The sequence below is a fragment of the Meles meles genome, unplaced genomic scaffold (genome assembly GCF_922984935.1).
Source record: "Meles meles unplaced genomic scaffold, mMelMel3.1 paternal haplotype, whole genome shotgun sequence".
Classification (NCBI taxonomy): Eukaryota; Metazoa; Chordata; class Mammalia; order Carnivora; family Mustelidae; genus Meles; species Meles meles.
Window position 1 is genome coordinate 35533 of NW_025721296.1, and position 72089 is coordinate 107621.

The following is a 72089-nucleotide window of genomic DNA, read 5'->3' on the forward strand; positions in this document are numbered from 1 at the left end:
GTTAGTCTGAATTCCTTTTCTGACATATTGTCTATGTCGATAGTCATTAGCTCTGTTGCAGAAGGCCCATCCTCTGTATTTTTCTTCTGTTGGGTATTCCTCCTCCTAGTCATTTTGGTAAGAGATGACTGAACAGATGCAGCTGGACTTATCGATTGTGGTGCAGTCAAGGTGCACCCTGGAACGCTTCTGTGCAATCAGGATTCCCCACCCAAATGAGAGAAAAAAGAAAAGAAAAAGAAATAGAGAAGAAGAAAGAAAAAAAAGGGAAAAGAAAAAAGGAAAAAAGGAGAGAGAGAGATAGGGAAAAAAGGGAAGATAAAAGAGAAGGCTCAGCCCAAATGGGCCAAAAGGTAAGATTTGTGAAGTATACAAACAAAAACAGACAAACAAATAGACTGATAAAAGTATATAAGAGAAAAAAATACATATATATAACAAAAAAAAAAAAAAAAAGGAAGAACCTCATCTGACAGAACCCCAAGTATAAGATTGATATATTATCAGGACAAACACAAATTCACAGAAACACTGACAGAAGGAAAAATTCGGAGAGTGGTTATAAATTCTCAGTGTGGGTGAGGAAGGTTATTTTGATTCTTCCTGAAGGTATCTTGATGTTTTTGTTAAGGGACTCAACTTTCCTAAATTACAGGGGATTAGAAACTGGTTTGCCTATAGGGGTAGCATTGTTTGGGGAAAGGGGATCACCTTGAAGTATAACTCTATATGTATAGTAGAAAATAAAAATTAAAAAAGAATAAACTAGACTAAACTAAGTTAAAATTTAAAAAAGAGTTAAAAAATAGAAAAGCAAAAGAAAAACACGGGTGTATGTATCAAAAATTTCAGGTTAGAAAGTTATTAAAGAATTTGATGTACTGGACATTTCAGTGTGATGGTAAATAGGTTAAAAAATTATCTGTATGTATAAAAAAAAGAACCGGAATATTGGTAAAGAGTTAAAAATAAAAGTTGTATTTATGAAGTAGTGATGGTTTTTCTCTTGTAGTCTTTTTTTTTTTTTTTTCTTCCTTCCTGGTTCGTTTTCTGGGGGAGGGGCCTGCCACGTAGGTTTTCAGGCAATCATGTTCCCTGAGTTATGTCCTCCGGCTCCCCTCAAGGGAGTGGGCTCTGAGGAAACTGTTTGTTTTTCAGGCTTTTGTTCTTTGAGGGTTTTTATGTTCTTTCATCTGTTTTCTCTCGCCTTGACAGCTTTTGATGGTTTTTGGAGGTTTAGAGGAGAGTAAACTGCACCCTGACCTCCCTCTGAGAGAGAAGCCTCAGAATGTTCTGCAAGAGCTGCTGGCAGAGTCGGTTCTGAGTCACTGTCCATGGGGATGCAGGAGCTCCTTGTTGTACCCAAAACCAGGGTAGCGTTGGCTGTCTAGGCAGCTCCAGACCGCCAGAGAGGTTCAGAGCAGAGATCGCACACTGAGATTTTCCCGCTCTCCGGAGCTGGGAATGTCTGTTTTTTCCAGATGCCAGAGCTCCAGGCTAGCGCCTATGAGCACCTCTCCCAAGGGAGCGTGTGGGACTTGCGCGTTTCAGGAATGCTGTCAGGCCAGGCTCCCAGTCCTTCATGGGATCCAGACCCCACTCGTTCTCGGGCGCACTGGCGGGTCAGGTGCACTGGCGGCTCAGGGGTGGAGACCTGATTTCTCTGCCACACTCTCTCTGACTCAGCACCAGGGGAGGCTGTCCTGGGTCCAGGGACTTAGGTCCCTGACCCTAACCACCCAGGTTCCCACTATTTCCCTTCGTGATCCTTTGCTCTTTGTTTTTTGAGTGCTTTCAACCAGACTCCAAGTTAATGCTGGTCCCCAGACGCAGGGCACTCTCGTATTGGGGTATTACTTTCCAATCGGTCACCTCTGGTGGCTCCCTCCCCTTTTTGTTTATCTTTCGATATCAGTCCGATGCTCCCAGTGGGCTTTACCTGCCACTGGCGTCTTCTGCTGCTGTAGAGATCCAGACGTGTATAATTCTGATCTCAGGCTGATTTCATGGGTGGTCCGAGTTCTTTGGTAGGTAATCAGCTCACTTTAGGGTACAGGTTGAAACGGTGCCTCCTCGTACTTCCCCGCCATCTTGAGTCCCCCTAATGTATATAATTTTTAATAACAAAATCTGTAAGCTTTATAGTGAAACTAGTTTTATTTTCTCTATTTCTGAGGCATTATCTTGGCATCTATTTTGATCTGTAACTGGGATAAACAGAAAGCCTACGTCACAGTGTTGTCATAATGAATAATATATTATCCATGCAAAACACTTAAGATAGTACCTGGAATATTGAAACCTTCACAGTATAGCTTATTTCTAGCAGACCTGTGTCTACAACTTGTAAATGGTTGTTAAAAGAAAAATGGATGCATCCCTATGTTTATTACAACATTGTTTATAATAGTCAAGATGCAGAAGGAACCCCAGTGTCCATTGATTGGTGAATGGATAGGGAAGGTGCAGTATACCCTCATACATATATAATATATATGCATATGTATAAATATTGAATATGTAATTATAAATATACATATATATTTATTTGCAATAGTATGTTACTCAGCCATAAAGAAGAATGAATCTTGACATTTTTCATTTTTTTTAAGATTTATTTATTTATTTGACAGAGAGAGAGAGAAAGATCACAAGTAGGCAGAGAGACGGGCAGAGAGAGAAGAGGAAGCAGGATCCCCGCTGAGCAGAGAGCCGAATGTGGGGCTCGATCCCAGAACCCCAGGATCATGACCAGAGCTGAAGACAGAGGCTTTAACCTACTGAGCCACCCAAGCACCCCCGAATCTTGACATTTTTCAATGCATGGATGTAACTAGTCAGTGAAAGAAAGACAAATAGCATAAAATTTCACAGAATTGAAGAATTTACGAAATAAATGAAACAACAGAGAAAATAAAAAGGACCAAAACAGCTCCCCCCACAAAAAAAAAAAAAAAAAAAAAAAAAAAAAAAAAACTAAACATGACTCTTCACTACAGAGAGCACACTAATGGTTACCAGAAGAGGTGGGTGAGGGATGGGTGAAACAGGTGCTGGGGATGAAGAGTGCACTTAACATGATGAGTACTTAGTTATGTACAGAATTCTTGAATCACTACATTGGATACCTGAAACTAAGATAACACCCTATATCAGCTACACTGGAATGTAATAAACAAATAAACCAATAATGTTTAAAAAAGAAAAAACTGAGGCACATTAGATTTTCCATATTTTACGTGAGTAAAAGTGATTCATATCAGACAGTAGTAAACAAAGATCATTTGTAGTGCTTTATGGATCATATCAGGGGAAATGTTTTTCTAAAGAAGACACAGAGCAAAGGAGGACGTTATTTGATAGGCAATAACTTAAATGTTTAGTAAAGCCTAGTAAAGTGTTTGTGATTGGTCATTCTTAAGTTGCAATTTCTTGACTTTGAGGTCAGTGCATAAATTGACTTTGGCTTAGGTTTGTTTCCTTCTTCTGGCTGTCAAGGCATTAGAACCACTTAAACCCAATTGCCTTTCTGTTTAAATACTTTAAGAGGAAAAAGCACATAACATGTTTCTTATGATCTTTTGGGGGGTTACAATATCTGTTAGTTAATATTTGCTTGGATATTTGAAATTACATCAAGAAGGGCATATCCCCAAAATGCTAGACAAAATTTACAGTGTTTTTAATAGTTGGATTCAAACCTCACTTTAAATTCTTAAAGACCTTATTAAGATTTAAGTGACATATAACATGAATAAGTTTAACAGGAAAAGCTCAACTCTTTTTCTTCTTCTTTTAGATAATGTGAGTTTTCTCTCCTGTGTTTCTCCCTTCTTTATGATTCAGACATCATGACCATTGTGACACTTCTGGGGCATCTGGATGCCTCAGTCTGTTAAGTGTCTGACACTTGGCTTAAGCACAGGTCATGATCTCAAGGGTTGTGAAATTGAAGCCCATGTAAAACTGTCCACTCAGTGCAGAATCTGCTTGAGATTCTCTCCCTCTTCTTCTTCCCCTGGCCTCTACTCTCGCTCCCTCTCTAAAATAAAATAAATAAATATAATTTTTAAAATTGTGACATTTTGGGTAACAAAAATGTGTTTTTTACCTTATAACAAGTGACTCTCTAAAATAATACCAGGGCGATCTATACTTTCATTTAACTTTGACACTATCTGCATGCAAATAATGTCAGTCCCCATTGGGGAGTTATAACACTGCTGCTACTCACTATTGGAATGAGACATAAGCATGGGATATCATATGCTTCTTATTCACTATGTGCAATTTGTAGGTTCCAATGACATTCTCTTTGGGTTCAATTAATTTGCTAGAGAAGCTGACAAAACTCACTTATGTTTATGAGCTTATTAAAGGCTATGCTAAAGAACACAGATGAATGGTAAGATGAAGAGATACAGAGGTAGATTGCTGTTTGTTCTATTTGTAACTTTATGAGGAACCTCCTTTTTGTCAATGAGGAGGTGTCTCTGGATCACAAATTAGTTTTTTGTAGGTCAACAGTTGATGGATCTTGTAGCTGTTTTGGGTTTGGAGCTTGTTTGTTTGTTTATCAGTTCTGATAACCTAAGTCCTTTGACTGGAGCACTTAGTCCATTTACATTTAGAGTAATGATGAAATGATATGAATTTAGTGCTATTGTATCACCTGTAAAGTCATTATGCCTGTAGATTGTCTCTTTTCCTTTCTCAGCTTTGATACTTCCAGACTCTTTCCACTCAAAGAGTCCCCTTTACTATGTCTTGCAAAGCTGATTTAGTGTTCCCAAATTCCTTTCGTTTTTGTTTGTCATGGAAACTCTTGATTTCTCCTCTCTTGTAAGTAACAGTCTTGCTGAATCAAGGATCCTTGGCTGCACATGTTTCCCCTATAGCATGTTGAGTCTATCATGCAAGACCGTTTTTGGCTTGCCAAAACCAACCATCGGTGGACTGGTCAGCTGCAGGCCCACTGCAACTACCCTTGTTATTTCAGGACCTGTTCCCCTGAGCTGCTTTCAGACTCTTCTCATTCTCCCTGTCATTTGCTAGTTTCCATCTGATAGGTCGTGGGTTGCCCTATTTTTGTGGATTTTGAGGGGAGTTCTGTGTGCTTCTTGGACTCAAAAACCCATGTTATGTGATCAAAAACAACTAAAAAAACAAGAGCCCAGGACCTGAGGGATACCCTGGGGAATTCTCCCAAACCTCCAAAGAAGAAATAACACCAATTCTCCTGAAGTTATTTCAAACAATTGAAGCAGAAGGAAAACTTCCAGACTCTTTTTATGAAGGCAGCATTCCCCTGATCTCCAAACCAGGCAAAGACCTGACAAAAAAGGAGAATTGCAGGCCAATATCACTGAAGAATCACTGAAGAATATGCTAAGATCCTCAACAAGATCCTAGCAAACAGGATCCAGCAGCACATTAAAAAGATTATCCACTATGACAAGGTGGGATTCATCCCTGGGTTACAAGGCTCATTCAACATTCATAGATTAATCGATATGATAGAACAAATCAATAAGAGAAGAGAGAAGAACCACATGGTCCTCTCAATTGATGCAGAAAAAGGATTTGACAAAATCCAGAATCCGTTCCTGATTGAAACACTTCAAAGTATAGGGATAGAGGGAACATTCCTGAACTTCATAAAATCTATCTATGAAAGACCCTCAGCAAATATAATCCTCAATGGGAAAAAGCTTGCAGCCTTCCTGTTGAGAACAGGAACACAAGGATGCCCACTCTCACCACTCTTGTTCAACATAGTATTAGAAGTCCTAGCAACAGCAATCACACAACAAAGAGAAATAAATGGCAATAAATTGGCAATGAAGAAGTCAAACTCTCTCTCTTTGCAGATGACATGATTCTTTTTATGGAAAACCCCAGAGACTCCACCCCCAAACTACTAGAACTCATACAGCAATTCAGCAAAGTGGCAGGATACAAAGTCAATGTACAGAAATCAGTGGCTTTCTTATACACCAACAATGAAAAGACAGAAAGGGAAATTAGAGAATCGATTCCATTTACTATAGCACCAAGAATCATAACATACCTGGCAATAAACCTAACCAAAGAGGTAAAGGATATGTATTTGAGGAACTACAGAACACTCATGAAAGAAATTGAAAAAGACAAAAGATTCCATGCCCTTGGATCAGAAGAATAAACATTATTAAAATGTCTATATTGCCCAGAGCAATCTACACTTTTAATGCCATTCTGATCAAAATTCCACCGGTATTTTTCAAAGAGCAGGAGCAAATAATCCTAAAATTTGTATGGAATCAGAAGAGACCCGGAATCGCTAAGGAAATGTTGAAAAACAAAAAAACAAAACTGGTGGCATCACGTTACCTGATTTCAAGCTTTACTACAAGCTGTGATCACCAAGACAGCATGGTATTGGCATAAAAACAGACACATAGACTTTTAGAACAGAGTAGAGAGCCCAGATATGGAACTCAACTCTAGGGTCAAATAATCTTCAGCAAAACAGGAAAAAAATATACAGTGGAAAAAGAACAGTCTCTTCAATAAATGGTGCTGGGGAAACTGGACAGCGGTATGTAGAAGAATGAAACTCGACCATTCTCTTACACCGTACACAAAGATAAACTCGAAATGGATAAAAGACCTCAACGTGAGACAGGAACCCATCAGAATCCTAGAGGAGAACATAGGCAGTCACCTCTTCGATATCAGCCACAGCAACTTCTTTCAAGAGATGTCTCCAAAGACAAAGGAAACAAAAGCAAAAATTAACGTTTGGGACTTCATCAAGATCAAAAGCTTCTGCACAGCAAAGGAAACAGTCAACAAAACAAAAAGGCAACCCACGGAATGGGAGAAGATATTTGCAAATGACAATACAGACAAAGGTTGATATCCAGGATCTATAAAGAACTTTTCAAACTCAACACACACAAAACAGATAATCATATCAAAAAATGGGCAGAAGATATAAAAAGATACTTCTCCAATGAACTCATACAAATGGCTACCAGACACATGAAAAAATGTTCATCCTCACTAGCCATCAGGGAGATTCAAATTTAAACCACACTGAGATATGACCTTATACCAGATAGAATGGCCAAAATTAGCAACGCAGGAAACAACGTGTGTTGGAGAGGATGTGGAGAAAGGGGAACTCTCTCTTTTTTTTTTTTTTTTTTTTTTTTTTTTTTTTTTAGCGGTAAGGGCAGGCAATACAAAATTTGCTGAATTGGTTTCAAAATTGGTACTTACTCACTTCACAAGTCACATGGTCTTCATTTTATTTAGTTATTTTTATCTCAACAGAAAATGAAAACACTTGCAGAATGGAGGAGCAGTGCCCCAACTCCTTTCCTGGATAAAGCCCTACAAAGGCCAAGTACCAAGTAATTAAATAACATTGTTTTACACATTTGGTATGTTCTTCTTCATTTTTTTTTGTTTAGTTTTTTTTTTTCTTATTTGTTTATTTACAGCATAACAGTGTTCATTGTTTTTTTTTTTTAATTTTTATTTGTTTATTTACAGCATAACAGTGTTCATTGTTTTGGCATCACACCCAGTGCTCCATGCAGTACGTGCCCTCCCTATTACCCACCATCTGGTTCCTCAACCTCTCACCTCCCTCCCCCGCCCCTTCAAAACCCTCTGGTAGTTTTTCAGAGTAAATAGTCTCTCATGCTTCATCTCCCCTTCCAGTTTCCCTCAACTCCCTCTCCTCTCCATCTCCCCATGTCCTCCATGTTCTTTGTTATGCTCCACAAATAAGTGAGACCATATGATACTTGACTCTCTCTGCTTGACTTATTTCGCTCAGCATAATCTCTTCCAGTCCCGTCCATGTTCCTACAAAAGTTGGGTATTCATTCTTTCTGATGGAGGCATAATACTGCATTGTGTATATGTACCACATCTTCCTTATCCATTCATCCATTGAAGGGCATCATGGTTCTTTCCACAGTTTGGTGACCGTAGCCATTGCTGCAATAAACATTGGGGTACAGATGGCCCTTCTTTTCACTACATCTGTACCTTTGGAGTAAATACCCAGCAGTGCAATTGCAGGGTTATAGGGAAGCTCTATTCTTAATTTCTTCAGCAATCTCCACACTGTCCTCCAAAGTGGCTGCACTAACTTGCATTCGCACCAACAGTGGAAGAGGGTTCCCCTTTCTCCACATCCTCTCCAACACACGTTGTTTCCTGTCTTGCTAATTTTTGGCCATTCTAACTGGTGTCAAGTGGTATCTCAATGTGGTTTTAATTTGAATCTCCCTGATGGCTAGTGAGGATGAACATTTTTTCATGTGTCTGATAGCCATTTGTATGTCTTCGTTGGAGAAGTGTCTGTTCATATCTTCTGCCTATTTTTTGATATGATTATCTGTTTTGTATGTGTTGAGTCTGAGGAGTTCTTTATAGATCCTAGATATCAACCTTTTGTCTGTACTGTCATTTGCAAATATCTTCTCCCATTCCGTGGGTTGCCTTTTTGTTTTGTTGACTGTTTCCTTTGCTGTGCAGAAGCTTTTGATCTTGATGAAGTCCCAAAAGTTCATTTTTGCTTTTGTTTCCTTGGCCTTTGGAGACATCTCTTGAAAGAAGTTGCTGTGGCTGATATCGAAGAGGTGACTGCCTATGTTCTCCTCTAGGATTCTGATGGATTCCTGTCTCACGTTGAGGTCTTTTATCCATTTCGAGTTTATCTTTGTGTACGGTGTAAGAGAATGGTCGAGTTTCATTCTTCTACATATCGCTGTCCAGTTTTCCCAGCACCATTTATTGAAGAGACTGTCTTTTTTCCATTGAATATTTTTGCCTGTTTTGTTGAAGATTATTTGACCATAGAGTTGAGGGTCCATATCTGGGCTCTCCACTCTGTTCCACTGGTCTATGTGTCTGTTTCTATGCCAGTACCACGCTGTCTTGGTGATCACAGCTTTGTAGTAAAGCTTGAAATCGGGGTAACGTGATGCTTCCAGTTTTGTTTTTGTTTTTCAACATTTCCTTAGCAATTCAGGGTCTCTTCTGATTCCATACAAGTTTTAGGATTATTTGCTCCAGCTCTTTGAAAAATACCGGTGGAATTTTGATCGGAATGGCATTAACAGTATAGATTGCTCTAGGCAGTATAGACATTTTAACAATGTTTATTCTTCCAATCCAAGAGTATGGAATGGTCTTCCATCTTTTTGTGTCTTCTTTAATTTCTTTCATGAGTGTTCTGTAGTTCCTCGAGTACAGGTCCTTTAGCTCTTTGGTTAGGTTTATTCCCAGGTATCTTAGGTTCTTGGTGCTATAGTAAATGGAATCGATTCTCTAATTTCCCTTTCTGTATTTTCATTGTTAGTGTATAAGAGAGCCACTGATTTCTGTACATTGACTTTGTATCCTGCCACATTACTGAATTGCTGTATGAAAGTGGAACCCTCTTACATTGTTGGTGGGAATGCAAGTTAGTGCAGCCACTTTGGAGAACAGTATGGAGATTCCTCAAGAAATTAAAAATAGAGCTTCCCTATGACCCTGCAATTGCACTACTGGGTATTTATCCCAAAGATAGAGATATAGTGCAAAGAATGGCCATCAGTACACCATTTTTTTTAGCAGCAATGGACACAGGTGCCAAATTTTGGAAAGAACCAAGATGCCCTTCAACGGATGAATGGATAAAGAAAATGTGGTCCATATACACCAATGGAATATTATGTCTCCATCAGAAAGGATGAACACCCAACTTTTGTACAACGTGGACAGGACTGGAAGAGATTATGCTGAATGACATAAGTCAAGGAGAGAGAGTCAAGTATCATATGGTTTCACTTATTTGTGGGGCATAACAAAAAACACGGAGGACATGGGGAGATGGAGAGGAGAAGGGAGTTGAGGGAAATTGGAAGGGGAGATAAACCATGAGAGACTATGGACTCTGAAGAACAACCTAAGAGTTTTGAAGGGGCAGGGTTAGGAGGTTGGGGAACCAAGTAGTGGGGATTAGGGAGGGCACGTATTGCATGGAGCACTGGGTGTGGTGCAAAAACAATGAGTACTGTTATGCTGAAAAGAAATTTTTTAAAAAAGTGAAATGAAATGCCCATGTTTTTCCCCAGATTACGAAAATTCTCAGCTATCACTTATTCAATAACTGTTCTGCTCTTCCTTTGCACTACTTCTTCTGGGGCTTCTACTATATGGATATTAGTTTGCTTTCTTCCATAGCGGATTGGTGCCTTTGTGATCTGATAGTGTTCTTGCCCTCTTCTTTGCAACTTCATTATATTATAATTCAACTATTTTTTCTTCAATGTCTTCAGCCCTCATTGTGATGAAATCCAAATCTGTGTTGCCTCACAGTTATAGCACTTTTCATTTCAGCCTGACTGGTTGATAGGCCATTTATCCTAGCTGCCAGGATTTCTCTGGTGTCTTCTCTGTTTCTTTCAAATCCAGCTAGCAGTCTTTTGACTGTTGATCTAATTCTTGTTCTGATAAATTCCCTATATCTGTTCTCAGCAAGTCCCTCGCTGTGAATTCCTCTCGCCTTTCTTTTTAGGAGAATCCCTCCATCCAGTCATTTTGACTAAATCTGTCATTTGTGGGTTATGGAAACTTGTTCTCTTTCCTAAACCTAAGAGTAAGGGTATATTAAGAATCAGTCTGTCCCTTCCAGAAGTGTTTTTGGTGTATGCCGTATGCATTCTTCTATTCTGTTGGTGGATGCTGTATGCACTCTGATATTGTGCTTTTTCCCCAGTCAGGCCTCTGAAGAATTCATCCTTGCTTGCCATGAGAAGTGTTTGGAACTTTATCTAGGTAATTTGCTTATTAAGTAAGCCTGGTAATGAGGGGCAGCTGATCCAAGAAAAGAGAAAAGGAAAACAAAAAAGCAAAGGGACAAACAAAAAGTGATCTCAAAGAGAAAGAAGGAAAAAAGAAAAGTACAGAAAAACAAAAAGAAGCCAGAACCAAAAAATGAGAAAGGAAACAAACAAACAAACAGAAACATATAATCCTGATTCCAAAGGTGGGGGGGGGGGGGGAAGCCTGTTCCTATTTCCAGCAGAAGTGAAGTTTACATTTTGGAGCAATCTGTGGTCAGTGCATATTGCACATGCCATGGTCCTGTATTGGTCAACTTGGGGAGAGAACCCCTGCACTGGCTCCCAGGGAGACCTACCCAGGGCAGGCAGAGTTGGTGTAAGTTACTGCAGTCTCCACTAGAGAATTTTTTATTTCTCTCTAAAGTCCCACCATGCTGGGTGTGGGTGTGGGTGGTGGAGTGAAGGATGGCATTGCCCAGGCCTCTCATCCTGGGGAGAGGAACTCATGCCCACTGATGTACTGGAGGCCTTCAAAGTAACAGTGAACAGTGAACAGCCCCCCTCCCTGTATCCCAGGCTAGATCCCTGCTCTCAAATGTCTTTTCTCAGGCATTGGCTCACCCAGCACCACAATTCTCATGTGTTTTATCTCCGGCCACAGGCTGGCATTCAAAGCTCCCTATCTTAAATCATCTGCTTCCCTCCCTGGAGGAAGGGAGCCCTGAAGAACTTTGCTCAGCATGATTCTGTCCCAAAGGAGAAGTCACATAGTCAGGCAGGCATCTGGAGTGAGTGGTGAAGCACAGTAGTGAGCAGTGAGTAGTGAGCAGATCATCTGTCCTTTGTGTGTGCCTCTGTACCCTGCTTTTGAATGACTGGTCAACAATTCCCATTGGGACTTTTGTCCTTGAAGAGGCAATATATCCTCTTTCCAAATGTACTCCGGGAAGGGAAACATTCTCTCCCAGTGCAACCCCTTGAATCTGTATACCAGGGTATGTTGTGCAAACTTGACACACAACTCCCTTTCCCTCTGTCCCCCTCTCTCCCTAACTTCTCTTAGTGTAAAGGGATTAGTCCCCATTTGGGTCCACAGTACTTTTCTCTCCCTCAGTTTATGTCTCTGAATCTTGCATCTGTCATGTTCTCTCCCTCCAACTGTGTAGATTGCATTCTTAGTTCTCAGGTCGTATTCCTGGTTGTTCAAAATGATCTGATCATTACCTAGCTGTGATCAAGGAATGAGATAAGCCCAGCTTCCCCTACTATTCCAACACCTTAACTCATCTTTCACAGAATCTTGTTCTTCTCCAAGAAACTTTTTCTAAACAATTCTCCTAAATTTCTTCCTAAGCCTTAATTAAAGCTGAACTTTTGCCTGTTCTGACAGCCTATTGTTCACCATAGTTGCTTCTCCTGAACTGAAGTTCCTCAGGTATTCCTAAATAAACTCATTGTGCTGGTAAAATAACTGGCTTTTTTATTTTTAACGTTGTTTTCTCCATTTTGTAGATGAGAAACTAAAGTCTACATGGATTAAAAACAGTTACTCTTAACATTATTTCATTTGGTACATATTCATACATTCAGGTAGGTAAATTCTTGTGTAATTCCTACCATATTTTCACTCTGTTCCCTCCCAAGAGGGAACATTTGATGCCATGCAGCCATTAAGAAGTGTAAGAAAACCTATATGTAATTGATGTGGAAAGACATCTCTAACATATCATTGATGGAGAAAACAAGATTGCAAATTTAAATTTAAGGTAATATGTATGTTCACCCATGAATAAATTATCAGAAATGTTACACAGGAAGCTAACTGTGGAACTGAGGGTTAGGAGTCTTTCAAATATGCCCAGGATTTTTTTTTTTGGGGGGGGGGGGAGGGTGATGGAAGGAGGGAATTTGGTGGAGGACTAGGGTAAATTATTTCAACCAGTCTTCTGAATTTAGTCGGATATCTACCAAACCATTCTGAAATCCCATGAAACCAGCCTAAGAAGTAAGAATATATATCTGGATCTCTGCAAGCAGAAAATCATAGTTAGTCTTGAGGTATGAAGGGTAGAGGCTTGTTTCTGCAGACAGATATTAGAAGATAAACATAAGTGGGAGGTTCTCTACATATGCTGGTGATGGTAAGGTGATATAACAGAGGAGCACAAAAGCCTCCTGTGCTGGGCCGGGCAAAGACTCCCATATTGGTGTAGTGTTGAAAGTACTTTTGTCGAATCCCCAGACAGGATCCAGGAGCTGCAGGTGCATGTACATGGAATAGGGGCTGCTCGCAGTTTTACAAGCACAATAGGTAGAGATGGGTCCATTCCTTGGTTCCACGTTTGGGAGTGTTGTGAGATGCACAGCCAGGGAGATGGTGGCTTTCAGCAGTACAGACAGAAATGGAGACTCTGTGCCTTAGAGGACTCATTGAAGAACAAACTGCAATTTCTCTGCTCTGGGGCAAAGGTTTGGGGGTATCCGCATATGCTCTGTCTCTCAAAAGAGATGTGGAAGGCCACCAGAGAAAAAAAAGCTCAAGTAAAACAATTTTACTGAGCCTATCACCCATGACAGCGGACAAGGCAATTCTTCCAAGCAGGACTGACTGAGTAACAGCACAACAGAACTCTCCCCCTGAAGGCAGCCTGGAAGAACAAGAGGATGACAACCCAACAGTCTCTCTAAAACAGGTGCATCTTGCTTGGGTCATGGTTAATATTGTGGAATCTAGATTCCCTTAACCACCCCAGAAGAGAATGACAAAGACGAGGAAACCCCAGCGAAGGAAAGAACCAGACAATGTGGTGTCTGCCTTAGAGCAAATGGATATGGATATAAGCAAGAAAACAGAGGAAGACTTCAGGGTAACAATTATAAAGTCAATACCTAGGCTTGAGAAAAAATATTAGCAACATTATAGAATTGTAAGGACACAAATGAGATCAAATCAGCCGGGACTTATAAATGCTATGAATGAAATGCAGTCTAAACTGGATACTCTGACTGCCAGGGTAAATGGGGCAGAAAAACAAATTAGTGATCCAGAAGATAAGATGGTAGAGAGGATGGAAATCAAGGCACCCTGGGAAAAACAACGTAAAGTCCAAGAGGTCAGACTGAGAGAGTTTAAGGTTGGCATGAAATGTTCCCATGTCAGAATTATTTGGTCCCCAGAGGGAGTGGAGGGGGGGGGGTCTTAAATATATTTTTTAGCAACTCCTAGCCAAGAACATCTCTAATCTGGGGACGGAAACAAGCATTCCTGACCAAGAGGCAGGGAGGACCCCTCCCAAGATCAATGGCAACAGAACACTCCTCCCCTGACATATAATAATACAACCTGCAAATCGTAGACCCAAAGAAACAATCCTGGAAGCAGATAGGGGAAAGATATTTCTTATGTACAGAGGGAAGAACACCAGGCTAATATCTGACCCATCCAGAGAGGCCTGGCTAGCCAGCAAGGGGTGACAAGACATATTTAGGGTACTAACCTGTAGAAGAATATACAGCCAAGGATACTTTATCCAACAAGGCTCTCATTCAGAATGGATGGAGAGATAAAGAGCTTCCAAGATCAGCAAAAACTAAAAGAATATGTGACCACCAAGCCAGCCCTGCAAGAAATATTAACAGGGTTCTCTAAAAGAAGAAAATCCCAAGAGTAACATAGGCCAGAAATTTACAGAGACCATGTATTAAAACAGGGACTTCACAGGCAACATGATGGCGCTAAAATCAAATCTTTCAATTGTCACTATCAATGTGAAGAGCCCAAATGCTCCCATGAAATGGCACAGGGTTGCATTTTAGATAAAAACAAACAAACAAACAAACAGGATCCATCCATATGCTGTCTACAAGAGACTCATTTTGAAACTAAAGAGACAATCAGACTGAACATGAGAGAATGGAGAACTATTTTTCATGCCAACAGCCCTCAAAAGACAGCTGTGGTAGCAATTCTCATATCAGACAAATAAGTTTTAAGCTAAAGACTGTATTCAGAGATAGAGAGTGCCATGATATCATTCTTAAAGGGTGTAACGATAAGAAGATATAACAGTTGTTAATCTTGCTCCAAGATGGGGAGCAACAACTACATATGCCAACTGCTAGCCAAAATAAGGAATCATATTGATAATAGTATTTTAATAGTAGGAGACCTCAACACTCTATTCTCAGCAATAGACCAATCATCTGAGCAGAAATTCAGCAATGAAACCTGAGCTTTGAATGACACAGTAGACCAGATGGACTTCATAGAAATATACAGAACATTGACCCTAAAATCAAAGAATACTCAGTTTTCTCATATGCACATGGAATTTTCTTCAGAATAGAGTACATTTCAGGTATCCATCAATACCAAAAGATTGAGATTATTCCCTGCATATTTTTTAGGCCACAGTGCTTTGAAACTGGAACTCAAACAGAAATTAGTCTGGAAGGAATTCCAACACTTGGAAGCTAAAGACCACTCTGTTTAAGTATGTTTGGGTCAACCAGGACATCAAAGAAAACTAAAACAATTCACGTAAACCAGTGAGAATGAAAACACCTTGGGATGACCAAAACCTATGGGATTCTGCAACAGCAGTCCTAAGGTATAAATACACAGCCATCCACGTCTCACTGAAAAAAGTGGAAAAATCCTGAATGCACAAGTTAACCTTACATCTAAGTGGATTGGATTGCAGGACAAACAGAAAATAACACCTTAACCAAGCAGGAGAAGAAAAATAATCATGATTAGATTAGAGATCAATGAAATAGAAACCAGAAAAACAGTAGAGCAGATCAATTAAACTGAAAGAATTACATCTTGAAAGATCGATAAACCTCTGGGCAGAGTCATCCAGAAGAAAAGAGAAAGGACCAAATTAATAAAAGTATGAATGAAAGGGGAGAGATCATGACTTACACCAAGGAAATAGAAACAATTATCAGAAATTATTATCAAAAGCTATATGCCAACAAATTGAGCAACCTGGTGGAAACGGATGTATTCCTGGAAACGTATAAACTGCTAAGACTGAAACAGCTAGGAGCCATTGAGTGGTGCTCGAAAGCAAGATCAGAGGTGTGTCCAGAGGGCAGAAGACCTCTGAACAAGTTCAGCTGTGAGCCACAATAGCCGTATATCTCTGTTTGGCACCAAACAGCTGCATTTCTGCAGCAGAAGTGAGAAGATAGCAGAAGGAGGAGATTGGAGATGATCTGATGCTGGTTTTTGCTGTCTGCCACAATACAGTCAAGCCCCTGCCTGGGCTTTTCTGGAAGAGGAAAGAGTAGGGGCTGAGTCATGTGCAGAGTACTAATAACCTGTTTTCAGCTTTTTGCTAAGCACTACAATAAACTCTAGCAACTCCAGTTGCCTACACTGTTCAACTCTTTCAGGGGCTGCGAGGATGGGCACATGCATTGTCTCTCCTCCAGGGGATAGGAGTGGGTCAGCACATAACCTGGCCCTTTAAAACTTGGAGTTTGAATCGCAGCCACCTGCCAGAAAGGAAATAAAGGAGATCTGTTTTTCTGGATGTACCAACACACCAGGCCCAGGCACAGGCAGGTTAAAGGCAGTGAACAGACAAAAGCCCCTGCCACAGGGATTGTTTGCTTTTCTAAGAGGGCCCTTGAATGGTGGCCAGCAGTTCTCCTCCCCAGGAAGGAGCGGAGGTGTGATGCCATATTCTGTCTCCTCCATACCCCTTGAGACCTACCTACCTACCCCTTGAGACCTACTCCAGAAAGAAACACTGTGCTTCCATCTCCACTGGACTCCACTGGAGTCCCCATTGCTAAAACCCCCAACTCCTGTCCTGACAGGGACATCCTTACAAGGGCAAGTCAGCTTCTAGACCAGAACAGCAAGCCTCTCCTTCAGAAGATCAACACAGGCCTCCACATCTGCCAAGTTTACTGATTGAAAATCAGCTTCTGCTGGAAACAGGGCCAGTTTTGCTTTTTTTAATTTTTATTTTCCCTCCTCTTTTCTCTTTTCTTTTTAAAAAATATTTAAATTTTATATCTTTTTTGTTATCTTTTATCATGTATTCTTTTTATCTTCTCTTACCTTCATCTTTTTTTATGACACTTAAATTTTTTTGTTTATTTTTTTAATTTGTTTTCTTTCCTTCTCTTATTTTTCAGCTTTTTTTCCTCTTTTTTTTCTGTCCCCACTTTTTTCTCATTCTTTCTTATTCTTAAGAATTAGGCTTACACTGCTCTGTTGTCTCTTTGCATTTTTATTCCTTTTCCTTTTCCCTTGTCTTGAGTCAGCCTTTTTTCTTTTCACTTTTCTTCCTTTCTTTCGATGTTGTAATTGTGTAACTAGCCAAAGTAACCAAAACACGCCTAGGTGAAGACTGAAACATTCCCCGCTACAGACAAGGAGGAAGAATCAGTGGGAAAGAGCCCAAAATACAACAGCAGAGCAACATACCCCAGAAACACTTCTTGAAGCTGTTGTTGTTGTTGTTAGGAAGGGTGAGAAGATTTTGTTGAACAAAACTACACCCCAAACGATGTTTCTCTCTGGAGTCCATCTGCAGTGGTAAATAGGGGTCGATGGGTGGTGGAGGAGATAGAATATGGCATCACTCGCCCTCTCCTTCCCGGGAAGGAGAACTGCTGGCCACTCTTCAGGAGCCCTCTTAGAAAAGCGAACAATCCCTGTTGTTCTTTGGTTATTTTCTTGACTTTTTTCTTTATTCTTTCTTTGTTCTTTTTTTCCTGCACAAATGATGAGATGGAAAAATTCAACCCAAAAGAAAAAAAATGGTGATAAACTCACTGGAAGGGATTTAATCAGTATCGATATAAGTTATATTTCTGAACTAGAATTTAAAACATTGATTATAAAGATACTAGCTGGGTTTGAAAAAAAAAAAATATTAGAAGAAAATAGGTGATCCCTGACGGGAGAAATAAAGGAACTAAAATCTGCTTATATCAAAATTAAAAATGTCATTTAGTGAGATGCATTCCTAAATGGTGTTTATACAATTGAGGGTAAATGAAGCAGAAGAGCCAGTCAATGATGGAGATTAATGATGGAACATAAGGAAGCTGAAAGGAACAGAATAACTGAACTATTAGATCACAAGAGAGATTTAGAATACTCAGAAATTCCGTAAGAGAAATAAAATCCAGATCATAGTGGTCCCTGAAGATGAGAAGAGGGAAAGAGGGGAGAAGGTTTAGTTGAACAAATCATAATCAAGAGATTCCATAATCTGGGGGAGGAAACAATCATTCATGTCTAGCCATCTAGGCTAGAGAGCATCAACAGAATGTTTGCCATTTGTGGATATGATTTTAAAATACTTCCTCTCCATTGTATAATTGCAACCCTTTACAGTTATTTAAATTCATACATAAATATTTAAGACTTTAATTCACATTTTGGTTGGTAGAAGCTCAGGATTCAGCATTGTGTTAGAATAGCTTTAAAATAGTAGATGTGCTGATTTTAAAAAGACGACCGCCCAAGGAATGGGTGGAAGACATGAAAATAAATTTCTACAAGGACATACAATGGCTAAAAAACGCATGAAACATTACTCATCACTCATCGTCAGGGAAATACAAATCAAAGTCACAATGAAATACTACCTCACACCAGTCAGAATAGCTGAAATCAACAGCTCAGTGAACAACCAGTTTTGGTGAGGATGTAGAGAAAGAGAAATCCTTTTACACTGCTAATGGGAATGCAAGTGTGTAGCCACTCTGGAAAACAATATGAAGATTCCTCAAAGATTGAAAAATAGAGTTACCCTATGACCCAAAATTACGCTACTAGGGATTTATCCAAAGGACAGAAACATCATGATTTGAAGGGGCACATGAACTCCGGTGTTTATACCAGCCATGCCCACAATAAGCAAAACTATGGGGAGAGCCTGGATGACCACGAATAGATGAGTGGATGAAGAAGGTGTGGCCTGTGTATACAAAGGAATGTTACTCAGACATCAAAAAGAATGAAATCTTGCCATTTGCAAAGATGTGGATGATATTATGCTAGAGGGTTTTATGCTAAGCAAAATAAATCACTTAGAGAAAGACAAATATCTTATGATTCCACGCTTATGGGGGATTTAGGAAAGAAAACAAATGAACATAGGAAAAAGGAAGGAAGACTAAAATAAGATGAAAACACAGAGAGGGAGGCAATTCACAAGAGACTCAAGTATAGGAGCCAAAGAGAGAATTCCTGGAGGGGTGATGGGTGCGGAATGGTGTAACTAGATGATGAGCATTAAGAAAGACACATGAGGGACACCTGGGTGGCTCAATTGGTTAAGTGTCTGCCTTCAGCTCAGGTCATGATCCCAGGGTCCTGGGATCGAGTCCCACATTAGCTCCCTGCTCAAGGAAGTCTGCTTGCTGTTCCCTCTGCTTCTGCTTTCTCCCTCTCTGGCAAATAAATAAATCTAAAAAAAAATTAAAAAAGAGAAAGGAAGGAAGAAAGAAAGGAAGGAAGGAAGGAAGGAAGAGAAACAAAAAAGAAAGGCACCTGAGGGAATGAGCACTGGGTGTTGTATGCAACTAATGAATCACCAAATTCTACCTCTGAAACTAATAATATAGCCTATGTGAATAAAATTGAATTTAGATAATTTTTATAAGGTAACTTTCACACACAAAAGAATTGTATTTCCTCTGGACCTAGGAATTCAGCTAGATAGTTATCAAACCATTCTGAACAGTTTCTGAAAAAACTCAACAAGAGATCGTAGAATAGCAGTAATTCTATGAACAGAAATTTGACAACTTTCTGAAAGGCAGGACCTTTTGAGAAGTGAATCTGAGGTGGTATTTGGAAGATGAACTATGCAAGTGGGGGTGGGCTCCATCTGCCAGCTCCTGGCAAGTAAGAAAGCAGCAGAGCACAAAATCAGAACTTTTGGAACTGTACTCCACCAAGGGACATCACTCAAGTGATTAAGTGAAAGGTGGTACCCTTGATGGGACAGTGTGGCCTCAGGACCTTCAGGGTCACAGAAAGACCCGGAGTGCCTAAGTGTGGCAGAGCTCCCAGGTATCAGAACAGAGAAGCTGGCTTCAAACACAGGCCAAGGAGTGGGCACTCTGCTCAGGGCTGCCATAAACCATGAGGCACAGTTGGGTCAATACTCTTCCAGCAGAAATACCACAAGTGACAGATCAAGGAAGAAACCTCCCTTCACCAGGAGGAGCAGTATTTGAGTATGCTGCAGGAATCTGCTAGGTTTGGAGACTCCAAATGGGACCATGTTTCAGAAATAGAGAAGGTTGATCGCAGGCTGGGTGAGTTCAGAATACAGCCAAAGACCAGAGACAGGTGTGTTGACTGCTTTTCTCTGAGAGCTAACTGAAGGCTGGGGAGCCAAGCTCTTAGTTCCTCCAGACTGTTGCTTGGGAAGTCACATATTTCGGACTCATCCACCAAAGTTATATGGGAAGCTGTCAGGGAGCAAAAAATACCAGGAGCAAACCTGAGCAGATGATATAGCCTGGCTCCTGGCAAGAGTGGTGCAATTTGAGACATTTGCGAATGACAATGACAATTTGAGAATCAAATGACATTTGGACAATGACATTTGAGAATCACAGCAAGAAGCCCCTCCCCAAGAAAATCAGCAAGAACATCCAGCAAAGACTAAGTTTATAATCAATAAGAACTGTAAAACTACAGTGCTAGTAGAATAAAGCACATAGAATTTATTTTTTCCATGATTTCTAAGTCTTTCAAAGTTAAATTTTTAAAATTTTCTTATTTTTTTCTTTTCCTATTTTTTAAAAAACTTTCCCTCTTTCCTATTTTAAACAACGTATCCTTATCAATATCTTTTTTACACTCTTTAAATTTTCATTTCTATACTCATGTCCTTTCCCTTCATTTATTTAACCTTATGTGTAGCATGGATATAAGTTTTTCTTTCTTTAAATTTTGGGATATAGTTTATTCTAACAGTCCAAAATATACTCTAAATACAGAGGATGCCTTTGTTCTAGTCTCCAACCTGATTATATTTTCTCCCTTTTAATTTTTTTCTTGCTTTTGTCAACAAACTTAGTAATTTGTTTTGTGAAATCATTTTTTAGTTTCCATTTTTATACTCATATTCCATCCTTTCTTCATATTTATCCTTATTTTTATATATATATACAGATATATACAAAATGTATACCATATAAATATAAAATATATATGTAATTATATTATCCTTATTTTGTGTATGTATACATATATAAGTATATATTTTGTATGTATATAATTATATATTTATATTCATATACATTTATATAAATATTTATATGCATATATATTTATATATACATATATAAATACATATTTATATTATATATTAAATGTATATAAGGATATATTATAGATTTTGCTATATGTACATCAAAAATATATATACATATATACAAAATAAGGATAATAATAAAAATAAATATATGTGTATGCATATATATATTTATACATATATATATGTATATATATATATGCACACATACATGCATGTGTATATATGCAATGTTTTTCTTTATTTAAGATGTTGGGAGGCAGTTTCTTCTAATAGACAAAAATACACCCAGATTCAAGTATGTGGCTCTTTTCTGTTCACCAGACTGATCATATTTTTCACCGTCTCTTTTCCCCAAATTTCTGATCTCTTCTGAGTTGTTTAATGTATATTTTTCTGGGATTTTTACTACACTTTCACCATTTTGTTCTCTCATTCACCTATCCCTATATTGGTAAAATAACAAGGCAGAAAAACCTCAAAAAAAAAAAAGGCAGAATTGACTGCTAGAGACCTAATCAATTCAGACATTAGTAAGATGTCAGAAATATAGTTCAGAATGGCAATTATAAAGATACTAGCTTGGCTTGAAAAAAACATAGAAGATACTAGAAAATTCCATTCTGTAGAAATAAAGGATATAAAATCTAATGAAATTGAAATTAAGAATATTAATATTAATTTAATTTAATTTATGTATTTAATTAATTGATTTATATTAAATTAATTAATTAAAATATTAATGAGGTGAAATTTAAAAATGGAGGCTCTTACTGCTAGGATAAATTAGGCAGACAAGAGAATTAGTGACATAGACGATCAAATGATGGAGAAAAATGAAGAGGAGAAAAATAAATACTGGATCACAAGGGGGTATTTGAGAGGTAAGTGATACCATAAGATGAAAGATTAGAGTAACACAAATCCAAGAAGAAGAAGAAAGAGATAGAGGAGCAAAGGTATATAGGAGCAAGTTATAGCAGAAAACTTCCCTAATTTGGGGAAGGAAACAGGTATCAAAATCCAGGAGGCACAGGGATCCTCCTCAAAATCAATAAAAATAGGTCAACACCCCATCATCTAATAGTAAAACCTACAAGTCTTAGTGACAAGAAGAAAATCCTGAAAGCAGCTCAGGACAAGAGGTCTGTAACCTACAACAGTAGAAATATTTGATTGGCAGAAGACCTAGGCACAGAGACCCAGTAGACCAGAAAGGACTGGGATGATAGATTCAGAGCACTAATTTGGAAAAGTATGCAGCCAAGAATACTATAGCCAGGTCCACTGTCACTGAAAACATAAGGGAAATAAAGAGCTTCCAGGACAAACAAAAACCAAAAGAATTTGCAAACACCACTAGTCCCACAGGAAATGTTGAAAGGAGTCCTCTAACCAAAGAAAGAGCCCCAAAGTAACACAGACCAAAAAGTAAAAGAGATAATATACAGTAACGATCACTTTACGGGCAATATAATAGCAATAAATTCATATATTTCAACTGTTACCCTGAAGGCAAATACACTAAATGCCCCAATCAAAAGACATAGGGTATAAGAATGGATTTAAAAGAAAAAGATCCATCCATATGCAGTCTGCAAGAAACTCATTTTGGAGCCAAAGGCACCTCTAGATTTAAAGAGAGGGGGTGGAAAAATATTTACCAGGCCAGTGGATATCAAAAGAAAGCTCAGATGCCAAAACTTGTATCAGGCAAATTGAATTTTAATCCAAAGACTACATAATAAGAGATGAGGAAGGACACTGGATCATATTGAAAGCGTCTGTACAACAAGAACATCTAACAATTTTAAATACCTATGCCCCTAACATAGGAGCATCCACTATTGAACCAAATAATAACAAAATCAAAGAAACATTCAAAAATAATACAATAATAGTAGGGGATTTTGATCCCCACCCCCAGCACTGAAATGGACAGATCATCAAAGCAAATGATCAACAGGAAATAAAGTCTTTAAATGGCACACTGGATCAGACGGACATCACAGATATATTCAGATATTCCATCCCAAAGCAACAGGATACACATTCGTCTCTAGTGCACATGGAACATTCTCCAGAATAGATCACATCCTGGATCAAAAATCAGGTTTCAAAGTGTACCAAAAGATTGGGATGATTCCCTGCCTATTTTCAGACCATAATGCCCTGAAACTAAACTCAGTCAGGAGAGGAAAGTTGGAAAGAGCTCAAATACATAAAGGCTAAGGAGCATCCAACCAAAGAATTAATGGGTCACCCAGGAAATTAAAGAATTTTTAAAAATTCATGGAAACCTACTTGGATTCCCAGGAACAGTGTAAGAGGGTTCCCCTTTCTCTACATCCTCTCCAACACATGTTGTTCACTGTCTTGTTCATTTTGGCCATTCTAACTGGTGTGAGGTGGTATCTCAATGTGGTTTTGATTTGAATCTCCTTGATGGCTAGTGATGATGAACATTGTTTCATGTGTCTGTTAGCCATTTGTATGTCTTCATTGGAGAAGTGTCTGTTCATGTCTTCTGCCCATTTTTGACATGATTGTCTGTTTTGTGTGTGTTGAGTTTGAGGAGTTCTTTATAGATCGTGGATATCGGTCTTTTGTATGTATTGTCATTTGCAAATATCTTCACCTATTCCTTTGGTTGCCTCTTTGTTTTGTTGATTGTTTCCTTTGCTGTGCAGAAGCTTTTGATCTTCATGAAGTCCCGAAAATTCATTTTTGCTTTTGTTTCCTTGGTCCTTGGAGGCATATCTTGAAAGAAATTGCTGTGCCCTAAGTTGGAAATGTTACTGCCTATGTTCCCTTCCAGATTTCTGATGGGTTCCTGCCTCACGCTGAGGTCTTTCATCCATTTCAAGTTAATCTTTGTGTATGGTGTAAGTGAATGATCAAGTTTCATTCTTCTACACATAGCTGTCTAATTTTTCGAGCACCATTTGCCCCTTCGTGACAGCACACAGGAGAAGAATGAGGCACAAACAAGTCAGCTGCAAGAGAAAGGGAGCAGGGGGCAACAGGATAAAAGACTGTTTCCCCGAGCAACTCCTCAGTCCTGTTGTTATTATGTATAGGCAGTAATCAACAGAGGAGATGAAGAAGGCTAAGCATTAATCATAGGCCTTGTAGATAAATAAGAAGGAGCAAAAAATATGTCTGGTCAAGCAGTATGAAGTTTATAGTTGAGGAAGCACATTCAAACGACTATCTAATTAACCACAGGTGCTCTCAGGGGTGGGGGAGAAGGGGAGATAATGGAAAAAATGAAGCAGGCGGCATCCACCCTGAACTGGTCAGCTGTTCCCAGCTGTACAGCTTCCACGAAGCAGGTAGCATTCTGCCCTGAGCTAGCTGGGCATACGCAGCTGTTGAGCTTGAAGCCCTATATCCTCCTCTCTCCGAGAGGCCTGTTGCCACTATGTGTTTTTCTTGAGGCTATACCTAAAGATTCTTGGTAATTAGCAAAATTTCCCACGGGTTATGTTTTAAGTAATACATTGTTCTGAGGCACAGTTACAGCATTTATTGAAGAGACTTTTTTCCACAGTATATTTTTTCCTGCTTTGTCAAAGATTATTTGACCATAGAGTTGAGGGTCCATATCTGGACTCTCTACTCTGTTCCACTGGTCTATGTGTCTGTTTTTATGCCAATACCATGATATCTTGGTAATCACAGCTTTGTAGTAAAGCTTGAAATCGGGCAATGTAATGCCCCAGTTTTGTTTTTCTTTTTCAACATTTCCTTAGCAATTCGGGGTCTCCTCTGATTCCATACAAATTTTAGGATTGTTTGTTCCAGTTCTTTGAAAAATGCTGGGGGAATTTTGATCAGAAGGACATTGAAAAAATAAAGATTGCTCTAGGCAGTATAGAAATTTTTAAAATGTTTAATCTTCCAATCCATGAGCATGAAATGGTCTTCCATCTTCTTGTGTCTTCAATTTCTCTCATGAGTGTTCTGTAGTTCCTCGAGTACATATCCTTTACCTTTTTGGTTAGGTTTATTCCCCGGTATCTTATGGTTCCTACTGCTATAGTAAATGGAATTGATTCTCTAATTTCCTTTTCTGTATTTTCATTGTCAGTGTATAACAAAGCCACTGATTTCTGTACATTGACATTGAATCCTGCCACGTTAATGAATTGTTGTAGACATTCTAGTATCTGGGGGGTGGAATCTTTTGGGTTTTCCATATAAAATATCATGTCATCTGTGAAGAGAGAGAGTTTGACTTATTCATTGCCAATTTGAATACATTTTATTTCTCTTTGTTGTCTGATTGCTGTTGCTAGGATTTCTAATACTATGGTGAACAACAATGGTGAGAGTGGGCATCCTTGTCGTGTTCTTGATCTCAAAGGGAAGGTTTTCAGCTTTTTCCGACTGAGGATGATATTTGCTGTGGGTTTTTCATAGTTAGATTTTATAGAGTTGAGGAATGTTCTCTCTATCCCTATATTTTCAAACATTTTAATCAGAAGCGGATGCTGTATCTTCTCAAATGCTTTTTCTGCATCAATTGACAGGACCATGTGGTTCTTCTCTCTTCCCTTATTGATTTCTTCTATCACCTTGAGTGGATATTTGAATCACTCTTGCAACCCAGGGATGAATCCCACCTGGTCATGGTGGATAATCATTTTAATGTACTGTTGTATTCTAGTTGCTAGAGAATCTTACCACCAATATTTGTCGGGGATATTGGTGTGAAATTCTCCTTTTGGATGGGGTCTTTTCTTGTTTGGGTGATCAGGGTAATTCTAGGTTTATAAAAAGAGTCTGGATGTTTTCCTTCTGCTTCAATTTTCTGAAACAGCTTCAGGATAATAGATATTATTTTTTCTTTGAAAGTTTGGTAGACTTCCCCAGAGAAGCTGTCAGGTCCTGGGCTCTTGTTTTTGTTTTTGCTTTTGTTTTGTTTTTTTGTTTGTTTGTTTTGTTTCATTTTTGTATTGCTTTGTTTTGTTTTTCCTTTTTTGTTGTTTTGTTTTGTCTTGTTTGGGAAGTTTTTTATCACTGCTTCAATCTTGCTACTAGATATTAATCTATTCAGGGAATGAAACTTGGGGCAGTCACTGTGGAAAACAGTGTAGAGATTCCTGAAGAAATTAGAAATAGAGCTTCCCTATGACCCTGCAATTGCACTGCTGGGTATTTACCCCAAAGATACAGATGTACTGAAAAGAAGGGCACTTGTACCCCCAATGTTTATATCACGAATGCCCACGATCGCTGAGCTGTGGAAAGAACAAAGATGCCCTTCAATGGGCATGGATAAGGAAGATGTGGTCCATATGCAGTATGGAGTATTATGCCCCCCACAGAAAGGATGAATATCCAACTTTTGCATAAACATGGATAGGACTGAAAGAGATTATGCTGATTAAAATAAGTCAAGCAGAGAGAGTCAATTATCATATGGATTTGCTTATCTGTGGAGCATAAGGAATAACACGGAGGACAGGGGGAAATGGAGAGGAGAAGGGAGTTGAGGGAAATTGGAGGGGGAGATGAACCGTAAGAGACTGTGGACTCTGAAAACCAATCTGAGGGTTTGGAGGGAAGGGTGTAGGAAGTTGGGTGAGCCTGGTGGTGTATATTATGGAGGGCATGTATTGCATGGAACACTTTATGTAGTGCAAAACAATAAATTCTGGAACATTTAAAAGAAATGTAAAAAATAAATAAACAAAAATTTTTAAAAATCATGGAAACAAGTGAAAGTGACAGCACAACTGTTCAAAATAATTGGGATGCCCCAATTCAGTCCTGGGAGGAAAGTACAGAGCAACACAAGACTTCCTCAAGAAATAAGAACGGTCTTAAGTACACAACCTCATTGTACACCTATAAAGAGCTGGAGAAAGAACATCAATGAGAGCCTAAACCCATCAGGAGAAGATAAATAATAAAGATCAGAGCAGAAATCTGTGAAATGGAAAGCAAAAGTACAGTGGAGCAGATCGGTAAGACTAGGAGCTGGTTCTTTGAAAGAGTTAATAAGATAAATACCTGACCAATTAACAGATAAGCCCCTAGCAAGACTTATCAAAAACAAAAAGAAAGAACCCAAATTAATAAAATCATGAACGAAAGAAAAGAGATCGCAACCAACACCAAAGAAATACAAACCGTTATAAGAACATATTATGAGCAACTATATGCCAGCAAAACTCACAATCTGGAAGAATGGATGCATTCCTAGACACATATAAACTACCAAAACTGAACCAGGAAGAATTAGAAAACCTGAACAGACCCATGACCAATAAGGAGATTGAAGCCATTATCAAAATCCCCCCCCCCCCCCAAAAAAAAAAAAAAAAAACAAGAGCCCAGGGCCGGACAGCTTCCCAATTGAATTTTACCCCACATTTAAAGAAAAACTAATACTTGTTCTCCTGACACCATTCCAAACAATAGAAATGGAAGGAGAACTTCCAAGCCCATATTATGAAGCCAGCATTGTTTTGATCTCAAACCATCAAAGAGCCCATCAAAAAGGAGAATTATAGACCCAAATCCCTGATGAACATGGCTGCAAAACTTATCACCAAAATAAAAACCAATCGGATCCAACAATACATAAAAAGTATAATTCAATATGACCAAGGGAGATCTATTCCCGAACTTCAAGGATGGTCCAACATCTGCAAATCAATCAGTGTCAAACAATACATTAACAAAAGAAAGAACAAGAACCATGTGCTACTCTCAATAGTGGTTTGAAAAGCATTTGACAGAGTACAGCATCCTTTCTTGATCAAAACTCTTCACTGTGTAGGGATAGAGGGCATATACTTCAGTATCATCAAAGCCATGTATGAAAAACACACAGCAAATATTCTCAATGGGGAAAGATTAAGAGCTTTTCCTCTATGTTCAGGAACAATTCCTTTGGAAACTTATCACCACTGCTATTCAACATAGTACTAGAAGTCCTAGCCTTGGCAATAAGATGACCCAAAGGAATAAAAGGCATCTGAACTGGAGAATGAGAACTCTCATTCTTTGCAGACGATATTATACTTTCTGTGGAAAACTCCAAAACTGCTAGAACTCATGCAGGAATTCAGTAGTGTGTCAGTATAGAAAATCAATGCACAGAAAGCAGTTGCCCTTCTGTACACCAACAAGGCAGATGAAGGAGAAATTAAAGAGTTGATTCTATTTACAATTGCACCCAAAGCCATTAGATATTGAGGAATAAATCTAATGAAAGAGGCAAAGAATCTGTACTCAGGAAACTATGAAGCACTCATGAAAGAAATTGAGGAAGACACAATGAAATGGAAAAATATCCCATTCTTATGGATTGGGAGAACAAAGGTTGGGAAAAATGTCTATGCTACCTAAAACAATCTACACATTGAATGTAACCCATATCAAAATACCGTCAACTTTTTTTCAAAAAATGGAACAAGCAATCCTAAAATTTATGTTACCAGAAGAGACCCAGAATAGCCAGAGGGATGTTGAAAACATTGTTTTGAGTTTGAGAGCAATGCTGAAAAGCTGGCAGCACCACAATTTCAGACTTCAAACTCTTATTACAAAGCTGTAATTATCAAGACAGTATGGTATACTGGCACAAAAACAGACACATAGATCAATGGAACAGAGTAGAGAGCCCAGAAACTGACCCTTAACTCTATGGTCAACTAATCTTTGACAAAGCATGAATGAATGTTCAATGGAAAAAGACAGTCTCTTCAACAAGTGGCATTGGGAAAATTGGACAGCTACATGCAGAAAAATGAAACTTGACCATTTCTTTACACCATGCACAAAAATAGACTCAAATGGATGAAAGACCTCAATGAGAGAGAGAAATTCATCAAAATCCCCGAGGAGAGCACAGGCAGCAACCTCTTCAACCCCAGCCACAGCAACTTCTTCCTAGAAACATCACCAAAGGCAAGGGAAGCAAGGGCAAAGATGAACGCTTGATCTTCATCAAGATCAAAAGCTTTTGCACAGGAAAGGAAGCAGTCCACAAAACCAAAGGGCAACTGAATGGAAGAAAATATTTGCAATTGCTGTATCAGATAAAGGGCTTTTATCCAAAATCTATAATGAACTTACCAAACTCAATACCCAAAAAACAAAGAATCCAATCAAGAAATGGGCAGAAAACATGAACAGAAATTTATGCAAAGAAGACATCCAGATGGCCAACAGACACATGAAAAAGTGCTCCACATCATGGAAATACAAATCAAAACCACACTGTGATATCACCTCACACCAGTCAGAATGGCTAAAATTAACAAGTCTGGAAATGACAGACATTGGTGAGATTGCAGAAGAAGGGTAAGCCTCCTACACTGTTGGTGGGAGTGCAAGCTAGTGCAGCCACCCTGGAAACAGTGTGGAGGTTCCTCCAAAAGTTGAAAATGGAGCTACCATATGACCCAGCAATCACACTACTGGGTGTTTACCCTAAAGATACGAATGTAGTGATATGAAGGGGCACGTTCACCCAAATGTTTATAGCAGAAATGTAAACAATAGCCAAACTATGGAAAGAGCCTAGATGTCCAAGGACAGAGGAATGGTTAAAAAAGATGTGGTGTGTGTGTGTGTGCGTGTGTGTGTGTGTGTGTGTGTGTGTGTGAGGAAATATTACGCAGCCATCAAAAAATGAAATCTTGCCATTTGAAATGATTTGGCTGGAACTAAAGGGTATTATCCTAAGCGAAATAAGTCAATCAGAGAAAGACAATTATCTTGTGATCTCACTGATATGAAGAATTTGGAAACAAGACAGAGGATTGTAGGGGAAGGGAAGAAAAAATGAAACACGATGGGACCAGAGAGGGAGACAAACCATAAGAGATCTTAATCTCAGGAAACAACTGAGGATTGCTGGAATAGAGAAGGGTGGGAGGCATGGGGTGGCTGGGTTATGGACATTGGGGAGGGTCTGTGCTATTGGGAATGTGTTCACAGAACTGTACCCCAGAAACAAATAATATATTATATGTTAATTGTTAAAAAGCAATACATCTATTTCAATGCTCACAGTTACTCCATAATTAAGATAATCATGAAGTCAAATGGGAACTTGTTAGGAAACCTTTTTCTCATTTTTGATTCACATGTTCATTCGGTCAAAGAACTGAATGTTGCAACAGCATATACATCCTGATGTTTGATACAAAATTAAAAGAAAAAGTTTTAAATGTTTATATTATCTGTCACCTAGTATAGAGGTTCCTCACTCTGCAGTATTTTGATCAGAGAAAAGAAGTGGGATAACACGTTGATCTCTTGGAAATGTGCTTAATTCTCAGTCTATTTAATTGATATATTGACCCTTAAGAACATGGTATAGTGTATACAGATGGTGGGAATGGGGGAGAGTAGAAAGTTCTAGAGTAGTACTTCAAAAACATTATAGGTAAATGCTTTCTTTGAAGAATACTCAAACCAACTGACAAAAGACATTTTTAAGGCATGAATAAAAGCAAACATGACATCTTTTTCATAAGTAGGGCAGTTACAAAACTGTGGTGAGTAGACACCAACATCATTTGAAAAAAATTGTTTCATTGAATTGCCACACATTTCCCTTTACACATTACTTGAAATAAAATGCTGCTTTTAGAATTAATAAAGCAGATGCAAATAATATCTTAATGTAACTAAATGGAGAAAAATTCAACAGAGTACAAAATTTTGAAACTGTGTGAAGAAAAGTGAGGGTTTTGGAAGGGAAGGTGTGTGGGGTTGGGTGAGCCTGGTGGTGGGTCTTAAGGAGGACATGTATTGCATGGAGCATAGGTGTGGTGCATACACAACCAATCTTGGAACACTGAAAAAAATATATTTAAGATGTGAATTTAAAAAAAAATGTAGGAAATGAATCAATATCGCAGAGAGGAAGAAACTGAAGTTATCTCTTCCCAGATACACCAACGGTGAAACTACATTTAGGGAAATTCCCTCTGAAAATGACTAGAAGACTAGCACATAAGCTTTCCCATAGATATGGCTATGAAGAGAAAGTCACATCAAAATGGATATGAGGGGCAGAGATGTCATCTGAAACAGATCTACAAGCAAGAGTGATCTCACACACACACATAGAGGCACTTCTCGAATATTTGAGGAATCCAAGCCCCACATGAGGCACCCTTTTCCCTGGGGACATGAGAAAGTAAGAAAGACTCCACACTGTCTGAATTTGGAAATCAACAATACTTAACTCTGGGATTTACAAACTCAGTCCTGCTTAAGTCCAGGAGAGATGGAGGGTTGTAGGAAATGAAGACTCCAATCTTAAAGGGTCAGAGCACTCTATCACTCAACATGAGACCCAGCATGGAAGAAGCATTTTGAAAATCTCCTGAATGGATGTGCTGGACATCACTGAGAGGTGATCACAGAAACCCAGGCAAAATGAGGAAGTGGATCCATATTTTCCAAATAACCAAGCAAAAACAAAAACAAAAACAAAAAAAAACAAAACTAAATGTCAGAAAAAGAACTACACAGGACTGAGATCAGCAATATGTCTGATAAGAATTCAAAGTAATGTGATCATAAAGATGCTCACGGACCTCAACGGAAAGGACGGGAAAGAGCATAAAGAGACATAAAATATAAAGAACCAATCAGGGAAGAGCACAGGGACAGTAGTCGCCTTGTCTGGCAGCCTGGGTCGCCAGCAGGCAGCACAGTTTTGGCCTATGTAACTAGGTAATACTAGTCAGCCTCCATATGGAGATGATTCAAGATGACCAATGAGGAACAGCTTCCCAAATAGGTTCAACTGAGTAAAGCAGACTTTGAAATTATGGCACGAGATGAGTTAATTCTTTTTTTTTTAATTTTTATATTTTTTATTTTTATTTGTTTATTTTCAGCATAACAGTGTTCATTGTTTTGGCATCACACCCAGTGCTCCATGCAGTACCTGCCCTCCCAATTACCCACCACCTGGTTCCTCAACCTCCCACCCCCCAGCCCCTTCAAAACCCTCTGGTTCTTTTTCAGAGTCCATAGACTCTCATGGTTCATCTGCCCTTCCAGTTTCCCTCAACTCCCTCTCCTCTTCATCTCCCCATGTCCTCCGTGTTCTTTGTTATGCTCCACAAATAAGTGAGACCATATGATACTTGACTCTCTCTGCTTGACTTATTTCGCTCAGCATAATCTCTTCCAGTCCCGTCCATGTTGCTACAAAAGTTGGGTATTCATCCTTTCTGATGGAGGCATAATACTCCATCGTGTATATCGACCACATCTTCCTTATCCATTCATCCGTTGAAGGGCATCTTGGTTCTTTCCACAATTTGGCAACCGTGGCCATTGCTGCAATAAACATTGGGGTACAGATGGCCTTTCTCTTCACTACATCTGGATCTTTGGGGTAAATACCTAACAGTGCAATTGCAGGGTCATAGGGAAGCTCTATTCTTAATTTCTTCAGGAATCTCCACACTGTTCTCCAAATTGCCTGCACTAACTTGCATTCCCACCAACAGTGTTAGAGGGTTCCCCTTACTCCACATCCTCTCCAACACACGTTGTTTCCTGGCTTGCTAATTTTGGCCATTCTAACTGGTGTCAGGTGATATCTCAATGAGGTTTTAATTTGAATCTCCCTGATGGCTAGTGATGATGAACATTTTTTCATGTGTCTGATAGCCATTTGTATGTCTTCGTTGGAGAAGTGTCTGTTCATATCTTTGGCCCATTTTTTGATACGATTATCTGTTTTGTGTGTGTTGAGGTTGAGAAGTTCTTTATAGATCCTGGATATCAAACTTTTGTCTGTACTGTCAATTGCAAATATCTTCTCCCATTCTGTGGGTTGCCTTTATGTTTTGTTGACTGTTTCCTTTGCTGTGCAGAAGCTTTTGATCTTGCTGATGTCCCAAGAGTTCATTTTCCCTTTTGTTTCCTTTGCCTTTGATGACATATCTTGAAAGAAGTTGCTGTGGCTGATATCGAAGAGGTTACTGCCTATGTTCTCCTCTAGCATTGTGATGGATTCCTGTCTCATGTTTTTTATTACAAGTTTTTATAACAAGTTTGTTACAAGTCTTTTATCCATTTACAGTTTATCTTTGTTTATGGTGTAAGAGAATGGTGGAGTTTCATTCTTCTACATATCACTGTCCAGTTTTCCCTGCACGATTTATTGAAGAGACTGTCTTTTTTCCATTGTATATTTTTTCCTGTTTTGTCGAATTATTTGACTATAGAGTTGAGGGTCCATATCTGAGATCTTCACTCTGTTCCACTGGTCTATGTGTCTCTTTTTATGCCAGTACCATGCTGTCTTGGTGATCACAGCTTTGTAGTAAAGCTTGAACTCGGCTAATGTGATGCCGCCAGTTTTGTTTTTGTTTTTCCACATTTCTTTAGCAATTCGGGGTCTCTTCTGATTCCATACAAATTTTAGGATTATTTGCTCTAGCTCTTTGAAAAATACCAGTGGAATTTTGATCGGAATGGCATTAAAAGTGTAGATTGCTCTAGGCAGTATAGACATTTTAACAATGTTTATTCTTCCAATCCAAGAGCATGGAACAATCTTCCATCGTTTTGTGTCTTCTTCCATTTCTTTCATGAGTGTTCTCTTGTTCCTCGAGTACAGGACCTTTAGCACTTTGGTTAGGCTTATTCCCATGTATCTTATGGTTCTTAGTGCTATGGTAAATGGAATCAATTCTCTAATTTCCCTTTCTGTATTTTCATTGTTAGTGTATAAGAAAGCTACTGATTTCTGTACATTGACTTTGTCTCCTGCCACGTTACTGAATTGCTGTATGAGTTCTAGTAGTTTGGGGGTGGAGTCTTTGGGGTTTTCCATAGAAAGAATCATGTCATCTGCGAAGAGAGTTTGACTTCTTCCTGGCAAATTTAGATAATTTTATTTCTCTTTTTTTCTGATTGCCGTTGCTAGGACTTTTAGTACTATTTTGAACAAGAGTGGTGAGAGTGGGCATCCTTGTCGTGTTCCTGATCTCAATAGGAAGGCTGCAAGCTTTTTCCCATTGAGGATGATATTTGCTGTGGGTCTTTCATAGAAAGATTTGATATGTTCAAGAATGTTCCCTCTATCCCTATACTTGGAAGCGATTTAATCAGGAACGGATGCTGGATTTTTCTCAAATGCTTTTCCTGCATCAATTGAGAGGGCCATGTGGTTCTTCTCTCTTCTCTTATTGATTTGTTCTATCACATTGATTCATTTGCGAATGTTGAACCAACCTTGCAACCCAGGGATGAATCCCACCTGGTCATGGTGGATAATCTTTTTCATGTGCTGCTGGATCCTGTTTGCTAAGATCTTGTTGAGAATCTTTGCATCCATATTCATCAGTGATATTGGTCTGAAATTCTCCTGTTCTTTGCCTGGTTTCGGAATCAGGGTAATGCTGGCTTCAGAAAAAGAGTCTGGAAGTTTTCCTTCTGCTTCAATTTTTTTGGAAAAGCTTCAGGAGAATTGGTGTTTTTCTTCTTTGAAAGTTTAGTAGAATTCCCCAGGGAATCCGTCAGGTCCTGGGCTCTTGTTTTTTGCGAGGTTTTTGGTCACTGCTTCAATCTCGTTACTAGATATCAATCTATTCAGGTTTTCAATTTCTTCCTGGTTCAATTTTGGGAGTTTTTAGTTTTCCAGGAGGAATGCATCCATTTCATCTAGGTTGCTTAGTTTATTGGCGTATAACTGTTGGTAATGATTTCTGAGAAGTGTTTCTATTCCTTGGTGTTACTTGGGATCTCTCCCTTTTCATTAATAATTTTATTAATTTGGGCTTTCTCTCATTTTTTTTGGATTAGTGTGGCCAATGGTTTATCGATCTTATTGATTCTTTCAAAAAACCAGCTTCTAGTTTCATTGATACGTTCTCCTGTATCTCTGGTGCCTACCTCATTGATCTATGCTCTAATCTTGATTATTTCCCTTCTTGCATGTGGAGTTGGTTAGACTTGTTGTTGATAATCCAGTTCTTTAAGGTGTAGAGAGAGCTGGTGTATTCTGGATTTTTCAATTTTTTTGAGGGAGGCTTGGATGGCTATGTATTTCCCCCTTAGAACCGCCTTTGCTGTATCCCATAGGTTTTGGACCGAAGTGTCTTCATTCTCATTGGTTTCCATGAATTGTTTAAGTTCATCTTTGATCTCCTGCTTGATCCAAGCATTCTTAAGCAAAGTAGTCTTTAGCTTCCAGGTGTTAAGAGTTCCTTCTGAACTTTTCCTTGTGATTGAGTTCCAGTTTCAAAGCATTGTGATCTGAGAATATGCAGGGAATAATGTCAGTCTTTTGGTATCGGTTGAGTCCTGCTTTGTGACCGAGTATGTGGTCTATTGTGGAGAAGGTTCCATGTGCTCTTGAGAAGAATGTGTATTCTGTAGTTTTAGGGTGGAATGTTCTGTATGTGTCTATGAGATCCATCTGGTCCAATGTTTCATTCAATGCTCTTATTTCTTTATTAGCTTTCTGCTTCGATGATCAGTCTATTTCTGAGAGAGGCATATTAAGATCTCCTACTATTAGTGTATTCATATCAATATGACTCTTCATCTTGATTAATAGTTTTCTTATGTAATTGGGTGCTCCCGTATTGGAGGCATAGATATTTGCAATTGTTAGATCATCTTGGTGCATAGTCCCTTTCAGAATGATTTAGTGTCCTTCTGTATCTCTGACTACAGTCCTTAGTTTAAAATCTAATATATATGATATGAGAATTGCTACTCCAGCCTTCTTTTGAGGCTCATTGGCATGAAAGATGCTTCTCCATCCCTTCACTTTCAGTCGGGGTATCCTTAGGTTCAAAATGGGTCTCTTGTAGACAACATATGGATGGGTCCTGTCGTTTTATCCAATCTGCAACCCTGTGTCATTTTATGAGTGCATTTAGGCCATTCACATTGAGAGTGATTATTGAGAGATAGGTTTTTTATTGACATCGTGTTTCCTTTGAAGTCTTTCTGTTTGTAGATTGCTTCTATATTTCTGTTCAATGATATTCTTAGGATTTTTTTTCTCTATTTAGAACCCCCCTTAATATTTCCTGCAGTGTCAGCTTGGTGTTTGCATAGTCTTTTACGCCTTGCAGGTCTTAGAAACTTTATCTCTCCATTCATTTTGAATGTCAGTCTTGCTGGATAGAGTATTCTTGGTTGCATGTTCTTCTCATTTAGTACTCTGAATATATTTTGCCAGCCCTTCCTGGCTTGCCAAGTCTCTGTGGAAAGGTCTGATGTTATTCTAATGGGCTTTCCTCTGTATGTAAGGAGCTTTTTTGTCCTAGCTGCTTTTAAGAGGGTCTGTCGTGAAACATAATTCCTCATTTTAACTATAAGGTGTCGTGAGGACATTCGAGAATCTAAAATCTTGGGAGGAAATCTCTCTGCCTCTAGTACATGAACGTTGTTTCCATTCGTGAGATTGGGAAAATTTCCATAGACAACTTGTTCCACTATATCTTCTAGAATTCTTTCTTTTTCCTCCCCTTCAGGGATTCCAATAATTCTGACGTTGGAACGTTTCATGGCATCATTTATTCCCCTGATTCTGTTTTCTTGGCTTCTGAACTGTTTGTTCCAGGCCTCCTGCTGATCCTTTCTCTCTATCTGTTTGTCCTCCAGATCACTAATTCTATCTTCTGTCTCAGTTACACTAGCTTTTAGAGAATTTAGATTAGATTGGAATTCATTGAGAGCATTTTGAACATCAACCCTGGTGGCTTTCAGTTCTGCCCTAATCAATTCTGTTTGGTCATCCATGGCTTTCTCCAACCTAGTTATTGCCTGGATAATTGTTATTCTGAATTCCTTTTCCGACATATTGTCTATGTTGATAGCCATTAGCTCTGTTGCAGAAGATCCATCCTCTGTATTTTTCTTCTGTTGGGTATTCCTCCTCCTAATCATTTTGTTAAGAGATGACTGAACAGATGCAGCTGGACGTATTGATTGTGGTGCAGTCAAGGTGCACCCTGGAACGCTTCTGTGCAATCAGGGATCTCCACCCAAATGAGAGAAAAAAGAAAAGAATAAGAAATAGAGAAGAAGAAAGAAAAAAAAAGGAAAAGAAAAAAAGGAAAAAGGAGCGAGAGATAGAGAAACAGGAAAAGAAAGGGAAGATAAAAGAGAAGGCTCTGCCCAAATGGGCCCAAATGTAAGATTTATGAAGTATACAAACAAAAACAGACAAAGAAAAAGACTGATAAAATATATGACAAGAGGAAAAAAAAATATATATATATATATACATAAGCAAAAAAGGGAAGAACCTCATCAGAATGAACCCCAAGTGTAAGATTTATATATTATCAGGACAAACACAAATTCACAGAAACACTGACAGAAGGAAAAATTTGGAGAGTGCTTATAAATTCTCAGTGTGGCTGAGGAAGGTTATTTTGATTCTTCCTGAATATATCTTGATGTTTTTGTTAAGGGACTCAACTTTCCTAAGTTACAGGGGCATTAGAAACTGGTTTGCCTATAGGGGTAGCATTGATTGGGGAAAGGGGATTACCTTGAAGTTTAACTCTATATGTATAGTAGAAAATAAAAATTAAAAAAGAATAAACTAGACTAAACTAAGTTAAAATTTAAAAAAGAATTAAAAAAAATAGAAAAGCAAAAGAAATACATGGGTGTATGTATCAAAAAGTTCAGGTTAGAAAGTTATTAAAGAATTTGATGTACTGGACATCTCAGTGTGATGGTAAATAGGTTAAAAATTATCTGTATGTATAAAAAAAAGAACCAGAATATTGATAAAGAGTTAAAAATAAAAGTTGTATTTATGAAGTAGTGGTGGTTGTTCTTTTTTTCTTCTTTTTTTTTTAGATTTTATTTATTTATTTGTCAGAGAGGAGAGCAAGAGAGTGAGCACAGGCAGACAGAGTGGCAGGCAGAGGCAGAGGGAGAAGCATGCTCCCTGCTGAGCAAGGAGCTGGTTGTGGACTCGATCCCAGGACACTGGGATCATGACCTAAGCCGAAGGCAGCTGCTTTAACAGCTGAGCCACCCAGGCATCCCTATGGTGGTTGTTCTGTTGTAGTCTTCTTTTTTTTTCTTCCTTCCTGGTTGGTTTTCTGGGGGAGGGGCCTGCCATGTGGGTTTTCAGACAATGATGTTCCTTGAGTTAGGTCCTCCCACTACCCTCAAGGGGGTGGGCTCTGAGGAAACTGTTTTTTTTTTTTCAGGCTTTTGTTCTCTGGGGTTTTTTATGTTCTTTCATCTGTTTTCTCTCGCCTTGACAGCTTTTGAGGGTTTTTGGAGTTTTAGAGGAGAGCAAACTGCACCTCAGAGAGAAGCCTCAGAATGCTCTGCAGAGCTGCTGCCAGAGCCGATTCTGAGTCACGGTCTCTGGGGATGCAGGAGCTCCTCATTGTACCCAATACCAGGGCAGTGGCGACTGTCTAGGCAGCACCAGACCGCCAGAGAGGTTCCAAGCTGTGATCGCACACTGAGATTTTCCCACTGTCCCGGGGTGGGAATGTCTGTTTTTTCCGGATGCCAGAGCTCCAGGCTAGAACCTATGAGCACCTCTCCCAAGGGAGGTTGTGGGATGCATGCATTTCAGGATTGCCGTCTGGCCAGGCTCCCTGCCCCTCATGGGAGCCAGACCCCACTCGTTCTCGGGCACACTTGTGGGTCAGGTGCACTGGCGGCTCAGGGACGGAGACCTGATTTCTCCACCTCATTCTCTCTGGCTCAGTGCCAGGGGAGGCTCTCCTGGGTCCAGGGGCTTAGGTCCGTGTCCCTAACCGCCCAGATTCCCACTACTTTCCCACCCCCACCCCCAAAATCATTTGCTCTTTGTTTTTTGAGCACTTTCAAACAGACTCCAAGTTAATGCTGGTCCCCAGATGCAGGGCACTCTCATATTGGGGTATTACTTTCCAATCGGTCAGCTCTGGTGGCTCCCCTTTTGTTTATCTTCCGATATCAGTCCGATGCTCCCAGTCTGCTTTACCTGCCACTGGCGTCTTCTGCTCCTGTAGAGATCCAGACGTGTATAATTCTGATCTCAGGCTGATTTCATGGGTGGTTGGAGTTCTTTGGTAGGTAATCAGCTCACTTTAGGTTACAGGTTGAAATGGTGCCTCCTCCTACTTCCCCCCATCTTGACTCTGAGATGAGTTAATTCTAAGATGGAAATGAGATGAATCATATGTCCAAGCTTCAGATAGCAAGGATGCAGATATGATTGCTTATGATATAACAAGGTTAAGGGAGTCTGAAGAAAAACTAAAGCATCAACAATACTAGGCAGCAACAAAGGAGCAAGAGATGTAAGTGTGTCCTACTCAAATCCAGTACCTCAAGCGAGTCCAATAGCCCAGCATTGCCCAAATGAGATCAACAATGGTAGGCCCAGCTATCAACTTATTTTTCCTAAAAATGAAAGGTGACCTGAATCAGGCTAAAGACAAATGGGAAAAAGCCCCAAATGAACTGAGTGCCTGGGAGTTTATACCTGATAGAGGCTTGATTGTGTGGGACTATTCCAAAGTGGCCACCTCTGAATAATTCCCCTTCTAGAACAAGTAGACACTTAAGAAATGTTTCTGTTTGAAAAAAAAAAAAAATAGAGAAACAGAAGTCTTAAGTCTGAGGCACACTCTTTTTGGAGTAACAAAAACCTAGAGATTTGAACTCCTGAATTGAATATGTAAAATTCCTTTAAAATGGAAACTTGGAATATGCATCACTCCTAACCTTGCCTATAGTGACGTAAGGACATTGTATATCAGTTTTGCTATATCAAGACTATGGGCTTCATGATTCTTGTTGAACTTCTGGGTCAAAGCTCAAACAACAAAAATTTTGTCGTTTAAGAGTTTATTTGCTGAGAACAATTTAGTAGTCATGAGAGAATCAAATGATAGATATCAGCACAAATAGTTCATATATTTAGCCAATACTCATACTTAGCCAATACTCGATACTAGATCGAGCCTTAAATCAATATAGTTTCAATCAATGGTTTTATCTTTGAATGATTGCTAATGCTATGGGTAATCGTACAGAGGACTGTACAGACATAAAGGTGTGGTATCAAACCTCAGGTTGAAACTTTTGGAAACACTATAAACATTCATGTCAGTATAGATTGTATAAAGATATTGGCTGTGATGAGACTCACTGTTTTTTTCATTTTTTTTTTCAGTAGTGAAATTGAATCCACATTTTGTTACAGGCATATGCTGAAAAAGCATTGTCATTGGTGTTGATGTGTTTCCTTCATTGTATTTGGTCCTTTTTTCCATTGCATTCTTGATATTAAATTAAATGTGCCTAGAAATAAAAACATACTAGCGCACCTGGGTTGCTCAGTCAGTTAATCATCTGCCTTTGGCTCAGGTCGTGATTCCAGGGGCCTGGGATTGAGCCCTGCCTTTGGGATCCCTGATCAATAGGGAGTCTGCTTCTACCTCTACTTCTGTCCCTTTCTAAACTTGTGTTCTCTCTTGCTTGCTCACTCTATGTCTCAAATAAATAAAATCTCTTTAAAAAAAGAAAGAAAAAATAGCAAACAGAACTGAAGAATTCAATAGCTGAAATAAGCAATATGCTAGAAGGAATAAATAAAGAGTACATTAGAATGGGTTAGTGATCTGGGAGACAGGGAATGGAGTGGAAAACATTCCAGTTGAGGAGCAGGAAGAAGAACAAATTTTAGAATGAGGACATTTGGGACAGCATCAAGCATAATAACATTCATGTTACAAGGAGTCCAGAAGGAGAAGAGGAAGAGAGGACAAGAACGTTTAATGAGTGAAATGAAGTGCTGAAAATGAAGAAATAAGTGCTGAAAATTTCCACAATGTGGGGAATGAAAGAGATAACCAGGCTGAGGAAACACAGCAAACCCTCAACAAGATGATCTGAAAGAGTCCACATGAGGACACATAATAATTAAGGAGGTAAAGATTAAATATAAATTTAAAAAATCAAAAGAAAAAAATGACTACTTATATACAAGGGAAATTGAGTAAGGCTATCAGCTGATTTTCCAGCACAGAAAAGGGCATCATGATACATTCAAAGTGTTAACACATAAAGCCTACAACCACTCTACCCACAAAGGTGATCAGAATTGACAAAGAAAGAGATATGTTCGGCAGATGAATAAAAATTAAGAATTCATCATCAATATGCTGATATTAAAAGAAAAGTTGAAAGGACTTCTTTACATGGAACAAGAAGATCACATAAATAAGAAAACATTGAAAGAAAAAAATATCACACTAAAAACAAATACATAGTAAAGGTACTGTATCAGCTACTTTGAACTGTGGTATAAAGGTTAAAGCATTGATATTGTAAATTATAGTCTACAAATATTAATGAAGTGTTACTCAGAGTAGGAACACCTGGGTGGCCCAGTAGTTAAGTACTGCCATTGGCCCAAGTCATGATCCCAAGGTTCTGGGATCAAGTACTGCATCAGAATCCTTGCTCAGCTGAGAGCCTGCTTCTCCCTCTGCCAGCTTATGTGCTCTCTCTCTCACACACACAAATTAATAAAAATGAAATAAATAAAATCTTTTTTAAGGGGTCGTTAAACAAAATAAAAGAAAAATATAACATTGAATATAAAAAAAATAAAATGTGGAAGAGGGAGTAAGATTATAATGCTTTTAAGATGTATTTTAACTTAGGTGACCATCAACCTCAAGTAGGTTTCTATACATACAGGTACACTACATGTTCCCTTTGCTAATCACACACACACACACACACACACACAAAATAAATAAAGGAAAAATGACTCCAAACATAATTTTAAAAAGTCATCAAATCATGACGGAAGAGAGCAAGAAAAAGTAAAGATTCAGCAGAATTTTTTTTAAAAAGGCAGAATACAATAAGCAATATGGCAATAAATATATATAATATCAACTATTTTAAATGTGAGTTTTTTAGTAAAAATATATAAGGTGACTGAATGGATTCAAAGAAAGTAAGGCCATCTATATGCTATCTACAACAGACTGACTTCAGACCTAAGACACATATAGTCTGAAAATGAAAGGATTGAAAAAAGCATTTCATGCAAATAGAGACAAAAAGGAAATTGGGGTAGCAATATCTGCTATGAGACAAAATGGACTATTTATTTGTTTATTTAAAATTAGGTCCCTTGAGGAGTCCTAAGCAGGGCTTGAATTCATGACCCTGAGATCAAGTTCTAAGCTGAAATCAAGAGCGTGATGCTTAACCCACTGAGCCACCCATGCATCTTGAGACAAAATAGCCTTAAAAGTCAGAAATAAGTTAGTGATATTTTTGAAATAGCATTTTGAAATTATGCTTCACATGCAAAAGTTAACCTTCGTAGGAGACAAGGCATGGACTATTATATCTGTTGGATAAAGCTTTATTGAAATACAAGGATGATTATTCTATAACTGACTGTACAGATGAAGTCAAACATGTTATGTTTAAAAATGGAAAGGTGTGAGTGCCTGAGGGGCTCAGTCAGGTAGGTTGCCAACTCTTGATTTCAGCTCAGGTCATGATCTCAGGGTTGCACCATGTCAGGGTCCAGGCCCATCAGGGAGCCTGCTTGAGATTCTCTCTCTCTCTCTCTCTCTCTCTCTCTCAAATAAACAAACAAGCAAGCAAACAAATAAATAAATCTTTAGAAAAGAGAACACTTATTATGATGACCATTGTCTAGTGTATAGAATTGTTGAACAATTTTATTGTACACCTAAAACTACCACAACACTGAATCTAAGTTACACTTGGGTAAACAACAGCAAAATAAAGTGAAATATCACTTTACCTCAGTCAGAATGCTAGTATTAAAAAAATCAAACCACCACGAAGTTGTGGATGCTGTCAAAGATGTGAGGAAAGTGAGAATTTGTACACTGGTTTTGAGAACAAGAATTCATGCATCCACTGTGGAAAACACTGTGTAGTGTCCTTGGAAAATTGAAAATAGAAACAGAATTACAATATAATCTAGTATTCCACTTTTGGGTGTATATTCTAAGAAAACAAAACCACCAATATGAAAAGATACATGCATATGCACCTGCGTGCTGATTGCAGCATTATTTACAATAGCCAATATATGTCTATATCCCCTGCTAAATTAATGGAATATATACATATTCCATTAATTATATATATTATATATTATATATATGAAATAATACTCAATGAAATAATCCTAAGCAATTAAAAAAAAAACCTACATCTTGTCATTTTTTTTTAATTTCTTTTTTTTTAATTAATTTATTTATTTTTATTTGCTTATTTACAGCATAACAGTGTTCATTGTTTTGGCATCACACCCAGTGCTCCATGCAGTACGTGCCCTCCCTATTACCCACCACCTGGTTCCTCAACCTCCCACCCCACCCCACCCCCTCCCGCCGCCCCTTCATAACCCTCTGGTTGTTTTTCAGAGTCCATAGTCTCTCATGGTTCATCTCCCCTTCCAGTTTCCCTCAACTCCCTCTCCTCTCCATCTCCCCATGTCCTCCATGTTATTTGTTATGCTCCACAAATAAGTGAGACCATATGATACTTGACTCTCTCTGCTTGACTTATTTCGCTCAGCATAATTTCTTCCAGTCCTGTCCATGTTGCTACAAAAGTTGGGTATTCGTCCTTTCTGATGGAGGCATAATACTCCATTGTGTATATGGACCACATCTTCCTTATCCATTCATCCGTTGAAGGGCATCTTGGTTCTTTCCACATTTTGGCGACCGTAGCCATTGCTGCAATAAACATTGGGGTACAAATGGCCCTTCTTTTCACTACATCTGTATCTTTGGGGTAAATACCCAGCAGTGCAATTGCAGGGTCATAGGGAAGCTCTATTTTTAATTTCTTCAGGAATCTCCACACTGTTCTCCAAAGTGGCTGCACTAACTTGCATTCCCACCAACAGTGTAAGAGGGTTCCCCTTTCTCCACATCCTCTCCAGCACACGTTGTTTCCTGTCTTGCTAATTTTGGCCATTCTAACTGGTGTCAGGTGGTATCTCAATGTTGTTTTAATTTGAATCTCCCTGATGGCTAGTGATGATGAACATTTTTTCATGTGTCTGATAGCCATTTGTATGTCTTCGTTGGAGAAGTGTCTATTCATATCTTCTGCCCATTTTTTGATATGATTATCTGTTTTGTGTGTGTTGAGTTTGAGAAGTTCTTTGTAGATCCTGGATATCAACCTTTTGTCTGTACTGTCATTTGCAAATATCTTCTCCCATTCCGTGGGTTGCCTCTTTGTTTTGTTGACTGTTTCCTTTGCTGTGCAGAAGCTTTTGATCTTGATGAAGTCCCAAAAGTTCATTTTTGCTTTTGTTTCCTTGGCCTTTGGAGACTTATCTTGAAAGAAGTTGCTGTGGCTGATATCGAAGAGGTTACTGCCTATGATCTCCTCTAGGATTCTGAGAGATTCCTGTCTCACGTTGAGGTCTTTTATCCATTTCGAGTTTATCTTTGTGAACGGTGTAAGAGAATGGTCGAGTTTCATTCTTCTACATATCGCTGTCCAGTTTTCCCAGCACCATTTATTGAAGAGACTGTCTTTTTTCCACTGTATATTTTTTCCTGTTTTGTCGAAGATTATTTGACCATAGAGTTGAGGGTCCATATCTGGGCTCTCCACTCTGTTCCACTGGTCTATGTGTCTGTTTTTATGCCAGTACCACGCTGTCTTGGTGATCACAGCTTTGTAGTAAAGCTTGAAATCGGGTAACGTGATGCTGCCAGTTTTGTTTTTGTTTTTCAACATTTCCTTGGCAATTCGGGGTCTCTTCTGGCTCCATACAAATTTTAGGATTATTTGCTCCAGCTCTTTGAAAAATATCGGTGGAATTTTGATCGGAATGGCATTAAAAGTATAGATTGCTCTAGGCAGTATAGACATTTTAACAGTGTTTATTCTTCCAATCCAAGAGCATGGAACAGTCTTCCATCTTTTTGTGTCTTCTTCAATTTCTTTCATGAGTGTTCTGTAGTTCCTCGAGCACAGGTCCTTTACTTCTTTGGTTAGGTTTATGCCCAGGTATCTTATGGTTCTTGGTGCTATAGTAAATGGAATCGATTCTCTAATTTCCCTTTCTGTATTTTCATTGTTGGTGTATAAGAAAGCCACTGATTTCTGTACATTGACTTTGTCTCCTGCCACGTTACTGAATTGCTGTATGAGTTCTAGTAGTTTGGGGGTGGAGTCTTTGGGGTTTTCCATATAAAGAATCATGTCATCTGCGAAGAGAGAGAGTTTGACTTCTTCCTTGCCAATTTGGATACCTTTGATTTCTCTTTGTTGTCTGATTGCCGTTGCTAGAACTTCTAATACTATGTTGAACAAGAGTGGTGAGAGTGGGCATCCTTGTCGTGTTCCTGATCTCAACGGGAAGGCTGCAAGCTTTTTCCCATTGAGGATGATATTTGCTGTGGGTCTTTCATAGATAGATTTTATGAAGTTCAGGAATGTTCCCTCTATCCCTATACTTTGAAGCGTTTTCATCAGGAACGGATGCTGGATTTTGTCAAATGCTTTTTCTGCATCAATTGAGAGGACCATGTGGTTCTTCTCTCGTCTCTTATTGATTTGTTCTATCACACTGATTGATTTGCGAATGTTGAACCAACCTTGCAACCCAGGGATGAATCCCACCTGGTCATGGTGGATAATCTTTTTAATGTGCTGCTGGATCCTGTTTGCTAGGATCTTGTTGAGAATCTTTGCATCCATATTCATCAGTGATATTGGTCTGAAATTCTCCTTTTTGGTAGGGTCTTTGCCTGGTTTGGGGATCAGGGTAATGCTGGCTTCATAAAAAGAGTCTGGAAGTTGTCGTTCTGCTTCAATTTTTTGGAACAGCTTCAGGAGAATTGGTGTTATTTCTTCTTTGAAAGTTTGGTAGAATTCCCCAGGGAATCCGTCAGGTCCTGGGCTCTTGTTTTTTGGGAGGTTTTTGATCACTGCTTCAACTCATTACTAGATATCGGTCTATTCAGGTTGTCAATTTCTTCCTGGTTCAATTTTGGGAGTTTGTAGCTTTCCAGGAATGCATCCATTTCATCTAGGTTGCTTAGTTTATTGGCATATAACTCTTGGTAATAATTTCTGATGATTGTTTCTATTTCCTTGGTGTTAGTTGTGATCTCTCCCTTTTCATTCATAATTTTATTAATTTGGGCTTTCTCTGTTTTCTTTTGGATTAGTGTGGCCAATGGTTTATCGATCTTATTGATTCTTTCAAAAAACCAGCTTCTAGTTTCATTGATACGTTCTACTGTATCTCTCGTTTCTACCTCATTGATCTCTGCTCTAATCTTGATTATTTCCCTTCTTGCATGTGGAGTTGGTTTGATTTGTTGTTGATTCTCCAGTTCTTTAAGGTGTAGAGACAGCTGGTGTATTCTGGATTTTTCAATGTTTTTGAGGGAGGCTTGGATGGCTATGTATTTCCCCCTTAGAACCGCCTTTGCTGTATCCCATAGGTTTTGGACCGAGGTGTCTTCATTCTCATTGGTTTCCATGAATTGTTTAAGTTCATCTTTGATCTCCTGGTTGATCCAAGCATTCTTAAGCAAGGTGGTCTTTAGCTTCCAGGTGTTTGAGTTCCTTCTGAACTTTTCCTTGTGATTGAGCTCCAGTTTCAAAGCATTGTGATCTGAGAATATGCAGGGAATAATGTCAGTCTTTTGGTATCGGTTGAGTCCTGCTTTGTGACCCAGTATGTGGTCTATTCTGGAGAAGGTTCCATGTGCACTTGAGAAGAATGAGTATTCTGTTGTTTTAGGGTGGAATGTTCTGTATATGTCTATGAGGTCCATCTGGTCCAATGTTTCATTCAATGCTCTTATTTCTTTATTAATTTTCTGCTTCGATGATCTGTCTATTTCTGAGAGAGGCGTATTAAGATCTCCTACTATTATTGTATTCGTATCAATATGGCTCTTTATCTTGATTAATAGTTTTCTTACGTAATTGGGTGCTCCCATATTGGGGGCATAGATATTCACAATTGTTAGATCGTCTTGGCGGATAGTCCCTTTAAGAATTATGTAGTGTCCTTCTGTATCTCTGACTACAGTCCTTAGTTTAAAATCTAATTTATCTGATATGAGAATTGCTACTCCGGCCTTCTTTTGAGGCCCATTGGCATGGAAGATGCTTCTCCATCCCTTCACTTTCAGTCTGGGTGTATCCTTAGGTTCAAAATGGGTCTCTTGTAGACAACATATGGATGGGTCCTGTCGTTTTATCCAATCTGCAACCCTGTGTCATTTTATGGGCGCATTTAGGCCATTCACATTGAGAGTGATTATTGAGAGATAGGTTTTTATTGACATCGTGTTGCCTTTGAAGTCTTTCTCTCTATAGATTGTTTCTATATTTCTGTTCAATGATATTCTTAGGATTTTTTCTCTTTTATAGGACCCCCCTTAATATTTCCTGCAGTGTCGGCTTGGTGGTTGCATAGTCTTTTAAGCCTTGCTGGTCTTGGAAACTCTTTATCTCTCCATCCATTTTAAATGTCAGTCTTGCTGGATAGAGTATTCTTGGTTGCATGTTCTTCTCATTTAGTACTCTGAATATATTTTGCCAGCCCTTCCTGGCTTTCCAGGTCTCTGTGGAAAGGTCTGACGTTATTCTAATGGGCTTTCCTCTGTATGTAAGAAGCTTCTTTGTCCTAGCTGCTTTTAAGAGGGTCTCTCTTGAAACATAATTCCCCATTTTAACTATAAGGTGCCGTGAGGACTTTCGAGAATCTAAAATCTTGGGAGGAGATCTTTCTGCCTCTAGTACATGAACGTTGTTTCCATTCGTGAGATTGGGAAAATTTTCATAGACAACTTCTTCCACTATATCTTCTAGACTTCTTTCTTTTTCTTCCCCTTCAGGGATTCCAACAATTCTGACGTTGGAACGTTTCATGGCATCGTTTATTTCCCTGAATCTGTTTTCGTGGCTTCTGAGCTGTTTGTTCCAGGCTTCCTCCTGATCCTTTCTCTCTATCTGTTTGTCCTCCAGATCACTAATTCTATCTTCTGTCTCAGTTACCCTAGCTTTTAGAGAATTTAGATTGGATTGGAACTCATTGAGAGCATTTTGAACATCATCCCTGGTGGCTTTCAGTTCTGCCCTAACATTGTGAACATCATCCCTGGTGGCTTTCAGTTCTGCCCTAATCAATTCTGTTTGGTCATCCATGGCTTTCTCCAACCTAGCTATTGCCTGGATAATTGTTAGTCTGAATTCCTTTTCTGACATATTGTCTATGTCGATAGCCATTAGTTCTGTTGCAGAAGGCCCATCCTCTGTATTTTTCTTCTGTTGGGTATTCCTCCTCCTAGTCATTTTGGTAAGAGATGACTAATCAGATGCAGCTGGACTTATCGATTGTGGTGCAGTCAATGTGCACCCTGGAACGCTTCTGTGCAATCAGGATTCCCCACCCAAATGAGAGAATAAAGAAAAGAAAAAGAAATAGAGAAGAAGAAAGAAAAAAAGAGGGGAAAGAAAAAAGGAAGAAAAAAAAAAGAGAGAGAGAGAGATAGGAAAAAAAGGGAAGATACAAGAGAAGGCTCAGCCCAAATGGGCCACAAGGTAAGATTTGTGGAGTATACAAACAAAAACAGACAGACAAAAAGAGTGATAAAAGTATATGACAAGAGAAAAAAATATGTATATATAAGCCAAAAAAAGGGAAAAACCTCCTCAGAAAGAACCCCAAGTATAAGATTTATATATTGTCAGGACAGACACAAATTCACAGAAACACTGACAGAAGGAAAAATTGGGAGAATGGTTATAGATTCTCAGTGTGGGTGAGGAAGGTTATTTTGATTCTTCCTGAAGGTATCTTGATGTTTTTGTTAAGGGACTCAACTTTCCTAAGTTACAGGGGGATTAGAAACTGGTTTGCCTATAGGGGTAGCATTGATTGGGGAAAGGGGGTTACCTTGAAGTTTAACTCTATATGTATAGTAGAAAATAAAAATTAAAAAAAGAATAAACTAGACTAAACTAAGTTAAAATTAAAAAAATAGAAAAACAAAAGAAAAACACGGGTGTATGTATCAAAAAGTTCAGGTTAGAAGGTTATTAAAGAATTTGATGTACTGGACATCTCAGTGTGATGGTAAATAGGTTAAAAAATTATCTGTATGTATAAAAAAAAAGAACCAGAATATTGGTAAAGGGTTAAAAATAAAAGTTGTATTTATGAAGTAGTGGTGGTTGTTCTCTTGTAGTCTTTTTTTTTTTTTTCCTTCCTTCCTGGTTGGTTTTCTGGGGGAGGGGCCTGCCACGTGGGTTTTCAGACAATGATGTTCCCTGAGTTAGGTCCTCCCACTCCCCTCAAGGGGGTGAGCTCTTTTTTTTTCAGGAAACTGTTTTTTTTTTTTTTTTTTTCAGTCTTTTGTTCTCTGGGGGTTTTTATGTTCTTTCATCTGCTTTCTCTCGCCTTGACAGCTTTTGATGGTTTTTGGAGGTTTAGAGGAGAGCAAACAGCACCCCAACCTCCCTCTCAGAGAGAAGCCTCAGACTGTTTTTGCAAAAGCTGCTGGCAGAGTTGGTTCTGGGTCACTGTCCCTGGGGATGCAGGAGCTCCTCGTTGTGCCCAAAACCAGGGCAGCTGTGGCTGTCTAGGCAGCTCCAGACCGCCAGAGAGGTTCGGAGCAGAGATCGTGCACTGAGATTTTCCCGCTGTCCCGGGCTGGGAATGTCTGGTTTTTCCTGCTGCCAGAGCTCCAGGCTAGCGCCTATGAGCACCTATCCCAAGGGAGGGTGTGGGACGCGCGCATTTCAGGATTGCCGTCAGGCCAGGCTCCCAGCCCCTCATGGAAGCCAGACCCCACTCGTTCTCAGGCGCGCTGGCATTCAGGTGCACTCGCGGCTCAGGTACCGAGACCTGATTTCTCCGCCGCACTCTCTCTGGCTCCGCGCCAGGGGAGGCTGTCCTGGGTCCGGGGACTTAGGTCCCTGACCCTAACTGCCCAGGTTCCCACTATTACCCCCCCCACCGCAATCCTTTGCTGTTTGTTTTTTGAGTGCTTTCAACCAGACTCCAAGTTAATGCTGGTCCCCAGATGCAGAGTACTCTCGTGTTGGGGTGTTACTTTCCAATCGGTCACCTCTGGTGGCTCCCTCCCCCTTTTGTTTATCTTCCGATATCAGTCGGATGTTCCCAGTCTGCTTTACCTGCCACTGGCGTCTTCTGCTCCAGTAGAGATCCAGACGTGTATAATTCTGATCTCAGGCTGATTTCATGGGTGGTCGGAGTTCTTTGGTAGGTAATCAGCTCACTTTAGGGTACAGGTTGAAATGGTGCCTCCTCCTACTTCCCCGCCATCTTGCTCCCCCCCATCTTGTCATTTTTGATGGAGACTGACCAAGAGGATATTATGCTAAGTGAAATAAGTGAGAGATAGACAAATACCATGGATTTCACTTACACGTGGAACCTAAAAAAACAAAAGACATAATCAAACAACATAAAACAGACTCATAAACACAGGGAATAAACTTGTTTCTGAGAAGGGAGGCAGGTGAATGAATGGGCAAAGGTGAAAGATGAAAGGCTTAGGTGAAAGAGACTAAGAGTTACAAACTTCTGGTTATAAAATAAACCACAGGGGTGTTAAGCATAATGCAGGAAATATGGACAGTGATATTGCAATGACTATTATTATATGGTGATTGATAGTAACTACTCCAATGGTGATTGGTTTGTAATGTATAGAAATGTTGAATCACAATGTCGTACACCCAAAATTAAGATAACTTGGCATGTACTTCAATACAAAAAGTAAATAAAAAGCAGAGAAAGATATAGAAAATTCTAAAGTCTAAGATGTTGGAACACATGTATTCCCTTATTGGTCAGCATGAAGCATCTCTAAGATACCTTCAAGTTAAAGCTTAAGTCAAATAATTGAAAAAAAATACTCATGTACCATTAGTATGTGTCTATGCAAATAAATACCTTAGGATGAAATGATGACTAAACACCACATACTCACAAACCACACATTTACAATTTATTATTAGAACAAAGTACTATAAGAACAATTATCAAGGGTCAAATTGAATTGCACTGTTTTTCAAACTGAAATGCTGAAAAGAATGTAAACATTTTTTGTAGATTGTGGGTGAAATGTAAAAATAACCGAGTAGAAACATTGAAAATAAATCTTAACTGTTAGTAATACTTTTTTTTAAATATGCAAAATAATTTCATTTTTTGAATTAACGTACAGAACCAAAATGGGTCATTTCCATAAAGAAAATAATATGCCAGGAATACAAAGGCCTTTCAAGTTTTATTTATTTGACAGACAGAGATCACAAGCAGGCAGAGAGGCAAGCAGAGAGATTGGTAGGGAAGCAGGCTCCCCACTGAGCAGAGAGCCCAATGCGGGACTTGTGAGATCATGACCTGAGACAAAGGCAGAGGCTTTAACCCACTGAGCCACCCAGGCACCCCATTTCAAGTTTTTTAATGTCAGAATTATATGGACATTATATGCATATTGATACAATTATAATGACAATAATTTTTAGTTTAATTAAATAGAAACATTCTTTTGGATTCAATAAACAACACTGATCTTATTAATAATTTAAATACATTTAACAATTTATTTAAAAATAAATTTAATAATTAATTTAATAATTAATAAGCCTCACTTATTAAGCATTTATAAGCCATGAACTACAGAAGATGGCAAAGATGGTTCTTCACATACATTCCTGCTAGAGACAAGCACTTACTTCCTTTCTGATGTAATGTGGCCTTTCTAATATAATATGATCATACAATGAATCTTGATAATTACTGCATAGTAATATGTGATTTGAAAATCAGTGAAAAATAACTATCTAAGAATAGAACATGTTTTCCTGGGACAAATTAATGATTTTTCTGGTTTCAGGGCTAGTATTAACTGCTTTACTAAAATGTTAAATTACAATATATATATTATATATGTGATATATATAATTGACCCTTTAAAATGTGATGTCTAAGGAGGCTGAACTGCCTCACATTTCAAAGTCCACATATAACTTTTGACTTCCCCAAAATGTAACTGCCAATAACCTGCTGATGATTGAAAGACTTACCAAGAACATAGCCAATTAACACATAGTTAGTATGTATGTGTCTGATACAAATTTGTTAATAGAATAGGCTGGAGGGAAGTGTTATTAAGAAAATCAAAAGGAAGAGAAAATACAGTTTACAGTACTGGATTGTGGAAAAGCCTGCATATAATTGAGCCTGTGCAATTCAAATCGATGTTGTGCAGGGGTCAATTGTAATTTGCTAAGAACAAAAATCTGGAGTAAACTCTAAAAGGATTATCTAAAAGATGTCCCCTTAGTGTGAAAAAGCAACTAAGTGATCTAAAAAAGGATACCTCAATTAGAGAAGTTACTGCTTTGCATGTATGAAAGAACTATTTCTTTGGTTAAAAAAAAACAAAAACAAAAACAAAAACAAAACCAAAAAAAATCATGCTCATACACTTCTAGAAGTAATCTTCATGCAGGCCTGTTGACTTCCTAAATTTCAAATGGTTGCATGTCATATCTATTTATTTGTTTGTTTTGATTTTGGACAGGGAAATAAAGGGGCAGGGGTGGGGGGAGGGACAGAGGAACAGGGGAAGAGAGAGAGAGAGAGAGAGAATCTCAAGCAGACTGCATGCTCAAGGCAGGGCCAGATGCAGGGCTCAATCTCAGGACCCTGAGATCATGACCTGAGCTGACATCAGCAGCTGGAAGCTTAACTGACTATGCCACCCAGGAACATAACGCATGTCAGATCTGAAAGATCTGAAAAAAAAACAGGCCGTGTTTTTTTGAGGGGCGACAGGAACTCCCTATGGTTTTCTGGCAAATTCATGTGTGCACTTATGTGTAACCATACTTATTGTACTACAAAGTCTCGCGTGAACTCACTGGAAATATAGTTGACAAATACCATAGATTTCACTTACATGTGGAGGAAAAGATGGAAGGTGAGAACTCAGCATTAAATCAATTTGCACAGCAAAACATGGGAGCAGGGAATGAGAACAGAGCACTGCTCTGGACTTTCTTGAATCTGGAACCTGGCTTTTTAGGCCTCATGGGGCCGTAATACCACAACATAAAATGTCCAAGCCAAAGGGGTTCTGGGCCCCATAGAGAATGGTTACAAGGATTGCTGAAGAGTTGCTTTTGTGCTTTTGAGAAGACCTGGTTTACTTCAGAATGTTCAACTCTTAAGTCCTTTGTTTCACATAGGATAATTTTCACAATGTCTCATATCTGCAGCGTGTGAACACTGGGAAAATTATCCTGAATGTGAAAACTAATTCTGTTTTGTGAGGGAATAAAGGCACATTATCAAAATGAAACTCTTTGGGGCAAAGCGTTTCTCCTTAAACCATAGGCATTTTTTCCAAGATATCCCCCCTTCATGTCGGCACATTGTTTTACTTAATTTTTAATTTAATTGTTAGCAGACTTAAGTTTTCAGGGTAGAAAACAATACACCAGTAACTTTTTAAATACTTTGCAAAAAAGTTAAAAGAGAAGAAACACTGGCCAAGAAAATCGTCATTCTCCCAGTTGGCCCAAATCTCAGAGTTATAGGTTAAGATGTCATTTTAAGGAGATGCATTACATTTCATGCTAGTAAGGCATTGATGGCTATAAATATTGCAACATAGCAATATATTGAAATTCATAAATCCTCCCAGATGAATGCAAACCCTTTAACCAGTCAAAGTCCCAGGGTTATGTGGGCAGCCAAAAGCACACTACCACCAAGTAAGATGCAAAATCCTATCAGACCTTTCATTATCATAATCTAATCACTGAGCAAAGGGTAGCATCTAGGAAAGAGTTTAAAATCCACTGACCATCCAAAGCAAAGCAGGGCATTGTATCAACAATAGTCAGAGCTACTGAAAGAGAAATCAGGTACCTGATTAAAGTAAGATAAGGAGAATATGTAAGTGAGTCAAGTAAGATATTTTAGAATTACAGGTATTTTTTTTTTAATCTTTGCATGAGCCACAGGTCATATTCATATATTTTTTTTTAAGATTTTATTTATTTATTTGACAGAGAGAGATCACAAGTAGATGGAGAGGCAGGCAGAGAGAGAGAGAGGGAAGCAGACTCCCCGCTGAGCAGAGAGCCCGATGCGGGACTCGATCCCAGGACCCTGAGATCATGACCCGAGCCAAAGGCAGCGGCTTAACCCACTGAGCCACCCAGGTGCCCCCATATTCATATTTTTAAAATAAATAGATTTTATCTATAGAGCAGTTTTAGGTTTATGACCAAATTGAATACCAAGAACAGAATTCCCACACACTACCTATTAACACACACATATAACCTCCCCACTGTTTTCATCCTGTACCACTGTAGTACATTTGCTACAATAGAGGTACAATAGAGATACTGACACATCATTATCATTCCCAGGCCATAATTTTAATTACAGTTCATTTTTTAGTGGTATGCATTCTGTAAGTCTTGACAAATGTACATCATGCACCCACCATTTTAGTATCATACAGAATAGTTTCACTGCATCCCAAATCCTCCGGGCTCTGCTATTTTTCCCTTCTTTGTATTACATACTTACTCTCTAGAAGTTACTGCTCTTTTTGGTCTCCATAGTTTTGCTTTTTCTAGAACTTTTTAGAATGACGTTTTTTTCATTGGGGAGCATACATTTTAAATTCTTTCATGTCTTGTCATACCTTCACAGCTTATTTCTTCTTAACACTGAATTATATTCCATTGTCCAAATGTACCTAAGTTTATGTATTTATTCAACTATGAAAGGATGCCTTAGTTGAATCCTGTAACTTTGGCAATTATAAGCAATACGATTTAGACATAAATTTTCAACGTATTTGCATATAAACAAAGGAGGACTGCTGCCAGGTCATATTATAAGTGTATGTTTAGTTTAAAAAAAAAAAAAAGGAAACTCCTAAACTACTTGAAAAGTGGCTGGACCATTTTATATTTCACATGCAATGAATGGAATTTGTATAGCACCTCTTTGTCAGTTTTGGTGTTGTCAGTGTTGTGCTTTTAAAGCCATTCTAGGGGCACCTGGGTGGCTCAGTGGGTTAAGCCGCTGCCTTCGGCTCAAGTCATGATCTCAGGGTCCTGGGATCGAGTCCCACATCGGGTTCTCTGCTCAGCAGGGAGCCTGCTTCCCTCTCTCTCTCTCTCTCTGCCTGCCTCTCTGTCTACTTGTGATCTCTCTCTGACAAATAAATAAATAAATAAAACTCTTTAAAAAAATAAAGCCATTCTAATAACACTGTAGTACTAGTACTTTGTTGTTTTAATATGCATGTTCCTGATGACCTATAATCTGCAGCATCTTTTCATAGACAAATTTACCATCTTTATATCTTTTTAGGATAGGCATCTCTATAGATCTGTGGACATTTTTAAATTGAGTTGTTCCCTTTTTATGGTTTCTTTGAATATTGGGTACTACTCCTTTTTTAAATATATCTTTTACAATTTTTTTCCAACTCATGTCTTCTCATTGTTTTTTAATATTTTCTCTCAAACAGCAGAAGTTTTCCTATATTGAATTTTAGTTATTGATTACTTCTTTTGTGGATTATGTCTTTGTTGGAGTTTCTAATCTATCCCTATACCTAAGATTATTAATATGATTCCATATGTTGTCTTATAGGGATTTTATAGCTTCACATTTTATATCACCTATATGATACATTCAGAGTTTATTTTTGTGTTGATCTCTATTTCATTCCACACTTTCTTCCTCCCTTCATTCTTTCCCTCCCTCCTTCTTTCCTTATCTCCATCCTTCTTTCCTTCATTCCTTCCTCCCTCCTTCTCTTCCTTCATCATTCCTTCCTTCCTTCCTACCTTCCTTCCTTTTTCCCTTCCATTCCTCCCTTCCCTTCCCTTTTCTTTTCAAATGTGGATGTCGCTGTGTCTCCTGTGACATTTGTTGAAAAGATGGTTTATGGTCTCTTGTATTGCCTTTGCTCTTCTATCAAAGACAAGTTGGATATATTTAGTTGGGTCTATTTTGGACTTTCTGTTCTGTTCCATTAACCCATCTATTCTTTCATCAATATCAAGCCATCCGAAGTACTGAAATTTTATAATATATGTCTTAAACTTGGATATGTCAGCTCTCCAACTTTGCTCTTCTTCAATATTGGTTCTAGCTACTTGGTGTCATATATCTTTCATATTAAGTTTGGAATGAATTTATTAACCTGCACAAAATAACTTGGTGGGCTTTGATTTGGATTCCATTAAATCTATGTTTCCATTTGCAAAGAACAGACATTATGACAATATTAAATCTCCCTATTCATGAACAAGGAATATTCATTTATTCCTCCTTTGTTTTTGGTCATCAGAATTTTTTAGTTTTTAGTTTTTAGGCTTCTCTCTGAGAGGGAGGACTGGGTGCACTTTGCTCTCCTCTAAACCTCCAAAACCATCAAAAGCTGTCAAGATGAGAGAAAACAGATGAAAGAACATAAAAACCTCCAGGGAACAAAACCCTGAAAAAAAAAATACGGTTTCCTCAGAGCCCACCCCCTTGAGGGGGGCGGGAGGACCTAACTCAGGGAACATCATTGTCTGAAAACCCACGTGGCAGGCCCCTCACCCAGAAAACCAACCAGGAATGAAGAAAAAAAAAAGAAGATGACAAGAGAACAACCACCACTACTTCATAAATAAAACTTTTATTGTTAAGTCTTTATCAATATTCTGGTTTTTTTTTTATACATAGAGATAATTTTTTAACCTATTTACCATCACACTGAGATGTCCAGTACATCAAATTCCTTAATAACCTTCTAACCTGAACTTTTTGATACATACACCCGTGTTTACCTTTTGCTTTTCTATTTTTTTAATTTTTTTAATTTTAATTTAGTTTAGACTAGTTATTCTTTTTTAATTTTTATTTTCTACTATACATATAGAGTTAAACTTCAAGCTAATCCCCTTCCCCCAATCAATGCTACCCCTATAGGCAAACCAGTTTCTAATCCCCCTGTAACTTAGGAAAGTTGAGTCCCTTAACAAAAACATCAAGATACCTTCAGGAAGAATCAAAATAAACTTCCTCGCCCACACTGAGAATTTATAAACACTCTCCCATCTTTCCCTTCTGCCAGTGTTTCTGTGTATTTGTGTTTATCCTGATAGTATATAAATATTATACATGGGTTCTTTTTTTTTTTTTTGCTTTTATACATATAAATTTTTTTTCCTTCGTCATATACATTTATCAGTCTTTTTGTTTGTCTATTTTTGTTTCTATACTTCATAAATCTTACATTGGGGCCCATTTGGGCTGAGCCTTCTCTTTTATCTTCCTTTTTTTCCTGTCTCTCTCTCTCTTTCTCTCTTTTTGTTTTTATCTTATCTTTTCTTTCTTTTTTTTTTTTCTCTTTCTTCTCTATTTCTTTTTCTTTTCTTTTTTCTCCCATTTGGTTGGGGAATCCTGATTGCACAGGAGTGTTCCAGGGTGCACCTTGACTGCACCACAATTGATACATCCAGCTGCATCTGTTCAGTCATTTCTTACCGAAATGGTTAGGAGGAGGAATTCCCAACAGGAGAAAAATCCAGAGGATGGACCTTCTGCAACAGAGCCAATGGCTATCAACATAGTCAATATGTCAGAAAAGCAGTTCAGGCTAACAATTATAAGGCAATAGCTAGGTTGGAGAAAGCCATGGATGACCAAACAGAATTGATTAGGGCAGGACTGAAAGCCACCAGGGATGATGTTCACAATGTTAGGGCAGAACTGAAAGCCACCAGGGATGATGTTCAAAATGCTCTCAATGAGTTCCAATCTAATCTAAATTATCTAAAATTTAGGGAACCTGAGGCAGAAGATAGAGCTAGTGGTCTGGAGGACAAACAGATAGAGAGAAAGGATGAGGAGGAAACCTGGAACAAACAGCTCAGAAGCCATGAAAACAGAATCAGGGGAATAAATGATGCCATGAAACATTCCAACATCAGAATTATTGGAATCCCTGAAGGGGAGAAAAAAGAAAGAAGTCTAGAAGATGTAATGGTACAACTTGTCTATGAAAATTTCCCACTCTCATGAATGGAAACAAGGTTCATGTATTAGAGACAGAGCGGTTTCCCCCCAAGATCTTAGATTCTCAAGAGTCCTCACGACACCTAATAGTTCAAATGAAGAATTATGCTTCTAGACAGACCCTCATAAAAGCAGCTAGGACAAAGAAGCTCCTTACATACAGAGGAAAGCCAATTATAATAATATCAGAGCTGTCCACAGAGACATGCCAAGCCAGGAAGGGCTGGCAAAATATATTCAGAGTACTAAATGAGAAGAACATGCAGCCGAGAATACTTTATCCTGCAAGGCTGACATTCAAAATAGATGGAGAGATAAAGAGTTTCCAAGACTGGCATGGCTTAAAAGACTATGCAACCACCAAGCCAACATTGCAGGAAATATTAAGGGGGTTGTATAAATGAGAAAAAATCCTAACAATATCATTGAACAGAAATATAGAGACAATCTACAGAGAGAAAGACTTCAAAGGTAATATGATGTCAATCACAACCTATCTATCAATAATCACTCTCAATGTGAACAGCCTAAACACGCCCATAAAACAACACAGGGTTGCAGATTGGATAAAAAGACAGGACCCATCCATATGTTGTTTACAAGAGACCCATTTTGAACCAAAGGATACACCCAGATAGAAAGTGAAGGGCTGGGGAAGCATCTTTCATGCCAATGGGCCTCAGAAGAAGGCCAGGGTAGTGATTCTCATATCAGATAAATTAGATTTTTTTAATTTTTTTAATTAATTAATTTATTTTTTCAGAATAACAGTATTCATTGTTTTTGCACAACACCCAGTGCTGTATGCAAAAGGTGCCCTCCCTATTACCCACCACCTGGTTCCCCCAACCTCACACCCCCACCCCTTCAAAACCCCCAGGTTGTTCTCAGAGTCCATAGTCTCTCATGGTTCGACTCCACTTCCAATTTCTCCCAACTTCCTTCTCCTCTCCATCTCACAATATCCTCCATGTCATTTGTTATGCTGTAGTCAGAGATACAGAAGGACTCTACATTGTTCTTAAAGGGACTATCCACCAAGATGATCTAACAACTTTAAATACCTATGCCGCCAATATGGGAGCAGCCAATTACATAAGAAAACTATTAATCAAGATAAAGAGTCACATTGATATGAATACATTGATAGTAAGAAACCTTAATATGCCTCTCTCAGTAATACACAGATCATCGAAGCAGAATATCAATAAAGAAATAAGAGCATTGAATGAAACATTGGACCAGATGGACGTCATAGACATATACAGAACATTCCACCCTAAAACTAAAGAATACTCATTCTTCTCAAGTGCACATGGAACATTCTCCAGAATAGACCAAATACTCGGTCACAAAGCAGGACTCAACCAATACCAAAAGACTGACATTATTCCCTGAATATTCTCAGAACACAATGCTTTGAAACTGGAGTTTAATCACAAGGAAAAGTTCAGAAGGAACTCAAACACCTGGAAGCTAAAGACCACCTTGCTTAAGAATGCTTAGATCAACCAGGAGATCAAAGATGAACTTAAACAATTCATGGAAACCAATGAGAATGAAGACACTTCGGTCCAAAACCTATGAGATACAGCAAAGGTGGTTCTAAGGGGGAAATACATAGCCATCCAAGCCTCCCTCAAAAACATTGAAAAATCCAGAATACTCCAGCTGTCTCTACACCTTAAGGAACTGGAGAATCAACAACAAATCAAAACAATTCCACATGCAAGATGGGAAATAATCAAGATTAGAGCAGAGATCAATGAGGTAGACAACAGAGATACAGGAGAACGTATCAATGAAACTAGAAGCTGGTTTTTTGAAAGAATAAATAAGATCGATAAACCATTGGCCACACTAATCCAAAAGAAAACAGAGAAAGCCTAAATTAATAAAATTATGAATGAAAAGGGAGAGATCACAACTAACACCAAGGAAATAGAAAAAATCATCAGAAATTATTACCAACAGTTATACACCAATAAGTTAAGCAACCTAGATGAAATGGATGCATTCCTGGAAAACTAAACACTCCCCAAATTGAACCAGGAAGAAATTGACAACCTGAATAGACCAATATTAGTAACGAGATTGAAGCAGTGATCAAAAACCTCCCAAAAAACAAGGGCCCAGGACTTGACAGATTCCCTGGGGAATTCTACCAAACTTGCAAAGAAGAAATAACACCAATTCTCCTGAAGCTGTTCCAAAAAAATTGAAGCAGAAGGAAAACATCCAGGCTCTTTGTATGAAGCCAGCATTATCCTGATGCCCAAACCAGGCAAAGAACCTACCAAAAAGGAGAATTTCAGACCAATATCACTGATGAATATGGATGCTAAGATTCTCAACCAGATCCTAGCAAACAGGATCCAGTAGCACATTCAAAAGATTATCCACCATGACCAGGTGGGATTCATCCCTGGGTTGCAAGGTTGGTTCAACATTCGCAAATCAATCAGTGTGATAGAACAAATCAATAAGAGAAGAGAGAAGAACCACATGGTCCTCTCAATTGATGCAGAAAAAGCATTTGACAAAATCCAGCATCCGTTCCTGATGAAAACGCTTCAAAATATAGGGATAGAGGGAACATTTCTGAACTTCATAAAATCAATCTATGAGAGACCCACAGATACCACCTGACACCAGTTAAAATGGCCAAAATTAGCAAGACAGGAAACAATGTGTGTTGGAGAAGTTGTGGAGAAAGGGGAACCCTCTTACACTGTTGGTGGGAATGCAAGTTGGTGCAGCCACTCTGGAAAAAAAGTGTGGAGTTTCCTCAGAAATTAAAAATAGATCTTCCCTATGACCCTGCAACTGCTCTACTGTGTATTTACCCCCAAAATACAGATGTAGTGAAAGGAAGAGCCATCTGTACCCCAATGTTTATTGCAGCAATGGCCACGGTCGCCAAACTGTGGAAAGAACCAAGATGCCCTTCAACGGATGAATGGATAAGGAGGATGTGGTCGATATACACGATGGAGTATGATGCCTCGTCAGAAAGGATGAATACCCAACTTTTGTAGCAACATGGACAGGACTGGAAGAGATCATGCTGAGGGAAATAAGTCAAGCAGAGAGAGTCAATTATCATATTGTTTCACTTACTTCTGGAGCATAACAAAGAACATGGAGGACATGGGGAGATGGAGAGGAGAAAGGAGTTGTGGGAAATTGGAAGGGGAGATGAACCATGAGAGACTATGGACTCTGAAAAACAACCTGAGGGTTTGAAGGGGCGAGGGTGGGAGGTTAGGGAACCAGGTGGTGGATAATAGAGACGGCACATATTGCATGGAGTACTGGGTGTGGTGCAAAAACAATGAGTACTATTGTGCTGAAATTAAATAAATAAATTTTTTTAAAAAGTTACTTTCTATTCTTAGTTTACAGAGTTTCATCATGAACAGGCATTGTATTTTATCAAAAGCTTTTAATTTTCTTATGATTTCATTTATTTATTTATTTATTTATTTATTTATTTATTTATTTATTTATTTTCAGCATAAGATAATTCCTTGTTTATGCACCACAGCCAGTACTCCATGCAATACAGGCCCTCCATAATACCTACCACCTGGCTCCCCCAAATTCCAAACCCTTGCCCCTTCAAAACCCTCAGATTATTTTTCAGAGTCCCTCGGCTCCATGGTTCATCTCCCCTTCCAATTTGCCTCAACTCCCTTCTCCTCTCCAACTCCCTATGTTCTCCGTATTATTTGTTATGCTCCACAAATAAGTGAAACCATATGAGAATTGCTCTCTGCTTGACTTCTTTCACTCAGAATAATCTCTTCCAGTCCCATCCATGTTGATACAGACGTTGTGTATTCATCCTTTCTGATGGAGGCATAATACTCCATCGTGTATATGGACCACATCTTCCTTATCCATTCGTCCGTTGAAGGGCATCTTGGTTCTTTCCACAGTTTGGCGACCGTGGCCATTGCTGTTATAAACTTTGGGGTTCAGATGCTCTTCTTTTCACTACATCTGTATTTTTTCAGTAAATACCCAGTACTGCAATTGCAAGGTCAGAGGGAAGCTCTATTTTTTTTTAATTTAGAAAGGAATCTCCACACTGTTCTCCAGAGTGGCTGCACCAACTTGCATTCCCAGTGTAAGAGGGTTCCCCTTTCTCCACATCCTCTCCAACACACATTGTTTCCTGTCTTGCTAATTTTGGCCATTCTAACTTCAGTAAGGTGGTATCTCAATGTGGTTGTAATTTGAATCTCCTTGATGGCTAGTGATGATGAAGATTTTTTCATGTGTCTGATAGCCATTTGTATGTCTTCATTAGAGAAGTGTCTGATCATGTCTTCTGTTAAAATATCTATACTGCCTAGAGCAATCTGATTTATTTATTTATTTATTTATTTATTTTTTCAGTGTAACACTATTCATTGCTTTTGCACAACACCCAGTGCTCCATGAAATACATGCCCTCCCTATTACCCACCACCTGGTTCCCCAAACCTCCCACCCCCGCCTCTTTAAAACCCTCAGGTTGTTTTTCAGTGTCCATAGTCTCCCGTGGTTCGCCCCCCCTTCCAATTTCCCTCAACTTCCTTCTCCTCTCCATCTCCCAATGTCCTTCATGTCATTTGTTATGCTCCAAATATAAGTGAAACCAAATGATACTTGACTCTCTCTGCTTGAATTACTTCATTCAACATAATCACTTCCAGTCCCGTCCACGTTGCTACAAAAGTTGGGTATTCATCCTTCCTTTTTCTTTTCTTTTAATAAACATATAATGTATTTTTATCCCCAGGGGTACAGGTCTGTGAATCGCCAGGTTTACACACTTCACAGCACTCAGCATAGCACATACCCTCCCCAATGTCCATAACCCCATCGCCCTCTCCCAACCCTACCGCCCCTCAGCAACCCCCATTTTGTTTTGTGAGATTAAGAGTCATTTATGGTTTGTCTCCCTCCCAATATCATCTTGTTTCATTTATTCTTCTCCTAACACCCAACCCCCCATGTTGCATCTCCACGTCCTCATATCAGGGAGATCATATGATAGTTGTCTTTCTCTGATTGACTTATTTCACTAAGCATCATACCCTCTAGTTCCATCCACGTCATCGCAAATGGCAAGATTTCATTTCTTTTGATGGCTGCATAATATTCCATTGTGTATATATATACCACCTCTTCTTTACCCATTCATCTGTTGATGGACATCTAGGTTCTTTCCATAGTTTGGCTATTGTAGACATTGCTGCTATAAACTTTCGGGTACACGTCCCCCTTCGGAACACCACATTTGTATCTTTAGGGTAAATACCCAGTACTGCAATTGCTGGGTCATAGGGTACTTCTATTTTCAACATTTTGAGGAACCTCCATGCTGTTTTCCAGAGTGGTTCCACCAGCTTGCATTCTCACCAACAGTGGAGGAGGGTTCCCCTTTCTCCACATCCTCGCCAGCATCTGTCATTTCCTGACTTGTTAATTTTAGCCATTCTGACTGGTGTGAGGTGATATCTCATTGTGGTTTTTTTTTATATATATATTTATTTTTATTTGTTTATTTACAGCATAACAGTGTTCATTGTTTTGGCATCACACCCAGTGCTCCATGCAGTACATGCGCTCCCTATTACCCACCACCTGGTTCCTCAACCTCCCACCCCACCCCCACCCCCCTGCCGCCCCTTCATAAACCTCTAGTTGTTTTTCAGAGTCCATAGTCTCTCATGGTTCATCTCCCCTTCCACTTTCCCTCAACTCCCTCTCCTCTCCATCTCTCCATGTCCTCCATGTTCTTTGTTATGCTCCACAAATAAGTGAGACCATATGATACTTGACTCTCTCTGCTTGACTTATTTCGCTCAGCATAATTTCTTCCAGTCCCGTCCATGTTGCTACAAAAGTTGGGTATTCATCTTTTCTGATGGAGGCATAATACTCCATTGTGTATATGGACCACATCTTCCTTATCCATTCATCCGTTGAAGGGCATCTTGGTTCTTTCCACAGTTTGGCGACCATACCAATTGCTGCAATAAACATTGGGGTACAAATGGCCCTTCTTTTCACTACATCTATATCTTTGGGGTAAATACCCAGCAGTGCAATTGCAGGGTCATAGGGAAGCTCTATTTTTAGTTTCTTCAGGAATCTCCACACTGTTCTCCAAAGTGGCTGCACTAACTTGCATTCCCACCAACAGTGTAAGAGGGTTCCCCTTTCTCCACATCCTCTCCAACACACGTTGTTTCCTGTCTTGCTAATTTTGGCCATTCTAACTGGTGTTAGGTGGTATCTCAATGTTGCTTTAATTTGAATCTCCCTGATGGCTAGTGATGATGAACATTTTTTCATGTGCCTGATAGCCATTTGTATGTCTTCATTGGAGAAGTGTCTGTTCATATCTTCTGCCCATTTTTTGATATGATTATCTGTTTTGTGTGTGTTGAGTTTGAGAAGTTCTTGATAGATCCTGGATATCAACCTTTTGTCTGTACTGTCATTGGCAAATATCTTCTCCCATTCCGTGGGTTGCCTTTTTGTTTTGCTGACTGTTCCCTTTGCTGTGCAGAAGCTTTTGATCTTGATGAAGTCCCAAAAGTTCATTTTTGCTTTTGTTTCCTTGGCCTTTGGAGACATATCTTGAAAGAAGTTGTTGTGGCTGATATCGAAGAGGTTACTGCCTATGTTCTCCTCTAGGATTCTGAGAGATTCCTGTCTCACGTTGAGGTCTTTTATCCATTTTGAGTTTATCTTTGTGTACGGTGTAAGAGAATGGTCGAGTTTCATTCTTCTACATATCGTTGTCCAGTTTTCCCAGCACCATTGATTGAAGAGACTGTCTTTTTTCCATTGAATATTTTTTCCTGTTTTTTCGAAGATTATTTGACCATAGAGTTGCGGGTCCATATCTGGGCTCTCCACTCTGTTCCACTGGTCTATGTGTCTGTTTTTATGCCAGTACCACGCTGTCTTGGTGATCACAGCTTTGTAGTAAAGCTTGAAATCGGGTAACGTGATGCCGCCAGTTTTGTTTTTGTTTTTCAACATTTCCTTAGCAATTCGGGGTCTCTTCTGGCTCCATACAAATTTTAGGATTATTTGCTCCAGCTCTTTGAAAAATATCGGTGGAATTTTGATCGGAATGGCATTAAAAGTATAGATTGCTCTAGGCAGTATAGACATTTTAACAATGTTTATTCTTCCAATCCAAGAGCATGGAACAGTCTTCCATCTTTTTGTGTCTTCTTCAATTTCTTTCATGAGTGTTCTGTAGTTCCTCGAGTACAGGTCCTTTACTTCTTTGGTTAGGTTTATTCCCAGGTATCTTATGGTTCTTGGTGCTATAGTAAATGGAATCGATTCTCTAATTTCCCTTTCTGTATTTTCATTGTTGGTGTATAAGAAAGCCACTGATTTCTGTACATTGACTTTGTATCCTGCCACGTTACTGAATTGCTGTATGAGTTCTAGTAGTTTGGGGGTGGAGTCTTTGGGGTTTTCCATATAAAGAATCATGTCATCTGCGAAGAGAGAGAGTTTGACTTCTTCCTTGCCAATTTGGATACCTTTTATTTCTCTTTGTTGTCTGATTGCTGTTGCTAGAACTTCTAATACTATGTTGAACAAGAGTGGTGAGAGTGGGCATCCTTGTCGTGTTCCTGATCTCAACGGGAAGGCTGCAAGCTTTTTCCCATTGAAGATGATATTTGCTGTGGGTCTTTCATAGATAGATTTTAGGAAGTTCAGGAATGTTCCCTCTATCCCTATACTCTGAAGCGTTTTCATCAGGAACGGATGCTGGATTTTGTCGAATGCTTTTTCTGCATCAATGGAGAGGACCATGTGGTTCTTCTCTCTTCTCTTATTGATGTGTTCTATCTCACTGATTTATTTGCGAATGTTGAACCAACCTTGCAACCCAGGGATGAATCCCACCTGGTCATGGTGGATAAACTTTTAATGTGCTGCTGGATCCTGTTTGCTAGGATCTTGTTGAGAATCTTTGCATCCATATTCATCAGTGATATTGGTCAGAAATTCTCCTTTTTGGTACGGTCTTTGCCTGGTTTGGGGATCAGGGTAATGCTGGCTTCATAAAAAGAGTCTGGAAGTTTTCCTTCTGCTTCAATTTTTTGGAACAGCTTCAGGAGAATTGGTGTTATTTCTTCTTTGAAAGTTTGGTAGAATTCCCCAGGGAATCCGTCAGGTCCTGGGCTCTTGTTTTTTGGGAGGTTTTTGATCACTGCTTCAATCTCGTTACTAGATATCGGTCTATTCAGGTTGTCAATTTCTTCCTGGTTCAATTTTGGGTGTTTGTAGCTTTCCAGGAATGCATCCATTTCATCTAGGTTGCTTAGCTTATTGGCATATAACTGTTGGTAATAATTTCTGATGATTGTCTCTATTTCCTTGGTGTTAGTTGTGATCTCTCCCTTTTCATTCATAATTTTATTAATTTGGGCTTTCTCCCTTTTCTTTTGGATTAGTGTGGCCAATGGTTTATCGATCTTATTGATTCTTTCAAAAAACCAGCTTCTAGTTTCATTGATACGTTCTACTGTATCTCTCGTTTCTACCTCATTGATCTCTGCTCTAATCTTGATTATTTCCCTTCTTGCATGTGGAGTTGGTTTGATTTGTTGTTGATTCTCCAGTTCTTTAAGGTGTAGAGACAGCTGGTGTATTCTGGATTTTTCAATGTTTTTGAGGGAGGCTTGGATGGCTATGTATTTCCCCCTTAGAACCGCCTTTGCTGTATCCCATAGGTTTGGAACGAGGTGTCTTCATTCTCATTGGTTTCCATGAATTGTTTAAGTTCATCTTTGATCTCCTGGTTGATCCAAGCATTCTTAAGCAAGGTGGTCTTTAGCTTCCAGGTGTTTGAGTTCCTTCTGAACTTTTCCTTGTGATTGAGCTCCAGTTTCAAAGCACTGTGATCGGAGAATATGCAGGGAATAATGTCCGTCTTTTGGTATCGGTTGAGTCCTGCTTTGTGACCCAGTATGTGGTCTATTCTGGAGAAGGTTCCATTTGCACTTGAGAAGAATGAGTATTCTGTTGTTTTCGGGTGGAATGTTCTGTATACGTCGATGAGGTCCATCTGGTCCAATGTTTCATTCAATGCTCTTATTTCTTTATTAATTTTCTGCTTCGATGATCTGTCTATTTCTGAGAGAGGCGTATTAAGATCTCCTACTATTATTGTATTCGTATCAATATGACTCTTTATCTTGATTAATAGTTTTCTTATGTAATTGGGTGCTCCCATATTGGGGGCATAGATATTCACAATTGTTAGATCGTCTTGGCGGATAGTCCCTTTAAGAATTATGTAGTGTCCTTCTGTATCTCTGACTACAGACTTTAGTTTAAAATCTAATTTATCTGATATGAGAATCGCTACTCCGGCCTTCTTTTGAGGCCCATTGGCATGAAAGATGCTTCTCCATCCCTTCACTTTCAGTCTAGGTGTATCCTTAGGTTCAAAATGGGTCTCTTGTAGACAACATATGGATGGGTCCTGTCGTTTTATCCAATCTGCAACCCTGTGTCGTTTTATGGGCGCATTTAGGCCATTCACATTGAGAGTGATTATTGAGAGATAGGTTTTTATTGACATCGTGTTGCCTTTGAAGTCTTTCTGTCTATAGATTGTTTCTGTATTTCTGTTCAATGATATTCTTAGGATTTTTCCTCTCTTATAGGACCCCCCTTAATATTTCCTGCAGTGTCAGCTTGGTGTTTGCATACTCTTTTACGCCTTGCAGGTCTTGGAAACTCTTTATCTCTCCATCCATTTTAAATGTCAGTCTTGCTGGATAGAGTATTCTTGGTTGCATGTTCTTCTCATTTAGTACTCTGAATATATTTTGCCAGCCCTTCCTGGCTTTCCAGGTCTCTGTGGAAAGGTCTGACGTTATTCTAATGGGCTTTCCTCTGTATGTAAGAAGCTTCTTTGTCCTAGCTGCTTTTAAGAGGGTCTCTCTTGAAACAAAATTCCCCATTCTAACGATAAGGTGCCGTGAGGACTTTCGAGAATCTAAAATCTTTGGAGGAAATCTTTCTGCCTCTAGTATATGAATGTTGTTTCCATTCGTGAGATTGGGAAAATTTTCATAGACAACTTCTTCCACTATATCTTCTAGACTTCTTTCTTTTTCTTCCCCTTCAGGGATTCCAACAATTCTGACGTTGGAACGTTTCATGGCATCGTTTATTTCCCTGAATCTGTTTTCGTGGCTTCTGAGCTGTTTGTTCCAGGCTTCCTCCTGATCCTTTCTCTCTATCTGTTTGTCCTCCAGATCACTAATTCTATCTTCTGTCTCAGTTACCCTAGCTTTTAGAGAATTTAGATTGGATTGGAACTCATTGAGAGCATTCTGAACATCATCCCTGGTGGCTTTCCGTTCTGCCCTAACATTGTGAACATCATCCCTGGTGGCTTTCAGTTCTGCCCTAATCAATTCTGTTTGGTCATCCATGGCTTTCTCCAACCTAGCTATTGCCTGGATAATTGTTAGTCTGAATTCCTTTTCTGACATATTGTCTATATCGATAGTCATTCGCTCTGTTGCAGAAGGTCCATCCTCTGTATTTTTCTTCTGTTGGGTATTCCTCCTCCTAGTCATTTTGGTAAGAGATGACTAAACAGATGCAGCTGGACTTATCGATTGTGGTGCAGTCAAGGTGCACCCTGGAATGCTTCTGTGCAATCAGGATTCCCCACCCAAATGAGAGAAAAACGAGAAGAAAAAGAAATAGAGAAAAAGAAAGAAAAAAAAAGGGGAAAGATAAAAGGAAAAAAAAAGAGAGAGAGAGATAGGGAAAAAAGGGAAGATAAAAGAGAAGGCTCAGCCCAAATGGGCCACAAGGTAAGATTTGTGGAGTATACAAACAAAAACAGACAGACAAAAAGAGTGATAAAAGTATATGACAAGAGAAAAAAATTTGTATATATAAGCAAAAAAAAAAAAAAAAAAGGGAAGAACCTCATCAGAAAGAACCCCAAGTATAAGGTTTATATATTATCAGGACAGACACAAATTCACAGAAACACTGACAGAAGGAAAAATTGGGAGAATGGTTATAGATTCTCAGTGTGGGTGAGGAAGGTTATTTTGATTCTTCCTGAAGGTATCTTGATGTTTTTGTTAAGGGACTCAACTTTCCTAAGTTACAGTGGGATTAGAAACTGGTTTGCCTATAGGGGTAGCATTGATTGGGGAAAGGGGATTACCTTGAAGTTTAACTGTATATGTATAGTAGAAAATAAAAATTAAAAAAGAATAAACTAGACTAAACTAAGTTAAAATTAAAAAAGAATTTAAAAAATAGAAAAAAGAAAAACACGGGTGTATGTATCAAAAAGTTCAGGTTAGAAGGTTATTAAAGAATTTGATGTACTGGACATCTCGGTGTTATGGTAAATAGGTTAAAAAATTATCTGTATGTATAAAAAAAAAAAGAACCAGAATATTGGTAAAGAGTTAAAAATAAAAGTTGTATTTATGAAGTAGTGGTGATTGTTCTCTTGTAGTCTTTTTTTTTTTTTCTTCCTTCCTGGTTGGTTTTCTGGGGGAGGGGCCTGCCACGTGGGTTTTCAGACAGTGATGTTCCCTGAATTAGGTCCTCCTGCTCCCCTCAAGGGGGTGAGCTCTTTTTTTTTTCAGGAAACTGGTTTTTTTCAGCCTTTTGTTCTCTGGGGGTTTTTATGTTCTTTCATCTGCTTTCTCTCGCCTTGACACCTTTTGATGGTTTTTGGAGATTTAGAGGAGAGCAAACTGCACCCCGACCTCCCTCTCAGAGAGAAGCCTCAGACTGTTTTGGAAAAGCTGCTGGCAGAGTCGGTTCTGAGTCACTGTCCCTGGGGATGCAGGAGCTCCTCGTTGTACCCAAAACCAGGGCAGCGGTGTCTGTCTAGGCAGCTCCAGACTGCCAGAGAGGTTCGGAGCAGAGATTGCACACTGAGATTTTCCCGCTGTCCCGGGCTGGGAATGTGTGGTTTCTCCGGCTGCCAGAGCTCCAGACTAGCGCCTATGAGCACCTATCCCAAGGGAGGGTGTGGTACGCGCGCATTTCAGGATTGCCGTCTGGCCAGGCTCCCAGCCCCTCATGGGAGCCAGACCCCACTTGTTCTCGGGCGCGCTGGCGTTCAGGTGCACTGGCCGCTCAGGGACGGAGACCTGATTTCTCCGCCGCACTCTCTCTGGCTCCGCGCCAGGGGAGGCTGTCCTGGGTCCGGGGACTTAGGTCCCTGACCCTAACTGCCCAGGTTCCCACTATTACTCCCAGTGATCCTTTGCTGTTTGTTTTTTGAGTGCTTTCAACCAGACTCCAAGTTAATGCTGGTCCCCAGACGCAGAGCACTCTTGTGCTGGGGTGTTACTTTCCGATCGGTCTCCTCTGGTGTCTCTCTCCCCCTTTTGTTTATCTTCCGATATCAGTCGGATGTTCCCAGTCTGCTTTACCTGCCACTGGTGTCTTCTGCTCCTGTAGAGATCCAGACGTGTATAATTCTGATCTCGGGCTGATTTCATGGGTGGTCGGAGTTCTTTGGTAGGTAATCAGCTCACTTTAGGGTACAGGTTGAAATGGTGCCTCCTCCTACTTCCCTGCCATCTTGACTCCTCCCCTCTCATTGTGGTTTTGATTTGTATTTCCCTGATGCCGAGTGATGTGGAGCACACTTTTCATGTGTCTGTTGGCCATCTGGATGTCTTCTTTGCAGAAATGTCTGTTCCTGTCCTCTGCCCATTTTTTGATTGGATTGTTTGTTCTTTGGGTGTTGAGTTTGCTAAGTTCCTTATAGATTTTGGACACTAGCCCTTTATCTGATATGTCGTTTGCAAATATCTTCTCCCATTCTGTCAGTTGTCTTTTGGTTTTGTGAACTGTTTCCTTTGCTGTGCAAAAGATTTTGATTTTGATGAAATCCCAATAGTTCATTTTTGCCCTTGTTTCCCTTGCCTTTGCTGATGTTCCTAGGAAGATGTTGCTGCGGCTGAGGTCGAAGAGGTTGCTGCCTGCATTCTCCACAAACACATAGATCAGTGGCACAGAATCGAGAGCCCAAAAATAGACCCTCAACTCTATGGTCATCTAATCTTCAACAAAGCAGTAAAGAATGTCCAATGGAAAAAAGACAGTCTCTTCAATAAATGGTGCTGAGAAAATTGGACAGCCACATGCAGAAAAATGAAATTGGACCACTTCCTTACACCACACACGAAAATAGACTCAAAATGGATGAAGGACCTCAATGTGAGAAAGCAATCCATAGAGCAATCTGTTTTTGATGCCATTCCAATCAAAATTCCACCGGTATTTTTCAGAGCTGTAGAAAATAATCCTAAAATTTGTATGGAATCAGAAGAGACCCCAAATTGCTAAGGAAATGTTGAATAAGAAAAACCAAATCTGGGGACATCAGGTTACCTGACTTCAAGCTTTACTACCGAGCTGTGATCATCAAGACAGCATGTACTGGCATAAAAACAGACACATAGACCAGTGGAACAGAGTAGAGAGCCCAAATATGGACCCTCAACTCTATAGTCAGCTTATCTTTGACAAAGCAGGGAAAAAAAATATGCAGTGAAAAAAAAGAGAGTTTCTTCAATAAATGGTGCTGGGGAAATTGGACAGCGATATGTAGCAGAATGAAACTCGACCATTCTTTTACACCGTGCACAAAGATAAACTCGAAATGGATAAAAGACCTCAACGTGAGGCAGGAATCCATCAGAATGCTAGAGGAGAACATAGGCAGTAACCTCTTCGATATCAGCCACAGCAGTTTCTTTCAAAATACGACTCCAA

At 39.1% G+C, this 72089-nt stretch overlaps 1 pseudogene; it reads left to right on the forward strand.

Annotated features, from left to right (window-relative positions):
* Positions 1-31892: 31892 nt before the first annotated feature.
* Positions 31893-39676, forward strand: LOC123936305 (annotated as a pseudogene).
* Positions 39677-72089: the final 32413 nt, after the last annotated feature.